Source organism: Coptis chinensis, chromosome 1, assembly GCF_015680905.1.
Source record: "Coptis chinensis isolate HL-2020 chromosome 1, ASM1568090v1, whole genome shotgun sequence".
Classification (NCBI taxonomy): domain Eukaryota; kingdom Viridiplantae; phylum Streptophyta; class Magnoliopsida; order Ranunculales; family Ranunculaceae; genus Coptis; species Coptis chinensis.
In genome coordinates this window covers 4,496,062-4,568,150 of record NC_141456.1, presented here as the reverse complement: position 1 = coordinate 4,568,150, position 72,089 = coordinate 4,496,062, and the positions used below count along the sequence as shown (strand labels likewise).

Below are 72,089 nucleotides of genomic sequence, written 5' to 3'. Positions count from 1 at the left end.
AAGTCAAAGACTCTACGACGAGAGTTTTACAAGACCAGTTTTGTTCCCCGATATGCCCGGTTCAAAACCCTCACCCTGCTAGCACCCTCTTCCCAATTGAGTAGGAGTAATCAAACTTCAATCCAGAAAATGGGTTTATTGAGGCTCAGCAGCATCTCACTAGCCATCCAAGACAGTTAAAACCAACTAACCTATTGAGAAAGTGCGATAATGGGGACCAAGGGTTGGGCGAGTGGGTGCGATATAACATAAGTCATGGTTATGATCCTGTGCTCAAAAACTTTGCCGCTTTTAGTTAAAAAGTTCTTAGACAAAGCTTTCTTATCTTCTACATCCTACATCCTATTTTCAGTTATGGCAAACGGTTGAGGTTGGGAAACTGCCAAAATTCTGCAATCATTGCAAAATTGTCAAACATCTTGTCACAGAATGTAGAAAGCTAAAGGGAGATTTGCAAAGTAATATTGGAAATGAGAAACGAGATAAAGAGGTTGTGAGGGATCAAGCAGGCCGAGGTGATAAGGCTGGCCATAGAACTAGGAAGAATAAGGGGAAATCTCCTTATCAAAGGATATGAACAAACAAGGAGAATGGAGGGCTAAGCCTTCGAGACACCAAAAGAGCTCACGCGATGCAATGATTCGAGGGTTTGGAGGTCGAAGAGATACTTAACATTGTCGACGATAATGTCATAACACCACCTGTGGAGAATGGGGTATATGAGGATGGACATGAGGCTCTACCAATGCAAGCTGGGGAAAAAGCGAGGAGAGAGCCGTGGACCTCAACAAAGAACATGAGGTTGTCGATAAGAATCCTACCGGAGGGCAATGCACGCTTTAGAGGCGTTAAATAAAGGAAACCAACTCTGAAATGAATGAGCAAATGATAAATCCAAGAGAGAGGAACACCGAAAAGTAACATTTGGTGACTACAACTCGAAAGCACTTCAAGTAGGTGGTGGCAGTCCTTGTTCCAATAGCTCGAAATCTCCCGGAAAAAGACTAGCGGATTCTCGAGGCGGATAAGGTCTTCAATATGTTAAAAGGAATAAACAAGGATTCCAATTTAGAGGAGAGACCTCCGGATCCTAATACTACTACACCACTCAGGTGGGCTGACTTAGGAGATGATGACAAGAATGATGACCCGTAAACGGATGGAGATACCTTCATGGATCACGAACCAAGAGACTTCTCATTGTAACCACGCACCTCATCACGATGAATGATTTCCGAGAGTGTATCAGCTACTCTCTTGTTGACAGAAGTAATGCTTTAGACATTTCATAGTTTTTCAAGTACAGCTTCTCTGTGTTTTATTAAATAAAATTTATGTCAGCTACTCTCCTCGTGAATGGCACTTCAAAATTTATGTTAAATTGATGAAACATGTTCCCCTGTACCACTTTCTTCAAATTTCTCACACACACACACACATCCCACACACACACACACACACACATAATACATGTATACATGTATGTCCGTGCATCCCCAATAATTAATCCTTTTAGTGTATACCCTTCTTGCTCACGAAGAAGATCTATGTATGTACAACACTCGGTGGGACGGTAAGAACCTGAGCTCAAGCTATTATAAAATGCTTAAGTAGTTACAATATTATAACATAATAACCACAATGTATGTAAAAAGAAAAAACAAACAACAAAAGCCAACAATAATAGGTTTGTTTCCTACAAGAAACTATTAGGCCATCATAGTATTTCAAACCAAGAATATTCGTATTTGTATGTATTAATTATACTTAAGGAAAAAAAACACACACACACACACACAACAACAACAACAACCAAACTAGCTAACTAACACTAATTAGGTGAAGGTCTGTAGGGCACAATTATGTTTGCCAATAGAGTACCCAAAGGAAATGCTTAACCAACCCTTGTAACGATAAAATAGGAACTCTAGCTTGCTCTAGACATGGACACCACCGGCACATGGTTAATAGTAAAACTGATATAAGTTACTTATGTGAATAGGTATACATAGTCTTTACTAGTCTAGATCATCGTGACATACTTATCATTATTGTAATTGATTTTAAACCACATTAATAATGTGTGAAGCAACTTTCCTTTTGCATAAGTAATATAAGGTAAGTATAAGCAGAGCAATACCTGCTATCTTACACTATCAACTACCCACAATCAAATCTATGATCATCCTTGTGTCTCCTGGCTAAAACACTATCCAAGTTGTCAGAAGGGGGTTGTGAAATAAAACTCAATTCAAGTTCTTTGTTCACAGACTTACAGGTCCCAACATAGCCTGTTTTGAAAACCTACCCTCAATTATTCCAAAGACAGGTCTCCCTCAGAATCTCCAACCAGTGCTCCTCCATGCTAGTACATCAAGACTGATGTTCAAGGATCTAGTATCGGGTTTTTTAAACTACTAGAGGTGCACAACTTTATTTTTTTATTTTCTCTTCCCAAGTTTCTCTTTATTTTTCAACCAACTTACTTGCTTTTCTTTTGCTTGTTTTACTCATTTGTGGTTGTCTTGCTTTCCCTATTTTTTCACTTATTTATTTCTCCATTTGGTTCTACTGCTTCTGCAGTTCTCTTAACTTGGGTGCTCAATTCTATTTAGAGCAATCGGTTCAAATCATCAACAAAACAACTTTAAAATCCATATACTACAATTGTCTTTTTGTGTGTATATTGGACTTGAATGCAAACCAAACCAGGTTGCGTGGTATTGACTCAAAGTTGCAAGTACTTGATATGCATCCGGGAAAGGTTTTTAACGGTGGAGATAACTACGGACTCTAAGAGACCAGCTCAGATTATAAAGAAAAAGAACATTCATAGACAAGAAACTAAGCATGTTTACGCATCTACTCACATTGATACCATTTGGGCAAAATTAGCCACCTTTTGCATAAGTCGTGTTTCCATGTCCATCTCTCGCATCCAACTGCCTCTTCATCTCATCTATTTCATGTCGCTTTGCTCATCTTTTCTCTTGTGCTTGCCTCTTAATCTCTTCAATCTCAAGTCGTCTTTCCTCCTCCTTCTCTTGTGCTACTCTTTGCATTTCAGCCAACCGGCTTTCCAAGTCATTCACACGATTGTCCGAAGATAGTCGGAGCCAAAGTAGCCGGGTTGGGGTTACACCTCGTCCCTTCAACCTCACACGCCCATGCCGCTCGAGGCATCACTTCCTATAGATCTCATCTGAGAGAGGTAGTTGTGTCCCATGTTCATCTATACCTGCTAGGTCTTTCATTTTGTGCTTCGTATTCCAAAAAAAAAATTACACACAGGATATTAAATACAGCTGAGTATGATATTTAAACCGGCTATTACTAAGATGAAATTGTTACATACAATGTATTCTCTTGATTGATCATCAAGAGCGTCATGCGCTTGTGAACTTGTGTGAGTCCTCACAAAAAGATCTCCTAGGGAAGGGGGTGCTCCAGCCTCCTGACTCTAACCAAATATAAAGAAATTTATTAATTGTTAATCACTAGTCAAATTCAATGCCGCAGAGGGAAAATAAAAATAATAAGCATATGTACCATTATCTCTTCAAACCGGGGGAAAACTTATTCTTCCAAAGAAGATGCTTAGCTATTTGCTTAGCACGGTTAGCCCTCATTACGTTTAGAAATTGCCTATACAAAAAGATCTCCTAGTTAGTATTGTACCCTATAAAAATACTTAAGCTAAACATTACACTTTTTCTTACTTGATGCTCCGGAGTATCCCAAAACTCTATAAGTTGAACCCACTCCTGTTGCGATAGTTGCTCTGGCCTATGGCTTATAAGTTCTTCATATGTGGCATAGCGGGTATAAAAGTTCCTTTTCCATTTACTCTTTTTGTTTCTGAATTCGTCCCCGGAAATCAGAGCCAAAGTGGGCTCCTTCCGGGTCTCATCAAGTTCCCATTTATCCTAAAACGAGAGACAAAAAAATCTACTAAGAAATGAAATAGACAGTTTTTTTAAATTAGTGCAAGTGTGTGCAGATCCAAATGTCCATACCTTAATGTTATCCCATAACCACTCTTTGTCGCCTACATCTTGGAGCTCCCAATTTTTTGTCCAATCAAATCGACGTGACATTGCCATTAATACTCCAAGAGATTCAGAGAACAAGCTTGGATGTTTCCGAGGTCCCACTGGTTATCTGCCTTTCCATACCAATTCCAACTTTGAGCCATTTGGTTGGTCAAATACCTTAGGAAGGGTAGAAGTGCCCCTTACCCACTTTCCAGCTGTACACAAGCCCAAAGCTTCATTAATTAAACATAAGACAATAATGAACTAGAATGTTTAGTTAAACTTACCGCTCTAAATCAGCCATTAGGATCCTCTCAAATCGTTTGACCATTGCACTGTCTAAATCGTCACATAAAGCAATTCATCAAGTAAATCCATCAAGGAAGACACTAGATAATAACCACTCCCAAAACATTAAAAAAAAAATAGCACAAAAAACGAGTTTGTTCCCACAAAAAAAAACAGCACAAAAAATGAGTTTGTTCCCACAAAAAAAAATAGCACAAAAAACTACATATAATCATCGTCACTGTCATTGTCTTCATCACAATCACTATCAATGTCTTCATCACAATCACTATCATTGATGAAGTCTTCATCACATTCGACACCGTCAATGATATCTTCATCAATAGTATCCGCAACAACTTCTACTCCATCAATCTCACTCCTAGTCCAACCGTTAATGTCGTGGTGTCTTTGTCAACTATGTTATCCACATCTTGCTGCATGCAAGACGTGTTATCTTCAGTCGACTCAACTACTGAACCCATATCATACAAGTCCCTTGGAAGCGTCTTTAACACAACTCGCCAATTATCATCCAAATTATCTTGGAGATAAAAAACTTGTTCTCAGCTTTGAGATGCTAAAATAAACGGTTCACTTTCGTAGCTAAGGTTAGTGTAAAGTTCACGCGATGGTGAACCCATATTCATCTATTTTCATTCCCCTGCGCGAAGTCATAACATCCCACCAATCACACTTGAACAGAAACACTCTATTCTCTTTGCAATAACGCAACTCAACTATGTCATTCAACACACCATAATAACCCACACTACCGGTCACTGGGTTCATGTCTTTCGCGCTCGCAAAGCTTGACGTTTCTGCCGATACAAAAACTCCACTATTCTGAGTTTTCCTTCGTGACTCACGAGCTTTTGTGTGAAATCTGTATCCATTTGCAATACAGCCCTTGAAACAAGAAGCAAATCGACTAGGACCATATGCTAAACTCAAAGTTGCTTTCACGACCAACTCCCCATCCTTTTTCATTTGCTGGACCTATTCAGATAAGGAGAAAAAAATAATGTTAAACTTCAGTAAACATAAGCAATCAGTAGCAAGTAGCTCCAATCAAAAAGAAAGAAGACAAAAAAAAAATGGCTTCTTTTGCAACAAACAACATGGCAGAATATTGGACTTTTATTACAAGGTTTGAGGCTCAGACCTCAGAACACTCTATCTGAAGCAGAATATAAATTGTTGTACATGAGTAATTATTATAAGGTTTGAAATTTTGAATAGCCCTAATAACTTTACCACTATTGATAACACAAAATCGGGCGGTAATGCAGAGAGACATTCTCTGTCTTCCACTCTCCAGGACCCAAAAGAAAAGGAAACAACTAATGCAGGAGGGAGGGGGAGAGAGATTTACTAACATCTTCCTATTTTTTCCTTGTTCTTTGTGTTGGACAGACTAATTACCAATGCTCTAGGAACCTGTAGCTAAATTCCAAGTAGAACAAACATCCCTAAATAAGAAACTAAATCTAAACTGTACTAAACATCCTCTAAATATCCCTAAATCAGCTAAACATAAATATAAATAAAACAAGTAGAATCCTTCTTGGGCATGTTACTAAACTGTGAAATCATATTGCTATCTACAAAACTACTTTGGAAAAAAAGTAAATAGAGTACATAAACTGATATACATAATCTAACTGCATACAATTAACACTTACTTGGGTTTCAAACCATTTACCAAACCGTTCATTATGAATACGGTCCACATTCCTAGCACTTGCCCGCCGCCCGAGCTCATCCCTAATCACTTGTTTGTGTTTCCTGTACAAAACATTATTGCATTTACGACATAGGTTTATAAATAATATTTCTTTTAACTAAGGCACAATTTCAATAAAGTGGACTTACTCAATAAATGGTACCACTTCCTCACAATTGATTAGCACATACAAACGAGCTTGTTCCCACTCATCGTCTGTTAAAGTCCTAAACGTTCCTTTCCACTAAAACGACCATCAGATCCTCTGAAAAATAGAAAAATCGGTCCATCCAATCCAACAACTTCGAACTCTTCATTCCTCCCTGTCGGTTAAACTTAGTCTCCATCCCATCATCTAAGTATCTTGAGCAGAAAAGTCAAGCATTCATCGGCCAAGATACCGCCCGGCAATGGATCCCTCCTCGGTCTACTCTTATTACGAACATACTTCTTCAAAGTGTACAAGTACTGAATAAATATAAAAGATGACAAAATTTAAGTTCAAATTTTAACAAAATATAAACAAAAGTAACCATTACTATTATCTTTACTTACTCGACCTTTTCGATTGGGTACATCCATCGATAGTACACCTGTCCACCGAGCTTAGCTTGACCCGGCTAAATGAATAGGCAAGTGCACCATAACATCAAAAATGATGGAGGAAATATCATTTCCATTTTGCATAGTGTGACAATAAATCAATACTCAAGGCGTTCCAACTCGCAAACCCATAATACTTTTGAACACAACCGCTTGTAGAAATTAGAGAGTTCAACAAGAACTAATGTAACTTCCTTAGGTAAGATTCCACGTATTGCAACTGGAAGCAGTTGCTGCACTAGAACATGCCAATCATGGCTTTTTAGGCCAGGTATTTTGCATTCTTTCACCTGAACATGACGCGATATATTTGATGAAAAATTATCCGGAACTTTAATACCTTTCAAGAATTGACAAAGCTTCCTCTTCTCGATCCAAGGACAAGGTAAAGGGAGCAGGGGGGATATAGTATTTGTTACCCTCTTTAGCTATCGGATGAAGTGACTTTCGCATACCCATTAACACCAAATCTTGTCTTGACTTCAGGTTATCCTTTGATTTCTTCTCTAAATTCAGCAGTGTCCCAAGCCAACTTTCACCGTTGTTTTTTCAATGTGCATGACATCTAGATTATGGAGTAAACAAAGGTATTTCCAATATGGGAGCTCAAAAATACACTAATCTTCTTCCAATTGTGTGGCAAAGAATTATCCTCTCGACTTCTCTTTTGTCCAATAACATTATCACTATTCACCTTACCAAATGTGATTTGGTGAATCCATCTAATTGAGCAAGTACATCACTTCCAATAAAAGGGCTTTGGGGCAACTCCCATTTGTCTTGTTATCAAAAGAACTCTTATTCTTTCGATATCTATGATCAAGTGGCGTGAATTTCACGACTTCCCATATAACGAGAACTTTTTCCCATTTTGCAACCATTTTGAGCAAAGCGGTCTTCTCATGGCAAGAGGGATGTGCAAGTTGTCCTTTAGTGCTCCATCCGGACAAATTAGCAAATGCTTGGGAAGTCATTAATAGTCCACAAAATAGCTGCATGCATTTTAAAATTCTGTTTTGAAGAGGCATCATATCGTCTCAACTCCCTTCTCCCACAACTCCTTTAACTCATCAATCAATGGTCGCAAAGTACATCGTCCAATGTTATTTCCGGGATTGCTAGGGCGGGGAATTAGCAATGACATGATGAGAAAAGGTTGTTTCATACACATCAAAGGCGGATTATCACGGAACTAGAATAACGGGCCAAGTGCTATGAATAGAACTAAGACTACCAAAAGGATTGAAGCCATCACTAGCCATTCACGAGTCTAACATTGCGAGATTCTAAAACAAATGAAGGATATCTTTGGTCTAAGCTTTTCCATTCCTTGAGTCACTTTGGATGCCTCAAAGCACCATCTTTCGTACGATCATCAGCATGCCATCTCATATCTTTAGAAGTTTTTGAGCACATAAATAATCTTTGGAGTCTTGGCTTTATAGGAAAGTATCGCAAAACCTTAGCAGCCTTTTTCTTAGGTTTTGTAGATGAACTAACTCTATTTTCTGTACACTCCGAAGTCGTGATCCATCTTGACTCACCACATACATCACAGTTATCCTTGTCCATGACTGGTTTATTATCCTTCCAATACAACATACAATCATTAGGACATGCGTCTATCTTAATGCACTCCATCCCAAGATCCCGAAGTTGTTTTGATTCATAATGATTCTTGGGCATATTGATGTCATTTGGAAGTGAATCATTTAATACCTCAAAGCAACATGTCAAACGAATGATTACTCCGGCCGTTTAAAACACTTTACATGAAGCAATCGTACTAGAAAAGACAATTTTGAACTCTTAGTACAGCCCGGTACAAGGGTGTGTATGCCGCTTCCTTCAACAACTTGTAAAACTTATGTGCTTCTTCATTTGGCTCATCCGTTTGAGTGTCACTTGAACTAGACTCATTTGTATTCGAACTAGGTGGTATGTCATTGTCTATACCAACCATGTTTTGAAATCCTAATGCATCTTGCAACATTGTATGCATATCATCACCCTGATTAGACTCGATTTACCTCCACACTCTCCCCATGCTTTGTCCAACGGACATAACTCCGTAGTATACCACGATTCTTTATATGATGTTCCACTATATGTTTAGGCAATAACATTAGATTAAGGCATCCTACACATGGGTAGTAAATCTCACCACCAAGTTCCTTAATTCGATTATTCCAAGCAAACTCGATAAATTTCTCACAACCAAGTATATACTTACGATTTGCATCTTCCTAGAGTCGGATCCATCCAACTTTTATCCATTTAAAAACTGAACTACAACTACATAAAAAAAAATAAGACAATCTTGTTCGGCAAGAATATCATATCCTACATCAAGTTCAAAAATTAATATATTCAAACATATCCTAACATAACATAGGAGAACCAATAAAAAAGATCGTGACAAGGCCATATTAATCGGCCCAAATGTGGGATTTACCACCAAATATTGGTCTCACATAATGGAAGAAAACAATAGCCATGAAAACATAACTAGAACTCAATACGATGAAAGCTAAAGCTTTAAATTTGAAAAGTCGAACTTTTTATCCAAAAATAACGTAAATTGGATTAAAACCTCATATATATATATACAATATTCTAACAATAGAAAAAAGTCGAATCAATTGATCAAATATTCTTACGATATTTAGATTTAAATAAAATAATGAACTGCTTCAAATCACAAAAAATATCACGATTTCTTAAACAAATCTCTAAAATAAAACGTGGGGAAGAAGATAATGGATTACCCGAAGGTAAAGTAAGCAATGGAGGAGGCGTAAGCGATGAAGAAGAAGAAGAAGGCAACCCGGTGAAGAAGAAGGCGAGCAAATCAAGCGTGGCGAATCGGGCGGTGAAGAAGAAGAAGAAGAAGGCAAGAATCGGAATATGGCGGTGGCGGTGGCAGAAATCCGCAGCGGTGAAGAAGAAGACAAAGAATCGGCGGTGAAGAAGAAGGGAATGGTGCGGCAGCCGGTGAAAAGGATTTGGGTTTTCGGTTTCTCTTTTTGTTATTTGAGATTCAAACTTTCACCAAAATAAACGAGCGAAAGAACCGCGGGAATGCTATCTATTTTCTATTTTCTATTTTTTTTTAATAAAAATAATTATTTAATGTTTTAAATAGCCTTTTGCAGCCATCGATGCCAAACACTTAATTAAAGCCACGCCACGCAAAATTTGTTAAAGCTCTGAAGGTCCGACTTAAAGCCACGACCACATTGAAACGGTTGCAAAAATGCACCTTTTGCAACAAAAGGATAATCCGCGAGGCAAAAAGGTACTTCTTGCCACATATTTAGTTTGTCGTGGCAACAAGTAAGATATAGCCACCAAACTCCTAGCCGCGCAATATGTCCGAGGCTAAAAGTCGCTTTTGGTAGTGCGGAACCCTCTTGGGTAGAAGCAATCGCGTCTGATCGTGCATGTGATCAACCTATCGCCGGTAAAAGCCTCTAATAAGTAATTTTCCGAGAGAGTATGGTCGGCAGAAATTTTTGTTATGGATACTTGAGGGGTATTTGGGTGTAGGACATTTGTGCATATTCCGCAGGATGAGAGATCCAAGCTTGATGACAAAGCCAAGCAGTACATTTTTCTGGGTTATGGAAATGAAAAGTTTGGTTACAAACTCTATGATCCGATTAACAAGAAGGTAATCCGAAGTCGAGATATTGTGTTCTTGGAAGACTAAACCATAACAGATTTTGAGGAGGGTGAGAAGCTACAAGCATACTCATAGTGCTCTTGTTGTATGTGGATGATATGTTGATAGTTGGCCCAAACATCAACAAGATATCGAAGCTGAAGAAAAACTTGAGTAAGTCTTTTGAGATGAAGGATTTGGGTCAAGCAAAGCAAATAATTGGGATGCGGATCACTCGTGACAGAAAGAGTGGAAATTTGTGGCTTTCTCAAGAAAGCTACATTGAGAAGGTGTTGAAGAGATTCAACATAGATAAAGCGAAGCCAGTCAGTTGTTCGCTTGGTGGCCAATTTCGCATGACCAAAGAGATGTGTCCAAAGGGTGAGTATGAGCAGAGTCAGATGGAAAAGATTCCTTATGCATCTGCAGTGGGCAGCTTGATATATGCAATTGTGTGTACAAGACCGGATATTGCTTTCATCGTTGTTGTAAGCCAATTTCTATCAAATCCAGGGAAGGAGCATTGGGAAGGTGTTAAGTGGATATTAAGATATCTCAAGGGCACTTCTAAATCGTGTTTGTGATTTGGTGGAAGTAAGCCCGTACTTGAAGGCTACACGGATGCAGACATGGCAGGTGATGTTTACTCGATGAAGTCCACTTCCGGTTATCTGGTTACCTTTGCAGGGGGAGCAGTTTCTTGACAATCTAAGTTGCAAAAGTGTGTTCCCCTCTCCACTATAGAAGCAGAGTATATTGCACCCACTGAGTGTTGCAAAGAGATGTTATGGATGAAGATGTTCTTCAACAAACTAGGGCTAAAGCAGAAATAGTTTGTAGTTCTATGTGACAGTCAGAGCGCCATCCATTTGTGCAAAAATCCGAGTTTCCATTCTAGATCCAAGCACATACATGTGCGTTATCATTGGATTAGAGAAGTACTCGAAGACAAGCATTTGTGTATCGAGAAGATTCATACCGACAAGAACGGGTCGGATATGATGACCAAAGTCTTACCGAAAGGTAAGTTTGATGTTTGTTGTGCTATCGCCATAATGGTAGCAGACTCCTCCTGTTGATTTGGAAATTTCATGGAAGTATCCCCCCTCACTGTTCGGGAGGGGGAGATTGTTGGAGTTATCCCTCACATGAGGAGAGGAAAGAAATCAGTTCAGCTCGTGTGGAAAAGCAAGAGCGCACCACGCACCCTCCACAAGTTATTCTGAAGTGCGCCCCGCGCTAAAGTGCCTGGACATCGTCCAAGGCAAGAGCACTCCCCATGCCCTCCACAGGCAAATTTGAAGTGCGCCTCGCGCTCAAGCGCCTGGACTTCGTCCAAGGCAAGAGCGCGCCCCATTCCCATGCCTATTTTGGCAGGATTGTATTTTTGCGGAACCGTGAGTTTTGCATTATATGTTGGGGTTTTTGGCAAAACCTAACACACGAGAGACAGCACATAAGTCAGAGAAAACCCAATCTTGAAAACTTTCAAGATTGAGAGATAACATTTATAGAGATACAAGCCTGTAAAGAGAGATGAGTGATCTAGTAAGGTGAGAGACTGCAAGGAGTGATTGTAATCCTCATTCCCACTTTATAAAAGAACAAGCTCTTGTGGAAGTAGGCACCATTGGCCGAACTACGGTATATCTTTGTGCTGTGGTTTGTTTTTACTGTTTTACATTATTATCTGTTGTCAATAGTTGTTTAACGAGTTGGACATGTTAGTTTGGTTGTAGGGAATATTTAGATTGTTGATTGTTGATTGTAGTAGTTATTGTTCAAATACAAGTTATCTGTGTAGTGGGGAATCGATTGGTATCGATGTTAAATCCCAACATATCACACAACGGTGAAATATGAATCCCCGTGTGTCCCAGGAGAATTTTCTCTCCTGAGATGTTATGAATGTCTCCTCGACCCCTTGCTTCTGATCAACATAATAGTGCAATTCTGAAAAATTGCACCAGCATTTCCAAATATGAAGGCATATGTACCGCATATAGTACAATCCCTAAAGAATTGCAGGTTCATAGCTGCGTGTAATGTAGATGTGCTCCCCTTAAATACACATCGGTAGAATATGGCTTCATTTGAAGAACTAGATAAAGCCCTTTGCCCGTCCAAATTCTCAAGAGAAATGTCTATAGCCATGAACCTCCTGCCGGGACCACTGCAATATACAATAAAGTTACACCTGTGTTTAGATTAAAAGACTGTAGAAAAGGAAGGGTTCTAGAAATAAATTCATGGAAATAGTGTTCTGTGTTAAAAAATGGCTGTGTAAATAGTGTAACAAAATCTTATAAGTACATTTGTGTAGTCTTTGGGTTCGTGCCTCATGGTGTGTTTTTTTGGGAAAGTTTGATGGGGTTAAGGCTGACCCCCACCTGTTTATTGCACATAGAGAACCATTACATACCCTCCCTAAAGGTATGATCATAAGAGGGACACATAACAAGGCATCAAGACTAAAACACTTGGGATTTCTCCCTACACATTCCCGAATGAACAAACGTTGGTAAGAAAAACCACAATCAGCAACCCCATCAACCATAGCCTGAGCTCTCAACGTTGCATTCAATCCACAAGCCCCAAACAAAGACAGCAAATATCGCCAAGGCAACTGATTGAACTCACTGTTCAGTGTAAAAAACCAACATGGACCATAGTTCTGACATGAAGAGCGAACAAAGATGGCAAACAATGAACCCAAAGATATCCGGCCCAAACATCACAAACATCACAGCAAGGGCAATACGGAATGACTTATGGTGTTTAATTACTGCAAGTACTATAAATTTCAGTGAAAAAAAAAATTACGTCATTGGCAGAAATTCAATTATTCAATAAGGAATCCTACTCCTACTGATTCTGTTCGCCCAATCTCAATAGCCAAACCTTCCATTTGCCAGTAACCTATAATCCAACCGTCATATCATCCCCAGTAACTTCAAGACCATAAAATCGTATTGTTGCTATACATAAAACTTCATACGCAGCTATAGCTTGCCAGATGAAATCTTTCCATTCCCAACAAAGAGACATGGTCCAATAAGGCTAAAACACTACATACATCAGTTATACAGTTTTTTCCTTATGCAATAATCGAAGATCGATAGTGTAATTTCCAGATCTTTACACCTATTTATTCATTAATCATTATGTAAACTCAACCATTATGTACTACTGATGTGTACACATACTCTAAGACTAGAGACGGAGTTAGGATTCCAAGGCAGCGAGATTATGTGCACATCCCACCCCACCCAAAAAAACCCGTATGCAATTTTTTTTTATTTTTTTTTGTCAGAAGATCTAAAAAATAAAGATCAACAAAATCCTTATATATATATATATATATATATATATTATAGCTCTACCCTCTTGGCTCTATTTTTTGAGCATTCACATAGTCTCCAATATTTGTAAAACTCTTTGGCTAATTACGAAAAAGTAAGAGACTAATATAGAAAAATCAGACAATTGACAATCACATAGACTCCAGTTTTTTCTAAACTCTATTACTAATTACGAAAAAATATGATATAAAGAAGGGGTTTTTAGGTTTTGGTCCTCCTAATAATAGGGTAATTAGGCTTTGGTCCACGAATGATCGATTATTAGGTTTTGGTCCTCCTAACCGTGAGTTGACCACGTTGACCAACGATGGACGTCCTAACTCACTCACATATTTTGCTATTACCTACAATACCCTTATGAGGTCAATGTTGACCAAGTTGACCATCTCCAATTTTGTAATTTGATGTCAATTCAACGGTATGTGATGAGACACGTGGTCACTTTTTAACGGGTAAGATCTTCTAGATCTTGGCCGTTGTTATCAAAACACGTGTTAACTAAGGATCTCGATAAAATTGGCGGGAATAAACTCACTAACTCGATCACGCCATTTCTCTTCCTTCACTCTCTCTCATTTTTGTTTCTCCCTTCTCATTTCTCTGTTCTATCATTTTCCACACAGAGAGAATGAAAGTGTTAACAGTCCTCTCATTGACGTAGTTTGGATCTTCGAAGGAAAGTTGCAAACTTGGTTAGTTAGGAGTTGGATTTTTATATATTAAAGAAAAAAACAAACTTGCAAACTTGGTTAGTTGGTTAGTTGGAGTTGGAGTTTTATATTTAAAAAAAAAAAAAGCAAACTTGGTTAGGACGTTGTCAATGCTCCTTCTTTTGCATGTTTAATTTGCATGTCAATGATTATTTTGAATATTTAAACCCTAATTAAGTCTGTAAATATTACGTATTTTGTCTGTTGGTTATGTTATTCCAATGGTTAGACCTTTTTTGTCTGTTGGTTATGTTATTTAATTTAAAATGAGGGATTCTCCATGTTGTTGCCATTAAATAATTACTTAAGAATAGTGGATTTGTATTTCAGTTTCCCCGTATTTTATTGATGTTTATGTCCATTCCTTATTATATAAAATGTTGTGTTTTTGCTTTAGTTCAGTCATGTGGTATGGCAAAAGAAAATTTGTTGTTCATTTGGGAGGTTCATGGAAAAATACTATGCCTGGTTTATTTGGTTTGGAGGAGTACTCTGGTGGATTGAGGAGAGTATATTCAGTAGAAGGAGATGAGTTGAATTGGATGGAATTCATCCAGGAAATTAGGATGTTTGTTCCCAGGAAAAAGGTGTCATCTGTTCAATGCATTTTAGCAGGGTATTTGTGTCCACTGAGTACTGACAAACAACTTATGGATATGTGGGAGAATATAATGGTTGAAAGTGACAATAAATTCCATCTGTTTGTGTCTTATGATTACCAGAATGTGCAAGGCATGACCCAAGATTGGGAGACAAACCCTAGGGTCATGGGTGTATGTCCTTCAATGCCCATACATGAACCTAATTCAATGCCCACACATGAGTCCACACTCAGTTCAAGTCCACCAATTGATGAGTCTAGTTCAGTCCCTTCACATCATCCAAGCACATCTCTCATCTTTGACTTGACCATGCCAAATGATGAGTCAAGTGAAAATGTCATTGTAGACTTAACCACTTCACAGCCTATGTCAAATGATGAGTCAACTAGAAATGTCATTGTAGACTTAACCACTCCCTCAAAACAACCTATTCTGACCAAAAAACCAAAACCAAATGATGAGTCCACTTCACAACCTATTCTGACCAAAAAACCAAAACCAAATGATGAGTCCACTTCACAACCTATTCTGACCAAAACCAAAAAACCAAATGCAAAACTTCCTAGAAGAGTAGTATTGTTGAAAGATGGGATTCCAAAGACTTTTTTACAAAACAAGTCTAATTTCTCAGATTTTGAAAGTCAGAGTGATGAAGATGATGTTGAACCAATTCTGGAAGCAAGTGATGAATCATTGGATGAAGGATTTAAGGATGATCAAGAGGGGGAGATTGGCTTTGAAAGTCAAAGTGAGGATGGAGATGGTGTGGAACCAACTGTTATTGATCAACAAGTTGTTGGGAGTAGTCAGCCATGTGTGGAAGAAGTTCTTTCTGAATTCAATGATTTGTTTGAGAGTGGTGAGGCATTTAAGCATGATGTTGAACATGGAAACAATGATATATTCCTTGGTGATAGCTCAGATGATGAAAATGATAGACAGTTTGAGGTGGTTGCTAGATTTGGTCCTTGTAGTCAAGATACATTTAATTTGGGTGATCCTGAATCTGATAAGGAAGATGAGGATTGGGATCCTGTTGATGTACATTCAAGTCAGAGTTCAGAATGTTCACTAGTGTCAGATAATGAAGAAGAAGATACTGAGATGAACAATTTTGTGATATCAACAAGAAATTGCTATGTGGAAGAAGATCTTTGAGAGGACCGATAACCCGAAAATAGCAGATCTCCAAAAGAACTTGAAATTGAAACCAAATATGGAATGGAGACACATTGGAGAGTGTAGACAATTTATAAAAGATATGGCGATCTCCCACAGGTTTAGTTTCAAAACAGTAAAGAAGAATGATAAGGAAAGGTATTTTGTGATTTGTAAAGATAAGGACTGCAAGTGGTTTGTTAAATGTAGCAAGAAGATAAATGAGCTTACAGTGAAGCTCAGGAAGTATAATGACATCCATACTTGTGAAGCTGATGAGGAGAACAAAGTTGTGCAAGCCAAAGCTCCTTGGGTTGCTAATGAATTGGAAGCATTTACAAGGGCCCATCCAACCTTTTCTCCAGTTTAATGAGATATATCATGAGTATGGTGTACACATATCTTATTGGACTGCTTGGAGAGCAAGGATCATGTTGTTAGAGAAAATGCATGGTAATTATGAAGAGGGGTACATGGTGATTTCAGAAATGAAAAAACAAATTTTGGAAAGGAATGAATGCAGCATTGTTAAGTGGTACAAGGATTCTGTAGATGAGTTTGTGGGTTTCTTTGTTGCATACAAGGCATCATTAGATGGGTTTGTGAATGGGTGTAGGCCAATCATTGGACTTGATGGTTGCTTTCTTAAGGGCAAGTATGGGGGATGCTGTCTTAGTGCCATAGGAATGGATGCAATGAATGGCATTTTTCCACTTGCTATCTTTATATGTAGGGGTGAGAATAAGTTTACACGGAACAAGATCTTTGAGCTTACTTAAGCCCCACTTGAACAAGCATCCAAAGAGACAGATGACTCACTTTTATATCCCAAACAGCGAAGGGTCTCATTGATGGTGTTGCAACTAACTTCCCATATGCATATCACAGGTATATTACATCATATATTTAAACTTGATTTTCTCATATTATAGTCTATATTCACACCATTAGGTCACCTCAATCCACGGGTTACGTTTTAGGACATATGTACAAGAATTTTAAGACTATCTTTAAAGGTCATTATTTGGAGAGTTTATGTTGGGGAGCAGCTAAAGCATACAGGATAACTACACATGAGGCATTTATGGATTCAATAGAGCAGGCAGACAAGGATGCCAAAAAATGGTTGGAGAAGGAATCTAGGAAGACATGGGCTAGATCATATTTTGATCTAACACCAAAGACTGATGCTGTCACAAGTAACTGTTGTGAATCTTTTAATTCTTGGATCCTTAAGATCAGAGACAAGCCACTGATGCAGTTTGTGGACAAGTATACATTGACAATTATGTCACTTATGTATGATAGAAGAGAGATAGGTGATGGACTAAGTGAGGGTGATTTGGTACCTGCTGTACAAGGTGTAATTGAAAAGTTGGAAGCCAAGTATCATAGGTATCAAATTTCAGGAGTTGCACCAAATGAGTTTTTAGCCACCAATACTAAGAATGGGAAGACCTTCCTTGTGCACATCACTAATATGACATGTGAATGCATTGTGTGGCAAATGACAGGGATACCCTGTGTCCATGCAATAGCTGTGATAAGACCAAGAAGACCAAAGAAGGAGAGTTGGGCCAAGTGAGTTGTTATGTTATTGTAAATTGTTTTGTTTTATAGTATTTCATATTATCTTCTTATATTGTTTTGTAAATTGTTTTGTTTTTAGGTACTGCAGTCATTACTACACTGTGGAGTCATTCAGAGCAACTTATGCAGGCTATATCTATCCAATTGCCAATAAAGAACACTGGGACAAGGTTGTTATTTGAATCTACATTGTTCTATTTATTTGTTATCTAAATGAATATGATTCTATTTTTTTTTTTTATAAACAGATTAAACCTAAGAATGTTGTGCTACCTCCTCCAAATGAAAGAAGGCCAGGGAGGCCAAAGAAACAAAGGATAAGGGGAAATGATGAAGAAAAGGCTAGTGGCAAAAGAAAATGTAGGAATTGTGGTGAAGTAGGACATAATGCAAGAACTTGCAAGAAGGCTGCAAAGGAGACAAGCTCATCACCAAGCAGAAGAGGTAACAATCCCTAACATGTTTGTTTGTTTTCTATTAGGATTTCTATTGGTTAGTTAGGAGTTTTCTATTGGTTAGTTGGAGTTCTATTGGGATTTTGTCTGTTTTCTATTAGAGTGTTTTCTATTGGAGTTAGAGTTTTATATAAATAAAGTTGTCTGTTTTCTATTGGGATTTTGTCTGTTTTCTGTTTTCAAAGGAGACCAAAACCTACACACATATCCATGTCTTGTCTATTTTAAAACTTGTCTATTTTCTAAGATTAGACTAGACTAGACATATAAGCATGGTCTGTTTTCAAAACTTGTCTATTTTCCAAGACTAGACTAGACTAGACATATAAGCATGGTCTGTTTTCAAAACTTGTTTGTTTTCCAAGACTAGACTTGACTTTGGGCTATAAAACCAACACATTACTTTCATACCTCTCACACACTTCTCACTTCTCTCATTTCCACATCTCTCACACACATATCAATGGGAAAGGGAAAGCAAAAGGTAAAGGAAAGGGACTTGACATTGTTGGACTGGTACCCACCCCACTTAAAAGCTCTCATCCTTCCTGGTGTTTACAACAATTTCTCTGCTAGACAAGCTGAAATCTGTAGACAATTCATAAACCTTAATCCAAAGTGTTCACACAAAATGGTGCTGGATCACATGGTTGAGCTGAACTGGGAGGAAAATCATGGATCTAAAAGGAAGGAGGAAGACCTTCATGGTGGTGAACACCAGAACATACCAAAGAAAGTTGTTGTGCAAGCCTTAAAGGCTAAGGGATTTGTGCTCCCAAAATTGAAGTAGAAGTAGTGTTTATGTTTGTGATCAACTATGTCTATGCTAAGTAAGGTCTATTAAGTTTATGTTTGAGTGATGAATGTTGTTGTAGGGTCTATTATGTATAGGGTATGTTTTAATGTTATTATGCTATGTTTGTATGAAGAATGTTTGAGGGAATTGTCCTGTTAATTAAGGACTGTGTTTCAATGAAATTATGTTTGACTTATTGTCATATGTTTTAAATTAGGGAAATTATGATTGCATCAATAAATGTTTCTTAAATCTTGATTAGTCAAACAAAATGCTCAAAATGGAGGGCAAGAAGAAGAACATGGTCAGCACAACCAAGCTGAGCAGCAAGAGCACCATGTTCATCAGCAGCAGCAGCAAGAGCACCATGAGCATCAGGAGAATAATGCTAATCAACAAGATGTTGGGCAGCAAGTGCCAAGAGCTAGGAGAGGGGGGAGAGCACCTAGGGGAAGCAGACCGCCAAGGGGAAAAAGAGGATCAAGGGGCTTTCATTACTGGTTTGGTGGAGAGGATGATGATGGTGGTCATGTTCAGACACCAAGTACACCTGGGAATACATTTGCTCCTTGCCTCTATGAGCCTTTAAGTCAAACCCAGTGAGATCACTCACATCACAAGATGTTGGAGTGTTATTTTGTCTGTTTTATTTTATTTTTTTGTTTTCAAGAATCTTATCACAATGCTCTGTTGGAGTGCTATGGTTTTTGTGTTTTTTGTTTGAAGAATCTTATATAGTACAATCTATGTTTTGATATGTAAAAGCAGACAACTTTATTTATAGGGTATGAATAGAGTACTTGATAGCACTACATCCACACAGATTACACCCACAGTAGAACATATTATATTTAGTACAACTTACACATAGCACTCTTCCTCACAACTCTCACACACTCTTGACACAAGTATTAGGAAGATGACAACTAGTGCACAACTCACACTTTTCACAAACTCCAACTTGTTCCTTGCAGAGGTTACAAACTTGGTGGTATACCTCTTTGTCGAAGTATATCCATTTCACAAACTTACAACTAGGACGAGAACACTTAAGATACTTGAATTGCCTAGTACCTTGATTTGTGTGACCTAACACAACTCTCATAAAGCCACAACAAGGTGCATAATCACAGTGAATGCCAAAGTATGAACATGTTGAAGCATAATGGCCCTCTTCATAGCACAATTGACAAACCTGCAAAACAGTAAAATAAATTAGCTTTTGGTCCTTCTATTAATATCATCGTTTAGGTTTTAGTCCTTCTAAACTAACCTAACTTTACCTTAGGAGCGGCAACGACTGCAACAACCTCACTTCCACCCATCTTCTCTCCTCTCTTCTATTTCCCCTTTAGGATTGAATGGACAACCTTACTTATAAGATTGAATTCCAACGGCTAGTTCAGAAATTAGAAAATTGGTGTAATTGAATTCCAACGGCTACTTGTCCAGATTTTGACATGTGTCTTATATTTTTTATTCAAAAACCAATAAGTCACGTGTAAGGCACGTCAAGGGTATTGTAGGTAATAGCAAAATATGTGAGTTGGGCAGACGTCCATCGTTGGTCAACGTGGTCAACTCACGGTTAGGAGGACCAAAACCTAATAATCGATCATTCGTGGACCAAAGCCCAAAACCCCTATTATTAGGAGGACCAAAACCGAAAAACCCCTATAAAGAAAGAAACAATCCCATCTAGAGTTTCATAGATTCTCCAACTTTTCCTAAACACTATATCTAATTACAAAAAAATAGAAGACAAAAAAACTAAATTGCTAAAAATAATAGTTTCCACCGAAAATGATTTTCCTAAAACTCTTACGCCACAAAGAATAGTTTCCACACTAATCTTAGGTGAAGTTTAACATAATAAAATTTCTTTCTAGAAAAAGACAATGAAATAACGAATGAAAAAATGAATTGAGTTGCCTGAACATTTACTTTATACATTTGTTAATCTCACATGTGACTGGGACAAAAAAAATAAAATAAGAGTCAACTAATCATAAAATAAGTAACAGTGTACACCCAAAACTAAGTGGACAACAAATAAAATTATATTATATGTGTCACACCCCGAATTTCGACAGAATTCGGAAAAAACATTATTTGTTCCCGACTCTTCGATCTCCGAGGTGTGACGCACTCTCCACTTCCAAAAACCCATAAACAGTTTAAATATGCGGATAATTAAAAACCAATAAAAATTTTAACTTAAACAAAAGTCCTCTTCATTACAAAAATTTACAAATGAAAATGCAAATAACCTTGCCTCAACTGGAAATCTATATCACCTCAAAGGAAAACAAAGCCTATCTTGAAATGCGATGCTAACGCAAACCACAAGCAGCAGCCAACCTTCTTCAACACTAAACCTGTCAATACTTATCAACTATGTTCATTTAATGAACACACCCGATAAGTGATATTCACACTTCGCTGCAGCAGATAAAGACTGAGAAATATAAATGTCAAGGCGTCTTACATACATGAAAGTGTGGTATGAAACAATGGGTTATCTTCTCCCCCAAAACCACCTTTTTAGGTTGCTCCCATTTCAGTTTTTCTTCTTCTTATAGTTTGTTAGTAGTTTTTTTTTTGTCATTTTGTATTTCCTTTTGGTATAAAAATATGAATAATAGTAGCCATTTTTTTAATAACGTTGATGAGATTGTAATATGATAAGAGCAGTCCTCTTTTAGGTATGTGGTTGTCCCTCCCGGTCCATAAAACAGTTTTGACGATGAAGCAACACCTAAATTCAATCCAATCTCCTAACCAACAACCCCATAACCCGTTCTTGATACAAAATCCAGCCCACCTCTCTCTCTAACAACCCAAAACAGTTTAAACAAATCTACACATTTACATTGCCCCATATGCTTTAACAAATTCATTTACTCATACATGGAGAAAGGTGTTAGAACTGCTATGCTTTCGATGATAAGCGTTGATTGGTTAGACCTTCCCGATCACATCCTATTAATAATTGCTGAAAAATTAACCCCAAAGAAAGATTCCTACATTTCGGTGCAGTTTGTCGCCCATTACAAACTGTATACATTGATGTTCTCCACTGTCGTGCCCTAAGAGTTCCTCTACTCATTCTTGGCAGTTGCCACTGAGTTCAATTTGAATGCATAACCACATTTTATATTTATAGGAAAAAAAGAATCTACATTTTAATATTAATGGTGACGAAATTTGTCTTTGCCATAGCTCTTATGACCTATCAAACAAAGCCTAAGAATTTAAGATTCATTTATCGCTTTGATCTCTATGGCAATCGTTTTTGTCCCCAAACCGTCCGAAGCATTAATTAAGCGAGAGAGTCGAAAGCATTTATCGATCTTTGGATGTACATCCGCAAGGGTAAGTAATCCTAAGAGCTTTGGTCTTCCAGGTGATGCCGACTTCCACTCGGGTTATTTCCTCACCCATCCCACCTTACAACTCGTCATTCCATCCCAAGCCATTTGCTCTATCTGTCCACATCACCTAAGGTCATTCCATTCTCCAGTGCTTGGACCAGGTTTGCAAAGTAATGCTTAGTCACCCTCGTCACACTACATCAAAATAGAGAATTTATGACAGGCATGACGCCCCACAGTAGGACGGCTTCTAACTGTCTAAACATAAACCACGGCTAATTTCTTGTATTAGACAGCTGTTACCAGTCGGGTCATATTCATCGGCCTTTGTTTGTCTACTTCCTCCTTTTAATTCCCATTGTCGAGACTTCTGCTTTGAGCCCTGAAACCATTTCCCACCAAAAAAATTGAGAACCCATTTCCCACCAAAAAAATTGACGAATTTTGTGTTTCCCCCTCAAATTTCATAGCTTACCCAAATACTATATATTATCTCATCACACGATTTTTTTTTCACGTTTCTGCAAAGGTTCGTACTTTCTCTCTTAGGTTTTTATTTATTTCTGTTCACTAAAATTGATACTGAAAATTAGTTTTGTAGATTGGGTCGCTTAATCCAGGAATTGAAGGTTTAGGGTTGAAGGGGTATACGAAATTTAATACACTCTCAGTTAAATCGAGGTGATTTTCTTATGGGTTTTACTAGTTTGTTCTTTACTTTTTGAGTTTCCATTTTGTGCAAAGTATTCGTATGTTTTTCAATGGCCTGATTACGTTGTATTATATCCTCATTATTTCATTAATTAATTAATAATTAGTTTGTATGTTAAAACAAGAAAAAGATAACTAAAGTTTGTAACGCCTTTTAGCTTTAAGCATTACAAACTATAATGATAACTTTTGAGCTTGTTACTATATAAATAGAACGTTACCTTCATTAATATTCAGAGAGCAGAAGTAAAACTTGAAGTAGCAGGTCCATAGATAACAACTGAGACAATAGGATTTGGCTCCTATAGTTTTAAACAAAGTAATTCTTCTGTCGCCATGTAACCTTATTTTGAAGTCTACCAAATCTATTGAAATAGGCACTTGCCTAGAATAAACTCTCTGACAAAACATTAACCCTTCCCTCTCCCAATCATTTCTTTCCAACTGGCTCCAAAGTCATGTCCTGAAGATTTAGGAGCAAGTCATCTGAGTTCAAGTACACACGGTTGGCAGAATTTGCTATGGTGTGGGCTATTTCCCTGGCAGCTTCAATCTTCCTTAGAGTAATAAATGCTGCATTGTTTGCGATAGCTTGACCTATAAGCTGAGCACTCTTGGCCTCTCCCTGTGCTCTGATAACCGCACCCTTCTTGTCTTGCTCTGCTTTCTCCACAACAAACTTGGCTCTTTCTGCTTCTTGTGCAGCAATCTGCTTGGCTTCAATTGCAGCAGTAAATTCCTTTCCAAATGTTAAATTTGTAATGGACACATCATCCAGTGCTATATTGAAGTTTGCGGCTCTCTCGGTCAGTATTTTTCTTATTTCCCTACTGACAGCTTCTCTTTGAGTAATAAGTTGACTGGCATTGTATTGTGCTACCACAGCTTTCAATGTTTCATGGATTATCGAGGGTAAGACTCTCTCGTTGTAATTCTCTCCCAAAGTCCTGTAAATGGTAGGCAACTGAAGCAGCTCTGATAGTCAATATAGGTGTGTTAAGCAAATGCTAATTTCAAATCAGAGTAGCTTGCTTTTTTCTGAGTTCAATGTCAGCTTTCGGATAGACTCAACGCCGGAGTATGTCTATCAAATAGCGTAAGTCATAACTAGGAAAGGATGTTATTTAGAAAGAAACGAGCTAGAAGCCCATTTCTCCAACGAGAAAGATGTAGTTTTCATACTCTAACGATAGATTCACAGGGGTGAAACATGCGATTATGCCTATACTAAATGAGGTTCTGATCCCTTATTTCCTCATATTCGACTAGGACTAGTGTTGCGGGTTTCTAAGTCTGCTGCTATGGCAGCTAAAGCGCGGGTTCACTCCGATTCTAAACAAGCTCCTGCGCCACCTAGCTGGCATTTGAGATGCATTAAAAGCCTGTTTAGTCCTGCTCATGGGTAAAGACAGCACACAGGGGTGAAACATGCGATTATGCCTATCTAAATGAAGTTCCGGGTTTTGATCCTGGGCTTTCCCCTATAGTGCAGCGGAAGCAAAGCAAGCGTAATTGGGGCATCCTGCTTCAACTGAAACAACTACTGCAGCATCCCCTTTCTTTGGTTCTCGCGTTAGGGGATTAACCATAGCTTGGCTTTAGCTTGCTTGAATGAGCCCGCTTCGCCCCTTGTAACTAAACTAGTGAAAAAGGCCTGAACAAAAGGCGCTTCCTCTTACACTGGGTATCGTGAGTCAACTTCCCGGACTGAAACCTTGACTGTCGAACGGGGTGCGAAAGGCTCTTTCAAAGGCTATTAGTTGGTTGCTAGGCTAGGGCCATATTAGATAGAGGGGCGTAGCGCTATACATGACATCTTTCGTTTGCTTTCTTGCTGTAAGTCGGTAATACAATAATAGAATATGCTTTTTGCACAACTCGGGATGAGACCAGACCTACCATCATATGGATACGCCGGGGATTCATATGATTTTGCACTTAAATCCCCAAATTCAACATCACAACATTCACGAAATTAAGCTACACTCGATATCCAGCAAACAAAAAATAAAGGGAGAATCCATTCTTTTCTTTTCCCAGCCGTACTACGACTTGCCAACAAAGAATCCTCACATAGGTATTCCTTCACTCGGTAGCCACTGGCATCACGCTATGCAAAAAGGCCCAACAATGATCCTTTCGAAAAGGAGGAAGAAGTCTTGAGTGAGAAAACATACCCGGGGGATTAGTGTCTTTCTTCTATTTTGCCGATACCCGGGGGATTAGTGTCTTTCTTCTGTTTTGCCGCTTCGGGGGTTTACGTGTTATTCACTTTTTGCTTGTTCTTCACTAACACGTTTGTGATGTTTTTATTTAATAGGTTCTTCTCTTGTTGGATTTTTTTTTCAAGTAAAGGATGAATTTTTCTCACTGCTTCTCCAAGGCAAGGTATAAAATAGTTTAACTATATTTATTCTTTGTTTCTAAGATTTAACTTTAGAACTAGGAAGTGTTGAGCCTGTCGGAAATGGCTCTGACATCCATGTTAAGTCTGGAACAATCATTGTGAAGCTTTTAAGTGGAAACGTAGGAAGTCCAACGTTGTGAAGATTTGAAACAATCCTGTCAAGCTTATGTCAGAGCCGTTTTTACTGACTAGCTTTTAAGTGGCTCTGACTTAACATATTGGAACAATCCTGTTTCAAAAGATTTAACAAATGATTGTTCTCTACCTCTTCCCCATACGTTGTGAAGATGGGCATACCAGAATTTTAAGTGGAATAGGGAAATGAGTTGAAACCCATGTTAATAAACTTGAAATTGAGATTAGGGACTTTCAAAAATTGATTGTTACTCGTACACTTGGGATTAAGAAGCTTGGCATTCCTTGCAAACATAGAAAATTAATATTGAAGTACATCCACAATTAATATTAAGATGACTGCATGCCTGCAATGCTAGTGCTGGGCTGTTGTTGTTTCATGCATGATCAAGTAGTATTTGGGGCTTGATGATAGCGAAATTGTGTATCTCGTAGCTTTTGCACAAAGTGAATTTGGCTTGAAAATTGTAGCTTACTGAGCATCATGAAGCTGCTTACAATATTCTAGCTTTAATTAGGTTGTTCTCTCTATCACATTTTTTTGTGTGATAAGTAGTGTTTGATTGTGAAGAGGTAAATTTAGCTAACGTACTTGCATGGTTCGTATAATTTTAATCATCTTCCTGCAATCCATATATTATCTAGTTTCTGTTCTAACTTGCAAGATTAGTTTTTATGCATGATTGATATTATTATAGTGATCATGTGTTACTATTCTGGTTTTATTTAATACAACCAGAACTGAATGTCATGTACCCTGTAGGGAAAACAAAACAAAAAAAAAAAAAAAGATTGGAGGCTAGAACTTAATATTCTATACGAAAAATGAACTATACATTCTAGTTTCCGTAGAAACAAATATATTTGTTCCTAAAGAAATTTCTTCTCCTACTCCGCAATAGACATGTTATCCATGAGGGGAAATCTTTAAGAAAAGTGTATGTCCAATGATTCATGAAGTTGTAAACCTACTTTTGTTATCTGTTTTACATTTATGTTATCCTCATATATGGGGTTTTGCTTTTTTTTTATTTGAAATTTCAAAGCTTGAAACTTTTATTTTTGTTATGGGGTTTGCTTGTTTTTCTTATTTGAGTTTTCAAAGATTGAAACTTTTATTTTTAGTTTTCAGTTTAACAAGTTTGTGTTATTTTGATTTAATAGGTTCTTCTTCAGTTGGAATTTTCTTCAAGGAAAGGTTGAATTTTTCTCACTGCTTCTCCAAGACAGGGTATAAAATGGTTTAACTTTCTTTATCATTTGTTTGTCATTTGTTGTGTTTCTCTTGTTATTTTATGTTATTATGTTGTTGGTATTATTGTTTTTATCCGATGGTATAAGTATAAGTATAGTTATGAGTTGTTTTTTTTTTATACCATATTTTTTTTGTCGGTCTTTAAGAACATCAAGTGCATAGTCGATTGAGTTAGCTATTTTTCATTGTTTGGATATTCAGCCTCTACTGATTTACAATATATATCTACAGATTTCAGTTTGAGTTGGACTAGTTTATTTCAAACTTTATATTTTCAAATAACCTAATTTCTTGTTTGTAAATGATATGACTTCTTTGGCATTAATTGGTCTTGGCCATAGAGAATAAGGAAGTTACTATTAACATAAAATCACCAAGTGTCCTATATATATATATATATATATATATATATATATATATATATATATATATATATATATATATATATATTGTTTTCATTGTTACTTGTAATTGTTCCAATCTTGAGCAAACCATTTAGACTTGGTAGGTGGGTTGTTGGGGTGCTAAGTATGTTAGGAGGCGTAAAGGAATTTGAGTACCACTTTCTATGATATATATACCTTTCCTAGGTTTCAAGTTCAATACTCTTTTTGAAATCATACTAATATTATATATGTTGATGTATTTATCTAGAAAATGTCTTCAATGCTTCCAAGCAAGAACTGGATGAAAGCACCGACTTCGTCTACTGAATACCTTCGAGGTGTTAAATCATTCATCCAGTTCACACAAGAGAAATTAGGAAAGGAACTTGACTGGTATTGTTGTCCTTGTGCTAAGTGTCGTAATTTAGGGGGGAAGTCAACAACAAAAGATATTGTTGAGCATCTTATCTGTGATGGTATAGACGAGACAAATACATCATGGAGAGTCATCTTCCAGAAGTAGTAACTATGTTGAAGTTCCCACTAGTTCTTCTACTAGGGGTCCTGAAAATATGTTGCCAAGGATGGAAGAGATGGTCAATGACACATTTGGACGAAGTCATCCTGTTGACTTAGATGCATGTCTTAACGAAGTTGATGATGGAGATGATGATGGAGATTTACCCAATGCCATACCGCAGGATGTTCAATACGACAAGTTGATGGAGGATGCTTTAAAACCAATATATCCATCATGTCGGGGTGAAGATTCGAAATTATCGACGACGATTGAGTTGTTGAGCATAAAGGCTAGACACAAGTGGTCTAATAGTAGCTTCACAGAGTTGTTGCAATTCCTTAAAAAGACTTTACCAGAAGAGAATACACTACCTGAGAAGACCTATGCTGCTAAGAACTTGATCAAACCTCTTCGCATGAAGTGCGAAATTATTCATGCATGCCCAAATGATTGTATTATATATTGGGGTGACAAATATAAGGATTTGATTAGTTGTCCCACTTGTGGTGAAAACAGATGACAACCGGTGAACCTGTTAAAACCGAAGGCTAAGATTAAACCATGGAAGAAGCTTAGGTATTTTCCTTTGGCTGAGAGATTGCAAAAGATGTATAGCATACCATGGATTGCAGAGAATATGAAATGGCATGCAAATGCAGTTTCTGACCAACGCTATATGCGTCATCCTGTTGATTCTTCCATGTGGAACTCAATTAATCTTAAATGGCCTGGGTTTGCTGCGGAGCCACGTAATGTTAGATTAGGGATTGCAACAGATGGATTTAATCCATTTGGGAACAAAAACAGCATTTATAGTTGTTGGCCTGTTATGATTACTCCATACAATTTGCCTCCATCATTGTGCATGCGGAAAGAGTTTACTATGTTGACACTTCTAATTCCTGGTCCAAGTAGCCCAGGGGATAACATCGACGTCTTCTTGCAGCCTTTAATCGAAGAGCTAAAATAGTTATGGGTCTTTGGAGTTGAATCATATGACTCCCATGCTAAAGAGACATTCACTATGAAGGCAATTTGCTTGTAGGCGATACACGATTTTCCCCGCGTTTCACCATCTTTCCTGGGCGAAAAAAAGCGGAAGGTATGCATGTCCTATTTGTAGTGAAGATATAGATTCTACTTGGCTGAAGCATGGAAAAAAGTTTGCTTATATGGGTCATCGAAAGTTCCTAGCAGACCCATATCATCGCTTTAGAGTCCAGAAGTCACAATTTAATGGAAAAGAAGAACATGGTAAGCGTCCTATTCGTTTAAGGGTTCTCAAGTAAAAATTAAAATGAGCCAAATTCAGAACAAGTTTGGCAAGGTGCCGGATACACCAGAAGGAAGGAAGAAGAAGAGAAAAAGGACTAAAAAACTAGAAAATTCAGCATTTTCAAAGGATTCTATCTTCTTTACATTGCCGTATTGGGAGGTATTTTTAACATTTGTGTAGTAGTATATCATGTAATTTTATGTATACATATCCATATATTCACTTATATGTTTAATTCCTACAAAGATTCCCCTTTTGCCACAATCTAGATGTGATGCACGTGGAAAAAAATGTTGCGGAGAATCTGTTTGCAACAATCATGGGTACATGTAAGAGTAAGGATGGACTCGAAGCCCGTCTGGACCTTAAAGCTAGGAAGATAAAGAAACACTTGTTGCCGGTAATGAAGAATGACAAGTGGTCTTATCCAATAGGTGCTTTTTCTCTTTCACGTGCAGAGAGAGTTTTGCTTTGTAGAACTTTGCACCGATTGAAGGTTCCTGTTGGATATAGTGGAAATTGGAAACATAATGTGGACTTGGAGGATTTTCAGCTCAAGAACCTAAAATCCCATGACTATCACATCCTTTTACAACATTTATTACCCGTGTTATTGATGCATCTATTCAAAAAACACAAGCCATTGCGTGAAGCTATTCGCCAGTTGTCTTTATTCTTTAACGTCCTATGCTCCAAAGTCATTTTGTCGTGCGAACCTTTCGAACATGAGAAAACGCATTGTGGAAACTTTGTGTGTCTTTGAAAAATACTTCCCGCCTTCATTTTTTGTTTCAATGATACACCTTATTGTGCACTTAGCGGAAGAGGCACAAATTTGCGGACCTGTTAAATATAGGTGGATGTATCCTTTTGAGAGGTGAGTAAAGTTCTTTATATATATCTTTCTTGTGATTAGTATGTAGTCATTTTGTATTAATTAATGGCACATGCACAGGATGATGAAAACTTATAAAAAGTATGTGACCAATCAGACTTTTGTCGAGGGTTGCATCCAAGAGCAATACCTCGTGGAAGAGGCGATGATGTACTGTATGGAGTACATTCATGATGGCAACTTGGGAAGCCATAAGAATGGGAGAAGGGTGATCATGAATGAGGATATTGAAAGTGCACACCCTATGGATAAAAAGGGAAAGCAATATGTTCTTCCAAATATAGAGTATCAACAAGTTCGCAAGTGGGTTTTGACGCATTCTTCAGAAAATGCCGAGTGGGAAGAGTAAGTCGTGCATTTACCATTGTTTTGGTAGTCAATACTTGAGTTATGTGTGTCAACTGTCCTGAATTTTTATTATTTTCACAGGAAGTACCAAGTATACCTCCAAAGTCATTAAAAATCGTAGGGGCAGTCAATCAAAAGAGTTGGACTACATTCCTTGGTTAAGACTACAACTACAAAATGAAAAAGTATCTCCTTTCAAGAGGATTGTTGATGGTCCATCTTTTACAGCAGTGCCATATAATAGATACACAGCGAATGGGTATGTTTTTTATACATCGGATTCCGAATCAACGACCACAACATAGAATAGTGGGGTTTCCATGAAGACTGTGACTAGTTTTAGGGCAAGCGCCAAGGATAGGAACCTTGTTGATGACGAAGTCAGTTACTATGGAGTTGTCAAAAGAATTCTTGAACTTGATTATGTAGAATTTAAACAAACTGTGTTCTACTGTGATTAGGTGCGCATTGAGGATAAAACAAATGGTTGCACAGTTGATCCTGATACGAACTTGGTATTTGTAAATCTTGGGAGGTTCATGAGGAATACAAGTGAGGTTGACGAGCCCTTTATTCTCGCTTCTGAAGCTAAACAAGTCTTTTATTGCCGGGATTTGAGTAGAGATAATTGGCATGTTGTCTTGGATGCTCCAAAGAGGTTGACTCAAGAGATATATGCTTATGAAGACCCATTGGTCTTCGAGGCCAGAACAAGTGCTAATGATTCTTCAACTCTATTTGAGGACGTTCTAGAAGTTGCAAAAGACTAGATTTAATCTTAATGAATAATCTTTTTTTTTTATGTTGATGAATAATCTTAATTAAGGACGTTCTTAGGAAATTTATCAATGAATAATCTTTTTTTTGTATGGTTGATATTTCTGGGAAAGATTTTTTGAATTGGGTATCTTTTGTTTCTGTTCATCTTTTCCAATTCTCAACATGGTACAGGTGAGTTAAACAGTATGGCTTGAACATCTTGCGTGTTCTCTGTCTAGTGGGTTTTTCTGTTTTTAGTTTTTTCTTCGAGTGGTGCAACATATGATACATGCTACATCTATTCCATGTTTTGTTTAATTTCGTTGCCTTAGATTTTAACCATTTTGTTGAACTTTATATTTAGGTAAAAATAAGTCATGTCAGAAGCATCTGAAGCAAGTGGATTTGAAGCAAATGAATCTGAAGCAAGTGAGACGACGACAAAACCAAAATGTAAAGTAACATTTTTTATTTGATTATTAATTTTTTATTTAATAACGTAAGTTGGCTGGGAAAGTGTTAAACCTATAAAAATGACCCATGTAGTCACCCCCTTAGTGATTTCATACGGTTTGATAGTGGTCATCTTGGTTGGGACTTTGGTATCCACAATGCCATGGTAGATAGGGATATTGTGAGTCTTGCAGCCCTTTTACACAATTTGTACACTATCCCAGATGGGAGACCATGCAGAGATTATTGACTTTGGAATATTGGAAAGGATGAAAAATTCAGCTCAAAATCTTTCTATTTCGCTCTCTACTCCTGTCTTCCTATGCTAATTTCTTAACTAATTTCCCTAGCACTTTGATTTGGAAGTCGAAGATTCCTTGCCGAGCGTCTTTTTTTATGTGGTGTGCTACACAAAATAAAATCCTAACCATAGACAACCTTATCAAAAGAAAGAAAATCATTGTAAACTTGTCCCTGGTGTTTGTTTGATGGTGAGTTGGTTAGCCATACCCTCATCCATTGTTCTTACTCTTGGGAGGTGTGTCATTTCCTTCCACAATCACGGGTGGTTTGGGCTGTTCCCCGCTCTGTGAAGGATATATTGGAGTCCTGGGTCTTGAGGTTCATTCTCATATAGAATATTACTCATCATGTGCCATCATGCTTTATAAGCAAAGCTCAAGGTAAAGGATACTAACCTAAAAATAAATTAATGAGTGACCGAGGGGTGGCAACCTATTCGGGATGTCTTAGGTCTGTACTTTCCTTTTTTTTTTAAAAAAAAAATCAGTAAAATGCATTGTTGATCGAAAACAGAGACTTTAGGGGTGCTTGTTCCTTGTATTGGCTTGTTGCTAATCGCTTTCCCCACTTCCATGGAACTCATACACGGTTCTTTTCTTATATGTTATGTATTGATTTTCAAATTGCTTGCCACTTGACCAAACCATGTTTGGCGATTCTCGATCCTTTATTCAACTCTTTCTGTATTAATCTGCCCTTTGTTATTGAGTCAACATTCACTATTACTTTAGAAGTATAAACTAAAAAGAGAAGACAATTTTACAAGATTGTTAATCGATGATAGTAATGCCGAGATAGCTTCCGACATCATCATGATGTCACCCTTACTAGACAAGAGTTCTATTTTAGATGTTATGCTATTTATTTTTTTGGATCGGTAAAGCATAATTTTATTAATATATCTAAAGAAAGATACAATAGGATGAGTTATCTTAGGTACCTGTACCTGTGATATTTGGACTGTTAACATGCAAGTATAACTTACCTATAGAGTTCAATTTTGACCTATATGTACCTAATCTGCTTGTGGTCATGTGAGTGCGAAATGAAATGGTATATGATTTTTGTATTTATTGATCTGCGAACGCAACTTAGAGTCTTTGAGCATAAAAGAAAAGTCAAATTTTATTTTTCTCCTTTTCTTTTATACCTTTTGGTATATCATGGGAAGACTACTTTCTTTTGAGGACTTGTGGAGACAAGAAAATAGTTTAACTGAAAGGCTGGGGGAATATGGGTACCCTTATATTCATGACTTATATTTTACGGTGGGAACTAGGAACTATTTTTTGCCAAGCCAAAGCAAGAACAGCTCTAGCTAATGAAAAGTGATATGGTGTTGTCTATGTAACTTCAGTTTTAAGATGGTTCCTGAGGGTTTTTTTACTCAAGTATTTTAGATTCCTTTGATTAGTATAATCGACTTAGGACTTTTCTAGAAATTTTGTTGTTTTCACGAGAGATGTAGCTGCCTCATTCACTGTTTTGTTCTTGGTGATCAATGGTTAAATATGGACTGGAGTGCAGGTTAGATACGTGAAACATGGCACCAGATTTTAGAAACTTGTTAATATATTAAGCAGGAGTCTTAAGGGAGGGCAGTTGATAGGTACTAATATTTTTTCGTAGTTCTGATGTTAATTAGATCTTATTCTTTTTCATATTCTTGTTAATTAGGTCATTTGATCTTTTATCCACAGATCATTTGAAAAATAGATCACAATAAATTGATTTTGTCTATTGTCATTTTTCTAGTAGTGAAGCTTTTCTCGTCCCCATTTGTACTTAATCGGTTGCTAATTAATCCACTTAGGTCCAAGATTCCAAGTGGAGTTTACTGATGATGGACAAGCTACTGGACAATATTGAGCAAAGTATGCCACTATAGTCGGGCAGGTGGCTAGGACACACTGCCCACCTATGTACAAGGACTGGGCAGAGGTTCCAGATTTAACAAAGGATGCTTTGTGGAAGAAAGTATTGGTAAGTGCAAGTCACTCCACCTGATTTTATTTCAATAAACATTTTAATTTGTATTGTATCCAAATTTGTTTACTAATGAGTTTGACATGTCCAATTTACAGGTTGAAATTGATCTTCCACTCATCCGAAAAGAATGCACTCTTCGTAAGCTTAATACAGCTTGGAAGCAGAAAAAATATGAACTTCATCAGGTGTATGATAAATTTCCGACAGATGCAGAGCGAAAAAGAAATGTTCCTAGCAAGGTGAAAAAGGAAGAATGGGAGGTATTCGTTGACATGTGCTCAACAGAAGAGGATAAAACCAAGCGATTCAATGGAAAGTTAGCAAGGGAACAAATGAAGAACCCACATACAACTGGTAGAATGGGAGCAGTTCCAGTTATTGAGCAGTTGGTAAACATCTATTTAATGCCATAAAATTATCGTATGCACTCAACTATTATTAGTCTTTATCTACATATTTGTTTAATATGTTACAGAAAAAAAAAAATAGCCCAACTGGTGAGGTTTCAAGGACAGAAGGATATGTGGCCATCCATACGAGGAGAGATGGGAGTTGCATCAATTTTGAAACGAAGCAATCTCTTGTAAGAGACAACGAGACATTTATTTAGTAATTGCTTATGTTTGTATGACCAGGTATTACGTACTTAAGAAATGGTGACTTTGATTTCTTTTGTAGGAGGAAATTGACAGACTTGTTAGCAATGAGCCTGATATAGTGGAAAGGGATCTAGACAATGATCCCGTTGCTTTGGTGTGATGCTTCTTCCCATCTTGTTTTATTTTTTCTAGTGGGTTTTCTTCAAAGCTCTACCTAAACTTTTGTTTGCTTAATAGGTTATTGGTTGTGATGGAAGAGGGCGTGTTCGTGGTCTAGGTAGTGGTGTCACTAAGACTATTTACCATGCTTCAGCTCCTTATAAGGAGATTGCTCAAAGAGAGAAGAGAGCGCGTGAAAACAATGAGTCAGGTTATGAGGCGATCATGGCGAGACTTGATGAAGCAGACAAGGCTCGCAAGATACTTGAGGATGAAGTTGCAGACCTTAAGCGACAATCTTCAGGGCTTGGAAATGCATCTCAGGTAATAATTTAGATAAAAGGTCTGTAGCACTTCTCTTTTCTTGTAGTTCTGTAGCTTGGTAAAAATCCTAAAACTAACCGACTTCAAACAACTGCGATGGGGGAAGACCTGCAAGATGTTTATTCAGGCTCTAAACAGCTCATTAAGAAACCACAGATAGTTCGCACATCGACTTCGTGACTTCTTTAAACAGACACTCAACCGGTTATCGAAAAAAAAAGACACTCAACTGACACTGGGACTGCCATCAGCAATTAGATTATCTATCAGAGTTTGCCAATAAATGGGTTGACTTACAAAAGTCCCAAGGTACAAGGTACATAGACTACTTTACCAGAAACAAAAGATTTAGCCAGCTCCTTAATATCTTATAGAAGCACAGAACTCAACCAAGACACTCCACCATCATCTTCATTGACTGCGTTAGTAACCACCAAACAATCGCAGCATAGTGCAAGATTTCTAACACCCAAATCTTTTTCTGTAACTACCGCTACTTTCAAAGTTTCAATGTCTACTTCCTCTGATCCTGAACAAGGGATTAATCCACTTCCTGAAAAATGCGGTAGCGGAGCCATTTAGATAAACTAAATCCAATGTCACTAGATTATGTAATGGGGTCAAATGAGTAGGAGCCATCAAATATTTCCAAGTACAAATCTTCTAAATATTACTGCAGTATAAGGTACAGTCTGGGTTGTGGTTTTTTTTTAAACGTGCGAGAAGGGATGAATCTTTTGCTTGTGCAAGAACTGAGTGAGATCATCTTTCCTAGTATATCATGAGTAGATGTATAACACAACATCTTTTACGGTAAAATGTCTGCGCCAATTAAGATGTCTCCACTCTCCAGCATAGTTGAGAGGCCAACCTGAACCATAGACATAAGAACTAATGGCATATTCCCAGCCTTCTATCTCATTGCCATACCTAGGAGTCTGGGACAGATGTTATCTACAATGTTTTTGGAGAATAAAAGAAGTTTGTTGGGAAGGATGCAATTCATGAGTTACCATAGCAACAATTTAACTCCATTTTGAGCGTTTGATTTCCAAATACAAAAACCAGATTTTCGAAGGAAGTGAGGACTGCATCTATAAGGGATCTTTTAGGGTTAAAAGAAAGCATAGGTTGCTTTAACTGTAAATTCTCCTCCTCTATGCAGACCAAAAATATTCACGAGATGGTGTGTTAGTACCGAGAAACTGAGAAAGAGTTGTAGAGATCTTGAAAGGAACTAAGAACATAAGATTAAGAGAAGGGTTAGGTAGTGTTACACACTGAAAGCACTGGACCATCCCTCTTAGGATTGTAGTACTCTTATCATTGGTTTTTATTAAATTTCCTTCGAACGGGTACATATTTTATTACAAAGAAATATGTAGAAGTTTTAGATTCAGTACCAAAACACAACTCTAAATAAGATACTACTAATTACCAACCATAATGGCATAATCAAGTTCTACAAATAAGTTAATAACTTTAAAATTTATAATTAATTATTAATAGTCCAAAACAAAATAAAATTGTCTCAATAAGTCAATCTAACGCCCACTCTTCAAAAAGGTAAACTCTAAAAACCCCTTTTTCTTCTTCGTGTTTTCTTTTAGATTAAAAAAAAAAAAAAAAAAAGATTTTCAAAATCTCGGGTTTTAAACGTTTTTTAAGTTTAAAACGCGTTTAAAACGTTTAAAACGGGTTTTTTTTTTTTTTGAAAAACTCGGTTTTTAAACTGGAACCAAATGCCTTGCCAATATCTCGGGTTTTAAACGCGTTTTTTTCAAAAAAACGCCGAACTTGGTGACAATGTTCTCCGCGTGCTTACCTCTTACTTTTAAACTTCGCGCAGTTTGTTCAAGATATACAAGTCATTGCATCACGACTCATGGATCGGAATGATTTCAGAACTGAAGGAATGACTATAGTTCTTGGTGTACATTGAGAATGCATGGCTATAGTTCCTGTATATTGGAAATGATGTATGTCTTTAACCTGATTCACAATCAACTTGCAGTTCAAGCTTTTGTAGGGTATGTCATGCCTTGGTAGCTTGAAGCAAAATGGCTAAGAGAAATTAAAAAATTTTAGGAATGAAGGATTAGGTACTCATAAATGGCATGAAGCCAAACGATAACCAAGTAGGGAACAACGTCAGGCCATACTTTGTTACAAGAACAGAGATCCCTTTCACTGTAAATGGTAATGTTAATGGAAAAGCTAATATTTGCCAGCTATTCTCTTGGCTAAAATGTTCCACGAGACTACCATTTGGGTCAATATTTATATAATTCTCCGAATCCTTACAATGAACCATGCTACTGTAAGCCCATGTCAAGAGACTCTGCACAAACACCATTCATCCAATGCAATCAACAGGCAAAATATTTGAAATCAATGCTACATTAAATGACCATTCACCCAATGCAATCAATACACAATGCTCCTCGGAAAACCAAGCCACCACTACCAAGTACAATGACATGTCACCAACCAAGTCACAGCGTCACCACCAAATGGCAGTCGACAACAGGTGCCAGCGTGGCACTACTTATGATTTTGCAAATGCTTATGCCTTATGATTACCCACAAAAGCAACCAGCTTTTTAATCATGTTTAATACTGTAAAAATATAGTGTATTGACATGCACCCATGCAAGATCGAACTACAGACCTTCAGTTTACAAGATTGATCTACCACTGAGCTATACGGCCTGTTGTTTGCCTTGCCAATTATTGTTTATAATGATTTTTAATAAACATTCCATTCCATGTTTCAAAGTTCAAATGAAACTTCGGCACAGAACCTAATCACCCAAGTGCAAAGTCTTCATCTAAAGTTCAACATCCGTAACAATCCATGATTCCATGAATCGAATATGTCCTGCCATTGGTGAGCAATATTCAATAATGAGTTAGTACATAATGGCCCAAACCAACTCATTATTTTACAATACTCAAGCCCAGAACAATATATAAAAATGGCCCAACCCAGTCCATCATGAAATGCTTAATATATGGTGGACCGAGTGATTATTATTTTGAAAAAAGGTGCATAAAATGGGATGTGCAGGACTGCAAGGCAAGCTGATCCAATTTATCCAATCTAGGGACTAGGGAGGCATACAATTATACAAATTAAAACCGTTGACTATAGTTATTCATGAAATGCTCGAAATTAGCAGTATCGTAGCGCAGTAAAAATCGAATCGAACAAAGAATACAACTAACATATTGAAGTTTTTTTTTTCTTATTGAAGTTTTTTGAATCTAAAACATTTTACATAATCCATTCAAACAAATGTAATATGTTACTATTCTAATTTACATGCGTTCATTCCTTTGATTTTTTCCACCCCAATTTTGTAGATGAGGTTTTTATTCAACATGACACCTCTGACATACAGAAGTTCCGTCTATTAGAATCAATATTAAACTTTTTTATACCAGTCCAACAATTTTTCCTTAATGAAAAACTTTAGCATTTTTTCCAGTACACCAATCTATATTATGGATGTTTCTATAATCAAAATTGTTGTCACTTGACAAACTGTTTTTATAATCATCTACGAATAGCATAGCCGCTTGACAAACTGCACTCCTTCAACATGCACTCTGCACCTTCTTCATTATCTTAATCAAGTGGAAGCCCGAAACCTGCCAAAGTTATGCATGTACATCAATAGAATGTGCGACTAACAATAGGGTGAAACAGATGTAATTCAGCGATGCAACCTCCATATAGATGGTTTGAAAAAAACAACACTCCATCATTTGAATCATTCAATCTCAATACACATAAAATAAGATCCACATTATATAGATAGCTTTCAAATGGTTATCTTGCCACATAGCCATCTTCAGGAAATCTATTATTTACACATTCAATTCACTCCACATATTATATCCGACTTAATAGCTCTATAGAACAAATATTAACAGTGTCCAATGTATTTTTTTCTAATAATTATATATTGACTTAATTACAAGCAGTTAAATACCTCTTCGAATATATTTATTCGCAACATACAAGAGCATCAAATATCGAATCGTACAAAGAATACAACTAGCGTATTAAAGTGTTTTTTTCCTTATTGAATTTTTTTGTGAGACCTCGACCTATATTAATCTAAACCCTATACATGCGTTCATTCCTTTAATTTTCTCCACCCCAATTTCCTTTCCTAGCATGTGCAACGCACTTGCCCGTTTACTAGTGTTACATAAAGAAAACACGCATGAGGTGTGATTACCTCGTGGGTTTCGCCTTAACACCCGGATCAGCTAATACAAGCTAGAAGACATTCACACCCGGTCGAAGTCTGACCATCACTTTTTTTTTCTCTCTCATTTTGATTATAGAACCAACCATCTTTTAATAACAATTACAGACAAGTAAGTGTACAATTTTATTTCATTGTTCAACAACCACTTGTGATCTTTGCCAATGTTAAAAGTTCAATGTTTGTGCTTCCCTAGACTTCTCCTATCGAAGAAGATAAACTCCCTAAGAGCATTTCCAATGGGGGGTGGTGGGGGTGTAAACCGTATAGAGTGGAAAGTTTACACCCCAAGTGTCATGCCGTAGGTAATAGACTATTAGTTGATAGAGGGGGTGGGGAATTTCCCATCTCGCTATCAGTTGATAAATAGTCTAGATGACACTCGAACACACGTCTGCGTAAAAAAAACTTTCGGGCATCACCTATCTAGTTCTAAAGTCACAATTTGAAAATTTTAAACTTGGACGACACTTCAAGTGACATCCCTTTTTAATTCCAGTAATTTAAAGAGAGACATCACTTGAAGTGTCGTCCGAGTTTAAAATTAAACTTTTTTTACACTTCTCCATTGGGAACAGTAGAGAGTGGATATTTATGAGCTATACAATAATTTGTAATTGGGGTTATAAAATCCTAATGGCACCTAGGTGGAGCCTATGTAGAGGTGTAATTTTACACCCCCCATAGGTGATGCCCTAAGAAAAAAGGAGATGGTTTAGTATGTAGTTCGAGGATAGGGACTCTTTGACCATAGTGACATGGTATGCTGGGAGACCTTTGTTTTTACTAGAATCACTTTTCCATCAAGAATAGACAATAGACCATGGTCGAAAAGTAAACAAGCTTAAGTTGATATCTCATTTTATTCTCTTTCTTTCAGTGTTAATATGAACAATTGTTCATGAATGTTTCTAAATCACTAAAATTTCATATATATGAGCAAGTCCAATGGGAGCTGCTAAATTGGGTTGCGGTGCCACATAGGCCTTTTAGCTTGCCCAACTAAATTTGGTTGTCCAAAATCAAAAAACCATTCCAATCGCCCTTTTCCGTTTTGAAGTGCTAAACGATATGGATGGCATAGTTTCTGTCGTCCATCCATTATTTTGTAACGTACTTCAGTCGAATTGTTTTTGGACAGATGACACAATTTCTGTCGTTCGTCGAAATTTAACACACGGATGGCAGAAACTATGTCATCTGTCTCCCGAAACTTATTATGGCAGCTGCTAGACAAGGCCACAAATTTGGTTGGGTTTATCACACCAGTTATATTTAAGACTCTTCTAGCAACTCCATTGAAATGACATTTTGGTGTTTAAGGTGCTATATGGCCTTTTAGCAGCCCATATAACACTCCATTGGACTTGCTCTAAGACGGTATATGTGTGTAGATATATTATTACATTGTTACCAAGTACGGTACGGGTTTAAAACGCCGTACTTGAAAAAAACTTAGTTCATGTTTTCAACGGAACGTCTCAGAAAAAAAACATAAAAAAAAAGCGTAAAAAAACGCAGGGCATAAAAAACAGGTTTAAAACTGCAAAACAAGTTTAAAATGTAAAGAAACATTAAAAACCGATGATAAATAATATGATAGATAAGGAGTTTGATTTTATATAAGAGTGGAAAAAAGAATGGGCAAAGAAAACAAAATTAATAATAATACAAATAAAAGAAAATTCAAATACATGAAGGTATCAAGTTATCAATTACTCATCCAAATACTAGAAGTTTTAGATTCAGTACCAAAACACGATCCTAAATAAGATACTACTAATTACAAAAAAAAAGTTTTAAACGGAAGATTTTCAAAATCTCGTGATTAAAACGTTTTTTAAGTTTAAAATGCGATATTTTGAAAAAGTCGGGTTCTAAACGGTTACAAGACGTCTTACCAATTTAACGGGTTTTAAACACGTTTTTTTTTTCAAAAAAACACCGAACTTGGTGACAATGGATATATATCAATATGAATCTTAGGGAACATTGCCTAAAGAGATGCATCATGGCACATTCCAAGCACTGGCTCTTTAAAAATTAAAACAAATGGTCCAAGAACTTGAAATGATTCTTTTTTCACTCCTGATATCAACAGATCCAATAGATCGATCTGTTGGTATTACCGCACAGTTTGGAACAACACCGTATCGTTAGATCGGTTCAAGATATTCACTCGATGTGGGACCACCACCTTCTCTGAAAAAAGAAAAAACCACGTCGTCATCTTAGTATAATCTAATTATATTCGTTTTTAGTATGGTTTTATTTAGGGTCTTTATTTAGGTTTTGGTACTCCAAAATAATTGGTATTTGGGGTTTGGTTTGCAATAATCGACTTATTAGGTTTTAGTCCTCCTGACTAACAGTCAACCAAGTTGACTGTTTGTTAGCTGTTAGTATTTTGTGAATACCCATCATACCCTTACGTGTGTGAGGCATGTGTCAACTCAGGAGGACCAAAGCCTAATGAGTTGATTAGTGTGGATCAAACCCCAAATACCAATTATTTAGGATGACCAAAACCTAAAAAAGCCCGAAAGAAAGTGGAAGGAGTCTAGTTTAGTTTCCCACTTTTTTCCTACCGTATTTTTGAGATTGTGATAATACACGTGTCTGTATAACAATGATTTAGATCAAGTTAATCTATGTAGTATGGCTGTCAGGTTACTGTGTAAAGAAATCATGAAGTACGATTAGATTCAAGAAAGCAATAAAACAAAAATATCTTCACCCACACTCAAAAGTTTGTAAGAAATAATATTCACTGTCGATATAGAAAGATATAACTGCATGACCAGCCTTCACAAAATACCTACAACATCACGTGTGAGCCTTGTAATAATTGATTCCGCATAAAAAGAACTGTCCCAAATTTAACAGCTATTGAATCAGAAGAAAATGACACTACTCGGTAGATGTTGCACCTCGATGTCCTGAACTAAAGTTATATATCAATGTAGCGAACACAACGTTGTTCCGAAGGAACAGTGATGCCTCCAGAAAACGTGAAGTATATCACTAAAAAAGTAATCATATATAGAGACACAAAAAGAAAGGTTTTTAAGGTTTTGGTCCTCCTAACTAATAAATATTTAGGGTTTGGTCCTCCTGAGTTGACATGTGCCTCACACACGTAAGGGTATGATGGGTATTCACAAAATACTAATAGCCAACAAACAGTCAACCAAGGTCAGGAGGACTAAAACCTAATAAGCCGATTAGTGCGCCCCAAACCCAACCCAAGTGGACCCGTGCACAGTCCTATTTAGGAGGACCAAAACCTAAGGCTAATTCCAATGGTGCGGCAAAACACCAAATATGACGGAAATTGTGCTCCAACGGTGCATCAAAACGCTAACCCGCTATCGGTATAAGTTTATTTATCTATACCGCCAGTTTTAATGATATAGCATATGGCGGGCGAGTAGCGGCTAAAGAAATCTAAGGTACAAGCCAGTAGGAGTGGCGGCCATAATTTGAAAAAACATTTCCTACACGCCACTCACAATAGCGGCTAGGAAATGTGTCTCTACCAAATTCATTTTCAAAAATTTAGTTTTTCTAATTACCTTTCTATCCATAGTCTTTTACATTTTGGTTTAGGTGACAAAGAGAGAGGGAAATAGAGTTGAAGAAAGGGGCAAAAGGGGAGGTGATGTAGATGCATAACATAATTGGAGCTTTTAGATGCTTGGAAATGAAGATTTTAGCTTTGTGGAAAGGTTACTTAACAAGTTCTATTAATCAGAGTGTGTTGTTAGGTAATTAGGATAAATAATATGAATGAAAATAAGGATTTAATTAAGTTTAGTAAGTCATTTATTAGGTTTAGGAAACTAGGGTTTCTTGATGAATTATGTTTTCTTAGGCTATAAATAATTGTAATCGCCTCATTAGAGGATAGTTTTTTGGTTATTAGAAATATTGATTACAGAGCTGAGAGCTCTTTATTTTGTGTTCTTGTTTGTGAGCTATTTTAGATCTAAGTACCACGCTAATACTACATTATTTGGTATCGAGAGCCAGGTACGTTCTTGCATCATGGCCTGTGAAAGAAGAAAACATGGTGGAATAGTACAAGAATCTGCTCTAGAACGCGTGATGAAGCGAGATCAATTGGCCGAACTTACACGATGGGTTCAAGTGCTCACTTGACAGGTGACAACTTTGCAGCAGCAGTCAGAGCACCGTCAATCTCCATCCCCTGTTATTGCGGATGATTGGGAAGACGAAGATAAAGAACATTCTTTTGCTGACTTTGATTGCGAGGAATTTCTTTATGCTGCTTACAACTTATGATTCCAAAAGATTGGATTCCGAGTTGAAGGTAAAAAATTCTAACACTTCAAACTTTGTTGATGTGGTTGAAATTTTTTTTTATCTTTATTCTTGAAGTTGAAGAAAAATTGGATTTTATCGATTGGAATTTACCCCCTGTGTTTGATAAGGAGTCTGTTGAAGATGAGATGTGATGTATTATCAAATTGATTCTGGTTATGATTCAACTATTGATAAAAGGATTACAGTATCATTACAACTACCAGATTTTGAAAAAAAAATTGTTATGGAGCAGTCATCATCTCTTGTTTATGTTGATCCTTTTTGTTGTGTCTTGAAGGTCTCCTCTAGATCCAGATTGGTATATGAGTCGTCTTCTTTTGATTCGTTTGTGAAGGAAAAGTGTAGACTGTCTCAAAGTGAATATGGAAAAGAAACAGTATCTATGATACTACTATTGCTCAATAGAACTCGAGGACAAGTTTCCTCTAACAGTGGGAGAATGATGCAGATGCATAACATAGTTGGAGCTTTTAGATGATTGGAAATGAAGATTTTAGTTTATGGAAAGGTTACTTAACAAGTTCTATTAACCAAAGTGTGTTGTCAGGGTCAATATAGCAATATAAAAATAGGATAAATAATATGGACGAAAATAAGGATTTAATTAAGTTTAGTAAATTATTTATTAGGTTTAGAAAACTAGGGTTTCTTGATTAGTTATGTTTTCTTAGGCTATAAATAATCGTAATCGCCTCATTAGAGGATAGGTTTTTTGTTATTAAAAATATTGATTATAGAGTTGAGAGCTTTTTATTTTGTGTTCTTGTTTGTGAGCTATTTTAGATCTAAGCACCATGCTAATACTATATTAGGAGGGGACATAAAAACCATTTGACACACGCCTATAGCCCTATATCAATAGCGGCTACAAATTTGCTTTGGATTTTTTCACTAGTGGTGGTATCCACCAATTTCTTTTTACTTTTCTTTTCTTTTTTTGTTTGTGGGCTTTGGCCACACGCCTATAGTCATTGTTCTAAAAAAATGCTAGGCAGTAGTCGGGCGGTGGGAGAGCACCTAGCGCCTAGACTGGTTAGGTGCTAGGCGGTTTTTTTCCTAATATATCTTATAATATATATAGTAATGCACACCTATACTACAAGAAATGAAGAAAATCATTTACCATAACTCAAAAAATAAATACAAACAAAGATACTTAAAAAAGGCGTAATAGTTGAAGAAGATCGACTTCATATAAAAACATATTCTTTCTTATAGTGACAATATAATTTAAATTGGGCTTTAGTTTTTTAAACTCATTCAAATCTTAAACCTACATAGGTTTTTAATTTGTCAACATTTAAAAAAAAAAAAAAAAAAAATTGGACGCTGAAGGCTGCTTTAATCGGTTCCACCACCCAAACCAAAAACGACATCGGTTGGGTCGGTTGGTTACTACCCTAGCGCCTAGAGATTGCCTAGGCGGCTGCCTAGACCGATTTTTAGAACAGTACTTATAGTAGTGGCGGCTAATTGAAAAACCATTGGGCCTAGTTCTGCTATCCCAGCACAGTGCTATGGTGTGATGTCACATCAAACCATTGTACTTAGCCTAGTCGACAACATTTTTTATTTAGTCGACGTCGACAACATTTTTTATCTAGTCGACAACATTTTTTATTTGGTCGACGTCGACAACATCTTTTATTTAGTCGACAAGATTGACTCTGTGCTTCCGTTTTCTTCTTTTCATAATTGAGAAGTTGGTGGCCCCCACTATAGTGGATATTTCAAATAGATCCAACGGTGTTGTTTCCGAGTGCCAACAGATCGATCTCTTGATATGGGAAGGAATTGCTCTTTTTTCATGGCGTCATTACATACGTTCATATAGCCCCATTACATACGTTCATCTGACCATTCAATCACATGACATATATATATATATATATATACCCCCATTCCATATGGTTCTTCTCATTACATCTTCAAACAACAAAAACCAGATCACTTCAGTTGAGTTTGTGTAATGGCAGCAAGTAATGTGAAGGTTTTGGGTGCATGGCCTAGTCCATATACCATGCGGGTAAGAATTGCTCTTAATTTGAAAAATGTGGACTATGAGTACCTTGAGCGGAACCCTGAACGTGGGCCCCCTGAACTTAGCGAACTTATACACAAAACCAACCCAGTCCACAAGATGGTCCCGGTTCTGATTCATAATAATAAGCCCATTTGTGAGTCACTCATTATTGTTCAATACATCGATGAGGCTTTCACGTCTGGTCCTTCTATCCTTCCTTCTGATCCTTATGATCGTTCCGTTGCTCGGTTCTGGGGTGCCTACATAGATGATAAGGTACGTAATGACACTAGTTATGGTCCATTAGAAGTACAAAAAAAACATTACATCTAAGAATTTATTGTTGCTTCTATTTTACAGTGGTACAGCTCATTATTTGGGACTCTTCAAAATCAAGACTGAGGAAGAGATAAAACAACTATAGAAGGATTGTCCACAACATTTGAATTACTAGAAGAGGCATTTGAGAAGATTAGCAAAGGAAAGGACTTCTTTGGTGGAGATACAATTGGGTACATTGATATAGCATTTGGGACCAACTTAGCGTGGGTCAGGGTGTTCGAGAAGCTCAACCTTGTTAAGTTACTCGATGAAACAAAGACGCCCAATCTTTATGCATGGTCTAAGAAGTTTTGCTCCGTTCCTGCGGTTAAGGCGGGTATATTTCCTGAGACTGATAAGCTCTTGGAGTTCGTTAAAACGCTGATTGCCAAATACGATGGATTGTTACATCATAGAGAGAATGTGTAATCATAGGGAGTGTAAGACAGTAAGAGTGATCGAGTGGTTGTGATTAGTGTAATTATCTCGCGTTCAAATGTTGTTTGTTTGGAATAAAAAACGCGTATATAAAGGTGGTGTGTTGAATAAAACTTGTTGGCATCTTTTCCTTTTTTTTTCCTGATAAATTCTTCAGTTCATTCGTTCTAAGAAACAAAAGATAGGACTGGGTGCCCATCATACAAGCATGTGAATCCCTCGTTATTGTTCACAAGATGGTCCCGGTTATGATTCATAATGACAAGCCATTTGTGAATCCCTCGTTATTGTTCAATATATTGGTGAGGTCTTCACCTCGGGTGCTTCTATTCTTCCTTCTGATGCCTATGATCGCGCCATCACTCGGTTCTGGGCTGCTTACATTGATGACAAGGTATTCTTGCGTGCTTAGAAGTGCAAAAAAAAAACTCATCTAATAATTTATTGTTGCTTGTATTTTGCAGTGGTTCAGCTCATATATTATTGGCGACTCTTAAAGCTAAGACTGAGGAAGAGAAGAAAACAGCTATAGAAGGAGTGTCCACAGGATTTGAATTATTAGAAGAGGCATTTGAGAAGATTAGCTAAGGAAAGGACTTCTGCGGTAGAGATACAGTTGGGTACATCTATGGGTCCATTATTTTTAGCTCAAAGTTTGACTCAATTTCTTAGTCACAGGGTTTTCTTAATCTGAGTTGATATTTTCTTTAGTAGTCAGTCAATAGGACCCACGCACTTTACATTTTAAACTTTTTTTTTCTCTGGTTGAGATGATGGATGAGACAGATTTGAGCTTTGTTATAGAAAATTCACTAGATTTTGGACCCGAGCATACGCCCGGGATCTATTAAATATTTTGTGTGCTGAAAAGGCTTTATAAAATGTCTCACACAAATTTTCGAATCAGAATATATTTTTATTGAAAATAAATTGAAATATGTTAATGAAGCAGTGATTATGGTGCATAAAGTCTTTAGAAATTAAGAGATCAAATTGAGATAGCATCTTCACTTTATGGTTTAGGATATTAATCCATAATTTTCAAATAAAATTATCTTAAACTCGATCTAAATTTTGTATAATAGTTTTTTTAGATTTATGGTGATTTAGCGACAAATTTTCAAATCAAAAATATTTTTATTGAAAATCAACCGAAACACGTTAATGAAGCGTGATTATGGTGCATAAGTCTTGGAAACTAAAGGGATCAAATTGAGATAGCCCGGCGGCAATTATGGTGTATAAGTACTTGGAAACTAAGGGATCAAATTGAGATAGCCTCTTCACTTTGTGGTTTAGGATATTAATCCGTAATTTTCAAATATAATTATCTTAAACTCGATCTAGCTTGTATAATAGTTTTATTAGATTTATGGTGATTTAACGGTAAATCATCACCGCTCAGCTTACGTACTAATGTGTACAAATCACTAAAATAGATTTATTGTTTTCATATCCTCAAAGAATACACTACTCCCACTTGAAAAGATTTATCACATGAACGTGTCCTACGAACGGGTGCCGTTATATTAAATTATTCTAAAAAATATTAGCAACTATGCATAGCTATGAGATATGAAAATTATATTAATTACTCAATTAAATGTCTTGCACCACTCTCTGTAAAAAGGAAGCATCAAACTTTGATAAAACTCATCGACTTCTTTTCATTGTTAGTTTTAACAATAGAAGTTTGATTGAAGTTTTTGAGAATGTCCAATTTGGTGAAGATAATATTGAAGCTACTTGAATAGCAATGCATTCCCAATCACAATAAAAGAAGTTATGATAAACATTACTTAAAATGCAAAACTATATTTGTCGAGACATTTTATTCCCCTACATATAATACAAATATATTTTAGGGTTATTAGTTGAATGCATTTGCATCAAGTTTATGATTTTTCATTAATTATTCTTTGAGGTTAGTTTAATGTAGTGCGTTGCATCCGGTTCCAAATTCTCATTAATTATTCTTTGAGGTTAGTTCAATGCAAAGTTGCATCAAGTTTCGATTTCCCATCAATTATTATTTAAGGTTAGTTCAAATTGCAATTGCATCCATTTTATGATATCCCAAGTTACTTATTCATTAAGGTTAATTCAATGCAGTTGTATCCAGGTTTTTATGTTTTAGTTAATTAGTATTTGAGATTAGTTTATTGAATTTGCATCCAGGTTCTAATCTCTCGTTAATTACTCTTTGAGGTTAGTTCAATACATCTGCATCCAATTTCTGATTTCCTGTTAATTGTTTTTCTAGGTTAGTTCGATAGTTTACAATTTCTATACAGTTTGCATACATGTAAGAGTCCCTGTTTTTTAAACTCACTTTCATTTTGGGTTCCTAATTACTCGTAATTACTCATGTGAGAAGGCTAAAAAAACCGACATTTATGCTTTGAGGTTAGTGCGATGCAATTACATTCGACTTTCAATTTTTAGTTAACTATTTTTTGAGGATATTTCAATGCATTTGCATCCAATTTCTTATTTCCGTTAGTTAATATCTTATTTTAGTTTAATGCAGTTTGCATCTAGTTTTGGTTTTTGTTAATTATTCTTTGAGGTTAGTTCAATGCGGTTGCATCTAATTTCGAATTTATGTTAATTGTTCTTTGAGGTTAGTTCAATACATTTGCATCAAGTTTTGATTTCCGTTAATTATTTTTTAGGTTAGTTCAATGCGTTACATCACATTTATAATTTCCGATAATTATTCATTTAGGTTAGTTCAGGTGTAGTTTCATCCATTTTTCAATGTTTAGATTAATTAGTCTTTGCGATTAGTTCATTGCATTTGGATCTAGTTTTCGATTTCCCATTAATAACTCTTTTAAGGTTAGTTTAATACATCCGCATCTAGTCTCGATTATTTATGCTTTGAGGTTAGTTAGATCTTGAATTATATCCTGGTTTCGATTTCCGTTAATTATTTTTTGAGATTATTTCAATGCATTTGCATTTAGTTTCGATTTCCCACCAATTATTCTATGAGGTTAGTTTAATGCGGTTGCATTCGGTTTTTATTTTATGTTAATTATTTTTGAGTTTAGTTCAATGTATTTGCATCCAGGTTTCGATTTCTCGGCTATTAATTATTATCGAGGTTTGTTTGATGTATTTGCATACCGTTTTGATTCCCATTAAATATTTTTCAAGGATTTGTATACAATTTCTAATTTCCCTTTAGTTATTATCGGCGTTAGTTTAATGCAATTGCACCCGGTTTTCAATTTCTAGTTAATTACTTTTTAGTTTAGTTTATTGCATTTGCATAAAGTTTCCAATTTCCGTTAATTACTCTTTGAGCTCGGTTATGCATTTGAATCAATTTCTGATTTCCTTTTAATTATCCAATGTGGTGTATAATACCAACTTCTATTGATCCATCCATCAGTAGTGTCCTTTGCAAACATGACATAAAAAAGTAAATTATGTTTGATTTACTATGTGGGATCATTGAAGATTACCAGGTTCGATTTCCCATTAATTATTCTTTAAATTATGCATGACTTACTATGTAGAATCTTTCAAAGATTATCTACTGAACGGGTGTTGTTATATTAATTATTTTGAAAAATATTTGTAAATATGCAAAACTTTTTATATATATTAATATTATATTGATCACTCAACCAAATTTCTTATAGCATTGAAAACCTTATTCTCCATTAAAAAAAATAACTCATGTACCTTTAATAAAACCCTTCAACTTCATTTTGTTGTTTAATAATAGAAGTTTGATTGAAGTTTTGTGAGATTGCCTAATAAGGTGAAGTTCATATATATTGTAGCTACTTGAATAGCAAAGAGTTCCCAATCATACGGAAAGAGATAAGATAAACATCATTTTAAATGCAAAACTATACTTACGAGACATTCCCACAACATATAACCCAACTATGTTTTGAGGTTAGTTTAATGTATTTGCATCCGTTTTTGATTTTCCGTTATTTATATTTTGAGGTTAGTTCAATCTGATTTAATCCAATTTCAATTCCGTTATTTATTTTTTGAGATCGGTTCAATCACGGTTGCATCCAGTTCGATTTCTCGTTAATTATTCTTTTTGATTAGTTCAATACATTTGCATCTAATTTCCAATTCCCCATTAATTATTCTTTGAGGTCGATTCAATACATTTGCATCCAGTTTACGATTTCCCATTAATTATTACGTGAGATTAGTTTAATGCATTTGCATCCAGGTTTCGATTTCTCGTTTATTATTTGATAAAGTTACATTTGCATCTAGTTTCGATTTCTCATTAATTATTGTTTGAGATTAGTTCAATGAATTTGCATCCAGTTTCCTATTTACCATTAATTATTTCTTGAGGTTAGTTCAATGCATTTGCATCAAAGTTTATTTTTGAGATCGATTCGATCGCGGTTCCATCCGGTTTCCGATTTCCCATTAATTATTTTTTAATATTAGTTCCACGCATTTGCATCATGTTTCCAATTAATAATTAATTTTTCTTTGATGTTAATTCAATGCAATTGCATCCAGTTTCTGATTTTCTATTAATTTAATCTTTGAGGGTTAGCTCAATGCATTTGCATCCAGTTTCCGATTTGCCGACAATTATTTTTTTATGTTAGTTTGATGTATTTGCATCCAAGTTTTGATTTTCCGTTAATTATTCTTTGAGGTTAGTTTAATACAGTTGTATCCATATATATTCCAATTTTCTATTAATTACTTTTTAAGATTAGTTTAATGTTTGCATTTGCATCCAGTTTCTGATTTTCCGTTAAATATTATTTGAGGTTAGTTCGATACATTTGTATCTAGTTTTCGGTTCCCCATTAATTGTTTTTTTTTACGTTAGTTTCATTCAGTATTATATATATTTTAAAATATTTGTCATTATTGCTTTGCCGTTTGTTTTTTTGTTTTTTTTTTTTTTTTTTTTTTTTTTTTTTTCTATTATATATTTTGTGATGTTATTTTTTGTATAATTGTTTTTAACTATGTTTTGAGGCCATGTTAAAGATATATTCGAAATAAGTCGGTGTTTTATTATAGACACTAAAATTGTATGATTTGTAGTAAGGAATTAGTTTATACAAATTACATATTTTTTAGCAATTTTTTTTATTTGATCAAATATATAAGAATTGGAACACTAAAAGTGTTTGATTTGTAATAGAAAATTACTTTTTACAAATCACCTATTTTTTAGCAATTTTTAAAAATATTTGTCATTATTGCTTTGCCGTTATTATTTTTTTTTTTCATTTTCTATTATATATTTTGTGATGTTATTTTTTGTATAATTGTTTTTAACTATGTTTTGAGGCCGTGTTAAGAATATATTCGAAATAAATCGGTGTTTTATCATAGACACTAAAATTGTATGATTTGTAATAAGGAGTTCTACAAATTACTTTTTTTTTTTTTTTTTATTTGATCAAATATATAATAATTGGAACACTAAAAGTGTTTGATTCAAAAGAGAAAATTATCTTTTACAAATCACCTATTTTTTAGCAATTTTTTTTATTTGATAAAATATGTAAGAATTGGAAATACACTCAAACTCTCCAAATATAATAATTAGAAATACACTCAAACTCTAGGTTCTATGTATGTGAGATTGTAGACTATTAGAAAAGACTATCTTTCATATTAGAGTGTCACATAGGAGAGAGAAAAAACTAACTCTCTCATATTAGAGTGCCACATAGGAAAGAGAAAATCCTCAATTAGAGGTCTCTGCTTTAGTATATAGATAGTAGATACATGTATAATTGAGAATTGCTAGCGTCCTGCCTCTTTTAAGGGGTAGGACCATCCTACCCAAATAAAAGACAAGCAAGAGTGACTAGTTACTTGCAAAAAATTTAGTGAGTTTTATTCAGTCCTCAACTACAAATTCTATCAAGCACCACCACCACCTGCCGCCATCAACCGTCGAGCACCACCACTTCCACTATTCTCATCTTCTTATTATAATTATTTGGTGTTGTCTATTTATTTTCCTTTTTCTTTTGATTTTTCTTCTCTACACACCAACACCAATGTCTACTATCAATGCCACCATCATAGTTGGATCTGAAATTTAGAGAGGGGGTTATGTTGCCGAAGTAAAATTATTCTATGGTGGAAGTGGTAATTCTTCATTTTTTTTAACTATTAACTTATTAAGTTTTAGTAATTCTTCATTTGTTTAAAGGGAATTAATAAACTTGGGACTTGGGCTTGATTGGATTCCGCAGCAGGGTTGAGGTGGTGGAGAATGGGTAGAGGAGGGTTGGGGGTGGTTAGTAGGTTAGGGGGCTATTTGAATTGAGGAATTAAAAGTGAACTAATTGTGAACCAAGGATATTGAATAAATAGAATTTGAGATTCCCCCAATGCTCCGGCGGTCGGTCTTAAGGTTGACGATGTAAGGGTAGCACCGGAGTAATGTTGTTTTCTGTTGGACTTGGAGAAGATGGAGTTAACTCACTGATCTAATGTTCTTTTTTATGGTTTGAAGTGGTGACTTATCTAAGAGGTCAACAAGTCATTTGCCTTGTTTGTATTTGGGTTAGAATGGTCCTACCCCTGAAGAGGGCAGGACGCTAGCAATCCTCTGTATAATTTTAGAAGTTGTAATTATTCAAGTAGTCTCTACATCAAAGACCATTAATACTGAGTAGTTGAGAATGCTTCCAGTGACCCATGTTAGCCCTTTTTTTTTTCTCAGAGAATGACACATCAGATTTTTCATAAAAAAAGTAATTCTATGCCTTTTTTTGCCGATTTGGTAACCCAAAATAGATAAAAACTTCTTTTCATATTCTCTTTTCAATTCTATAAAACACTCTCTTTTTAATTCTACAAAACACTTCCAAAACTCTGCAAAAAAAAAAAAAAAAATCATCTCTTCAAACCCTTTTTCTTATTCATCTCTTCTTCCAAAATTAAACTAAGAAATTGTTCAAGATGGAACACTTTCTGTCTCTCCTTCACACTTCTCAAAACAAAATAAATTTCGCATAAGGAGTTTATCTTTATCTGATTCTGCTTGGTCAGCCACAAAATTTCGGAAATCAAGTAAGTATTTCTTTTCCTCCCTTTGTTTCAATTTCCCCTTTTGCTGCCCAATCGCACTGGACATTAGTGATATCAAAGTTCCAATGTGGACCTTGGTCCTGATAGACAATTGATTGTTAGAAGTTGGTTGACACTCTGACCCTGTTGTGTTGGGTTGCCTCGATCCTATGCCAGTCACTCGCTCAACCAATATTTCTGGAGTGCATTAGATATAGGTTTTCATATGAGATTTCCCGTAAGCTTATTATAAGCACTAAGCATGGTTTTGCTTTCTTCCTTCTGTGTGTGTGTGTGTGCCAGGTTTGAGAGGGGGAGGGAGGGGGAGGGGAACAAGCTTGCCGTTAGTATGGTGGACCTTGGTCTTGAGAGATGATTAGACAACTGTTAGTTTGGTTTGGTTGCCTCTACGTTCATATAAGTTGTGATTGGTTTGCCTCGAACTTGATTGCTATCGACGAAGATAACTATGCACAAGCTGCAAAAATCAGGGATAGTCTTCGTTTTCTCCAAGAGGATAGCAAGGCTTCAGTTTTGGCGACAAATGCTTTTTATAACTTTTTGTTTGAGGAAAAAGGGATCTTCTTTGGAATGCAAGCACTCTGGGGCAAAAGAGGACAATGTTTGTTGTGTGCATCGTGGTGTGAGTGGAATATCTGAGTTCTGAGAAGATCTTTGTTCTCACGGCAACACCTCTCAAATCCTCCCCCATCTTTTGCTAAGGAACCGGGGAAAAGATATTCGATAACACCACCTTTCCTTTCCGAAAGTACTATATGAGCGAGTTTGAGACAGGAAAAAACTGAAGATATACAAAACTATTTTTCATAGGTTTTGCTAATATCTTTCCTTCTATATGCAGTGGTGTGTGAATGAAATAAAGGTTAGACCATTTTTCTACAAGTATAGTGGACCTACTTTGGAAGTGGAGGCTCTGTCAGCGTGGTTGGCGTCGTTCTACGTGGTGATTGTAGTATAATGTTGAACTCCGGCTGATCCCCATTGGATCAATTATAAGAAAGACATGGCAACTTGGCAAGTGGTTATGAGGGCCAAGTATAAGACTTGATAAAAAGGATCCCCGGTGTTCGTATGCGTGCTTATAATCATGGAAGACAAATTTTCATTTACACTTGATGATCCTACGTGTCTGTGAAACTTAATGTTGGGGTTAGGCTCAATTCAAAAGCACCGGTTTATGAAGGAAGGAAACCACAAACAAGCCGCTTCTAAATCTTACAATAGATCCTTCTATTAAGGAGGAGGTTGCATTTTGAGTTTGAGAAGTTCTCACGAGCTTGATGTTTGCCGTGATTTTGTGAGCAAAGTCCTTACTAAGCTTCAAGCTACCAAATCATCCGAGAAGGATCCTAAACCGGTTTCGAAAATCTGGTGATGAACAACTTAATCTTCTTGAGATAGAACTTGAATGAAGGCTGCTTCAAGAGGATAGTAACCTGCGAAATTACATAAGCAATTTATCATCGGTGGTGTGTTGACCGGCTGAATTAAGGGCAACAAGAAAGGAGTTGCTTCTCTGCTGATGTCAAAAAGGCTCCAAAACAACAAATGGGATTTAAAAGTGCTATGATTGCGGATGTCGGACCATTGGCTGATGGTCAGAACAACAAAGTCACATTTAACTTGACCCCAGAGATCATCCATCAGATTTTTGCTGAAAACCAACAGTTCACAAGGCATATCTGAATTTTGTTCCTCGCAAGATGTCAAAAATGGACTTTTGGACCAAATATTGTCGAGCAGAATATCTGCTTAGGACAAGAAATGTTGTTGCAGCAGCAGCAGAACCTACTGAAGATGAGGAGCTTGCTGTTTTTCTTAAGCATGATGAAATATTGGCAAATGAAGCTCGCCGGAAGCTTAGACAAGTTGATCCAACCTTAGACATGGAAGCTGATCAAGGTGATGATTACATTTTTCTTTTTGGGTTCTCCATTCTACCGATTCTAAAAGGCATGTGACAATTTTTCCCTTTGAATAATGCAGGTCATGTAGCTCCTTTCAGTATGTATCAGCTCAAAATGTTGTCTGATCCATAGAAAGAGAAACATCAAGGACTTCTCCTCGAACCAGTAAGCCCGAGTTTTCTTCTTTTATATATAATTTGATTGATTACCCTCTACATAGTTTTTTCAATAATATATTTTCCTTTTTTTTGTTTGTTTGTTTGTTTTGTTTGTTTGTTTTTTTTTTTGCCAATTAGCAACCAACAATTGTTATCTACTTAAGCAAAAATGAAAACCAATCATAAACAACCTTTATATCATTATATGTGTTGTTGTATTTTATGACTTTTCGGTTATACATATAATGATGTTGATGATACTAACTAAAACACATGTTTAGTACAAAAGCTCGATTAATTACGGTAGTATTTTCTCTGACAATGGTTGGTAAATATAAGGCATTGATCTACCCTGAATTCTAGATAGGCAAAGTAGGTTTCTTTAGATGTTAGGTTTTCCAAACCACAAAGAATACATCAGTTGACATAGCCATGTATGATTAGGCTGTACTCAAATATTGAAAGTCGAAAATATTTATAAAGGCAAGTAGGCAAATAGAAATCAGGGTTGAAATTTTCGAAAGTAATTTGTAAGTTTTATTGTAAATCAGATTTTTCTCATATGAAAGAGTCTACATAATGAAAGGTTTAATCACCCATCCTGCAACAAAGAACTTCAATGTTTTCTTTTAAAATAGAAAAATGGGTGAGAAACATCCATAACAGACTAACAGCAGAATCCTAAATGATATGTTCTTCTAAAGCGAGCTCATTTCCGTCGCTAAAGATACTTGATAGTTCACGATGAACTTATTTTACTTTTATCAACTGTACTATTAACAACTACAATACAATATTACTCATTACCTGCATTACCTATCATTTGCAGAGTATTGAGTGACCTGCCTCCACGGAAATATAATTGATGCATCAGTAGCATAAAAAATTAATAGCGGGCCTGCCATATGAAATTAATTTTCCTTTGTACTAATTCTTTTGAGGAATAAGTATAATGATTTTTTCAAGGAGTAGTAAGTATAAACAAATTGATCAATAACTTGTCAATAACCGATCCATATAGTCATTTCAATAAAAAATTGTGGAGTTATCATGAAATTCTAGCTTACAAACCATCCAATTGTGAATTACCATAATTAACCAATAATAATTAATACCCTACGAACCATAATATTCTCAATCTCGCAAAGAGTATCATTCTTTATCTGGTATTCACTCAGTTATAGACTTTGGTTGTGGTTGATTTTTCTGTAACGAAATAAAATATCTTCACCAAGGCTTTTCTGATGATTTTCAAAAAGTATTTCTAGAGATATAACCTCATACAGCAAGATTAAAGTGACAAAAAGTTCTCTTAAAAAAGCTGGATTTGCCCACTCGCTGGCTTGCTTCATAACATCGTTGTGAGTACAACTCACCTTTTCAATGAGAGAAAATAACATGATTTCACAACGTCCAGATCAATTTACTTTGCTCTTTCTATAAAAGTTATACTTGCTGTTAAATAAATAACGTATTAGTAACAATTTATCGGACAACACATTACAGTAATGAGAGACAAAGTTGGATGATAACTTTTACTTATATAAACTGGTCCCATCGACAGTCACCATTTGTTTCTAATCTATGTAGTTTAAGCGTTAATCAGTAGCTACTCGGTCTAGGAGCACATAGTGATGAGTCCTAGTCATTGGAATTAATCGGGGAATAATGAGGATCTAATTGAAAATAAGAAAAATATAATAACCGTATATAAGGGCATCTTCAGTTGGGGGGTGTACGCCGTATAGAGTGGAAATTTTACACTCCAAATATAAAAAAACTGTTTCCAATGGGGGTGTTATACCGTAGGTAATAGAGTATTAGTTGATAGAGAGGGTGGGGAATTCCCCCTCTTGCTATTAGCTAATAAAAAGCCCAGGTGACACTCGAACAGACGTCTGAGTAAAAAAAAAATTGGACGTCACTTGGAGTGTCGTCCCTATCTATTTCTAAAGTCAACATTTGACAATTTTAAACTCGGACCACGTAACACATCAGGTCCAGTTCTGGAGGGCCCAATGCAGCCAGGAAGATGGAGGGCTCAGAATCAAGGTCCAGGCCGGTAGGACATGAGGCAAGTAGTCTAGAGGAGGGCCCACTACAAAAGTTTGGTCCCTAAAAAGCTGCTTTGGAGGAGGATCTTGGCCCAAATTGTTTAAAAGTTGAGTTTCTTTCTCACGCTAGGGCGGAGGAGGAGCTTGGATGCAGTCAACTTGTAGGCAGATTCGGGAGTGATCGGGTGCTAGCTATCCCGATCCTCTCATATCCGGCACCGGGCTATTCAAAGGCGGGAATTCTCTACGGGGATTAGCCACCAAATCTAGTTGTGCTCTGAGATCCTATAAGAGAGAGATGCCCCACTCTCAAGACTACATCTAGAGCCTTATCAACCCTGATATGTTTATCGGGGTAATTAAACGAGCATTACTCTTGCTCCAGTCTCACTCCGTCTCTTCCATCATCCAAATAGTTTTCCACCTTTAAAACTATTCCGCCCTCTTACCCCACATCTATTTGTCATTGTGTAATATTTGCAATGACAACCATCTTAAACTTTACACCACATGAAAAGCTAACTAAACATGATAAAGCCTTTCTCTCATTACAAAGATAATGTAGCATCCATGTCAATATGAGAGTTTGTACTTGCATATAAGTATCGACAAAATATTCATTATGGAATGAGTGAAACATACAAATATAAACATGCTCGTCCCTCAACCATTCTTTTTGCGGATGATGCTTTCATTTTTTGCCGGGCCAATCTTGAAGAAGCATCTGAGCTTCTTGATGCCTTAAAACAGTTTTGTAAGATCACTGGGCAAGACATTAACTATGGAAAATCTGGCATACATTTTAGTAAAAACATGGCCCAGGATCAGAAATATATCATCACTCATATGCTCAATATGAGAACTATTCATATAGGGGAACATTACCTTGGCTCTCCTCTGTTCTTAGGGCAGAATAAATCAGAGATCTTTAATAGTATTATTTCTAAAGTTAGTAATAGGATCTCTGGCTGGAAAAGTAAGCTCCTCTCACAGGCAGCTCGAACTGTTTTGATTAAATCCATTGCATCAGCCATTCCTGTTTATACCATGAGTACCTTTCTTTTACCTCATAAAGTTACTAATACTATCAATGCCCTCCAAAGGGACTTCTGGTGGGGCATGAGCCCAGGCAGAAAACACCCTTTGTACCTCAAATCATGGAAATTCATATGCAAATCAAAAAAGAATGGAGGCTTAGGAATCAGAGATACTGAACAGGATAATCATGCTCACTTAAGTAGAATAATATGGCATATCATTACTAATCCATCTTCCTTCTTATCACAGCAGTTGAAAGGTAAGTATTTCAACAATACTTCTGCCTTACATTCTACCTTTGTCCATAACTCCTCTTGGTTTTGGTATAGCATGTGTACAGTTCTCCCTATTATTAGAGATAACTCTATATGGCAAATTGGTAATGGGCTAGATGTAGACATTTGGCATGATGCTTGGATACCTGGACTACCATTGGGCAAGGTCCCAATCACCCCCAACAATAATTCCATTCTCACTTGTGTGTCAGATCTCATCCACCATCACACTAAGACTTGGAACATACCTATTCTTAACCATCTCTTTGATCATAATACCAGTATGGCAATCCAACAAATCTACCTCCCTAGATCCCCTATTGATGATAAAATCCAATGGAACCTTACAAAAAGAGGTATACACTCAGTCAAGTCACTATATCAACACCTCAGTTCCAAATTCTTACAGCCAACACAATCAAAAACAAACTTGGCCTTCTGGCAGAACATTCATAGTCCTAGAGCCACACTGTTTGCATGGAAGTGCTACTATGACATAGTCCCCACTCGTGATCACCTTGGCCAGCTGTTCCATATACCTGACAAATCTTGTCTGTTATGTGGACAGCAACAGGAAACTATCCACCACCTTCTTCTGACATGCCACTTTACTAAAAGCACTCGGTTCTTAACACCTTGGAATCTAAGATTAGTACACTTTGCACACCTTCATGTTAAACAATGGATAGATTTTTGGTATAATCCGCCACCCAAATGGCCAATCAATCGTAAGCTCTGGACCAAATTCTGTTTACACTTATATTGGACTTTATGGTCGGAGAGATGCTCGGTATACCATGATCGAAGAAGACCAAACATGCTTAAGTTGTCTTTATCTATGCAAAGGTTCTTTAAGCGTAATGAGAGCACCTTAATCTTGCGGGAACAAAGAGTGAAAACTGTTCGCCAGATCTTGTGGAAACCACCCCACAAAACCGGTTAAAACTAAATGTTGATGCTTCTTTCACAAAAGGAAAGAACCTGACATATGGCTATGTGCTTAGGGACTCATATGGTCCGCTTGGCTTGGCCTGAACAAGGAAAAGACAACAACCAGAAGAAGCCCGAAAGCGGAGGGATACTCGAGAGCCATCCAATGGAGCTTGAAGTTCAACCATAGGAATATGGAAGTGGAAACCCGACTCCCAAACTACCCAAGAACTTTTGGAAAAAGAAGAATGTAAATATAGGCTGGTCTTCTCAGCAATATCTTATTGAGGCTCTGGCCCTATTAGCTACTAAGGAACTCTTTTGTACTCTGTGGATAAACAGATCTGGAAACAAAGTGGCCCATAGGTTAGCTTGCTATGGAAAATCCTCCCCTGTTCCTCAAGAATGGTTAATAACCCCGCCATTGTGGCTTCGGGACATTCTGAGCAGTGACAGAAACAATGTAAATTTTCCTATCTAATTAATATATATATATATATGATAATTAACAAAAAAAAAAAAATAAACAGTCGTGCCAAGTACACCAAGAAAAACACCACAACTTATCAGCATGTAAGATATTGTGTGGCTAACAACCATAACACTACCTCTAGCCCTCTACATATAAAACATTATATCAGTTTGATACCATAACCATGCAACTGATCAAATAAATTCTTACAGATTCGGAGAGAGAACAGGAACCAAGAACCAGCTCTCAGCCTCGTGCGATGAAGCATTTTCTAGTTCAGCCATCACCGAAGAGCCCTCGACCATCTTATTCGACCAAATAGTTATCAGATCAAATCCTGAATAAACCCTCTCACAACAATGATTATTAAAATGATTATAAACCAAAAAGAAGAAATACACTTGCTATGATGATAATAACAATGATTATTAAAATTTAAAAGGAAGTGCTGATGGATATACGTCTTGTTTATATGGAAAGGTACGGATGCATCTGTGCCTATCCCCTCCCTTGATAAATACTTTCATGATATTGAGAAAAACGACTGTTGAGATTATCCCTTTAATGAAAAAACTGTACTGACACTATACTACAAAACAAAGAAAAAAATAAATTATACCCCAAGTAATTCTTATCCGTCACCATGTTTAATTTGCAACAAAGTGAAAATATATATATATTTTTTCTCACTTACTCATCCCACCCATAGTGGAAATGAGAGCAGGTTTTTTCTTGGCGTTGGTAACGTTGGATGTGACCTGGTACCACTTTTATTTTTTGTTTTTTGATATAGTCTCCTTTCTAACTTCTAAGGTGCTTTTAAGAAAGAGAGAGAAAAAAAAATGGGCGCATTTTAAGCAAAGGTGGGGGAAGAAAGAAGATTTAATGTCTTACTTTTTTTGGGCTTGACTTTCAAGAATAATTCCCCTAGTTTCTCAAGTTGAAACACTGTCTGAATTCTGACACTTGCCTGCCGAATATATCTCTCTCACCGTTATTAGGCAAGGCTGGTACAGTAACCTATCACTGACGGTCCGTCTGTTGCTTTCATACCTAACGGGAATCACGGGTATTCCCCAAGTCCATAGATACGTGTCATACACGCTCTTTATCCTCTCTAGTTTCATGTTAGTATGTTACCGATTTACTCGGACCTAGAGGCGCATGAATAACCTTTCCTGTGAGCTATGTGTCTCTAACATATTTTGGACATTGACGATAACACATCATCGTTTAAACAGTCAAGATGGTGTGTTTGTAACTTGTAAGACTGATCATTAGTTTTTCTTACCCACAAATTATCCTTAGAGGCCGATAATTTTTGTGTCGGAATGACATCCAAGTATTGTCCATATCCAATATATGTATCTCAGTATTGTCCATATCCAATATATGTATCTCCAATGATATCAACAGTTTTTACAATTGCCTATGTAGTTTTCAGCTGATTTGTTATATAAATTCAAATTCCTATACTGGACATGCCAACAGCACCAACAGAGCAGGATACATTATTTTATTCATTTTCGAATGATTTGAAAACAGAGTAGTTTTCTAGATTCAAATGGTCTTCCATAGATCATGCATTCATGCATAGTAAAAGTATTCTTTTAGGGGGGTCACGCTTTGTTGATTCACTTTTCAGACAATGCGCTCCCAATAGCTGATATAAGCATATAACTCATTTTTTCCATCATTTTATTAATCATTCAATAGATTACCATTAAACTATTTTATAATTGAGAATTTTACCAAACACGTCAATATAATTCATCTCTCCTAAATATAGGGGTGTGCCTTAGTTGACTGAAAATTTAAACAATTACCTGATATAAATATTGACAAAATATGTTAAATACATATAAACTTCTTACCTTGTATCCCGAATATGACCAGTAAAACAGGCACACAGCTGAACCAAGTGAGTCACTATATGCACCTGTGTACTGCAATGCGAACTGCATTACCTTCTTTGATGTCTTCAGGAGCGACTTCGAGTATAAAGGGTCAACTTTACGGAACACCATGGACGCAGCAGCCCTGTCTCCCCTGCTACATCAGAGGCTGGATTACCTACAGAAACAGAGTAGACACTTCGAACTGTGTCCATGTCCTCTGGCCGCTCCCAACACTTGTGATCAGCATTAGGATCACCAACTCCTACATAAAGCTTGCCTGGAGTAGCTGTAGCACACTTCAGAAGGTAGTCTGTTGCCCACCAAATGGCACCTCTAGCACTTCCTAACTGGCTCCCCATGCGCCCACCATATTCCAATGTACTCCATGACAACATAGTAGTTGTGAATGCCATGGGGAAGTTGAACTTAATATTGTCTCCAGCATCATAGTAACTGCCTCTTAGATCAACCTAAATATCCAGTAGAGAAGATGTTAGAGATACAATGTCTAGCAACAACACTCTCTGCATAAACTGATGAAGCATAAAACTCTGCCCCAAAACCTCACGCTTAACAAAATCACGATGAATCCTTAGAAATTCATATATACATCAGAAATTTATAGCCAATAAGAATATACATATACTTGTATAGGTTTGGCAATGAGAAGTCTAATAACAAATACCGTCTTTTTCATTGTTAGTAAGTACTGGTTTCTAATAATTATGTTGTGTGAGCTTGTGTACATAATGTGTCGATTTACCGAATTGATAGTGGATACATTTCAGGTTTAATTATAGTGAACTTCTTTTTTGTTATTTTTTTACTTCTTTTTTCTTTTCTCTATTCCTTTACCAATATTGTGTTTTGAGTACAATAACCCCAAACTTATAGCTTCTCTTCGTCTTCCTCAAACCCCGAACTCGTAATCTTTCTCCTCTAGGAACCCATCCCCTCTAAATCCTATCAAGGTTAAACCACAAAGTGATGAAGAAGACCTGGTCTAATAAGATTTGTGCATTTCAGATAATGTTTTGGCTGATAACTATCAAATAGATATCTTGGATTTCCATGTTAATTATGTTCCCCAATTTTGATAGGTAAAATTTTTACGTGTATTTGCTCAGATTTGATTTTCTCAATATAAAGTTCACAATTCTAGTTCTTTGAGGGTAGGGAATGGAGACGAATATAAAACCACAATGTTCATGGCAGGAGATGGAAGCTATCAGACAAAAAAGAACAGTTTCCTTTTCGATATGTGGATGCTTCAAAAAAAATATGTACAATACCTAATGAAAAATATTGCTTACTTCTATCTTTCCTCTTCCCATGGTAGCAACGGCAAAGAAGCGGCCAGCCGCATCTTTAATCTTCTTGATAGAGCGAAGCAGACAAATCCTCTTGGCCTCATCACCGGTTCAATTGGGTCCATCATCACGGTCTCCCTTTGTGGCGAGTTCACGTCACTCGACTCTGTCTTCTTAGGTGTCGGACCAAGAAGCGATCATCCAATTCTATGGAGTAAAGCAAAGATCAAAAGCAATCTACGCAGAATATTCCCATTGTTGAACTATGCCATCCACAGTACAAAGAAGCTATAAATGAAAATATGTGGTGGGGGGGGCACTTACATAGTTATTTTTCTTCCATTGATATCCAATAAAACCCATTTTCATTTTGAGTTTAGATTCTTGGCTGCAACTGTGCATATCTATAAGCACCACCGCTATATCTCTATTACACTCTTCACTGCAAAAAATATATATATATTAACAGATAAAGTTTGAAGTTTTATTTTAAGGAGAAGAAAGATTATTACCATCGGGTGAAAGCACTTCCATCTTTGGCACGTTTGAGAGAGTTCTTAATGCTTGTTGGTGTCCGTTTCAAACTTCAACCCTCTTTCTTGTTCTTGGAGGATTAAATTCGATCTTGCTCGAGCCATTATTTTCGGAGAGATTTTGAGAGATGGTTTGGAATTTGGAAGTGAGAAAGGGTGAAGCGGTTTGTTTAATAAGTTGGGTGAAATGTTTTTTGGATTTTGAGTAGCCCAAACAAATGCAAAGACCTTGGTTGGGGAGAAACATGCTAGTTCCATTAATGAGCTCTTGCTTAATATTTCATGGTAACGGCGGTGAATAAGAAGAAGTGGTAAAGTGGTAGGTTTTTGTTTTGTTTTTTTTGTTTTTTTTGTTTTTTGTTTTTTGTTTGTTTGTTTTTTGTTTGTTTGTTGTTTTTTTTTTTTTTTTTTTTTTTCTGTCTGGTGAAGAGTTTTGTTTTATTATTTTGTTTGGGTTACGAACAATTGAAATCTGTAAAAAATGGCGTATATTTACTTTTTTTAAGAAAAATCTAATATGTCATTCTTAGAGAAAAAAGGGGGGCTGACGTGGGTCACTGGGAGCATTCTCAACTACTCAGTATTAATAGTCTTTGATATCTAAGGATAGTTGGTTGCAAAATCACTCTTTTGCTTACATGACACACCTTTTTTCTGTTTTTGAAACTTGCAGTAAACAAGCAGTTAAATGATAAAGAAGCGGGTTGCGCTGCCGCCGAAAACCCTAACCTTGTGGAGATGGTTGATCAGTGTCTGGCCCCAAGTTATGATTGATTTACCAGTGTCCATACCCATGCAGTTCCCAATTAGTGACTAAAGCGATATTATGGTTGATCAATTCTCTTTCTTCTATGTATGAATTTTATTACACGATCAATATAACAAAAAGAGTTCATGACAGAGCTCTAATATATAAGGATTATCGGCATAGTCACTGGAGTGTGTTTAAGCTTTCAGTAAGTTGTTTATGATTCCGTTCTTTGAAAAGTAGTCCAACAGGAATGATGAATGTTAGAAGTTTAGAGCGTAGCGTGAAAACTGAAACTTATATGTGCATGATTCTGATTTTTTTGCTTGTAATTTCCATTAGACGGATAATGGTGGTGGTCTTATTTTGAATTCTTAGGGCAGATTCAAACTCTAGTTACAGTTATCATTTTATCATGTCTATAATTACCCTCCATCTATGTGCAAGTCAGCTTACGACTTTGATTATTATGCTGGATGAGTTATCTGAAAATGTGATATATATGTACATGAACTAAAGTTAGCATTAAGTGTATGGAAACATAGACGATCGTAATGAGAGTCTTTACTATGATCTTATTGTCGAACAGGCCTACGTTTGTGTGCAGGGTGGAAAGCCTTCATTCTACATTGATCGGCTGTGAGGTATGTGTAAAATTTAAAGGTTCTTTGAAACACTCCCATGGAACTAGAACCAATTTGGCTAGAACTGTCACGTATTTGCTCGTCAGACTGAACCAATCTATTAATTCAGATAAAGATAAAGATCTAATAAGTAATAATCAAATCCGAATCTCTGATGCTCTGATTGGATGTATTTTTTTTTTAACACCTTTGTGTTTTCTTGGTTCATTGCATTCGAATAATTGAGTGATTCTAATAAGGGGTGCCTCTGGTATTCATGATTTCGGTAGAGTGGTAGTTGTGTTTTCATCCGTATGGATAGGCCTCCCCACAGCTCGAGCTAAAGAGAACAGCGTTTTAATCTCCCAATATTCTAAACTAGAGCATTGGAGTGATTTTCTGTTTTTTTTTTTGGGAAAGGTTGGGTATCCATTTGCTAAGCCTCAAAATTTGGTCGTGAAGCACGTATGTACCCTGTACCCTGTTGTAATCTTGCTCGTCAGTAAAGCGAAACATGATGTAGCCTCTACCCAATGGTGTAGCTTGCCATTCACCCTTGGGTTTCCACTGTTCTGCACATCTATCTTTAACTTCCTTCGTGGTTAGCTTTGTTAAATCAAGTCTACCCACTAAAGCCCATTTACAGAATTCCAATCCTTTGTGGCTCTTCCGCCTGAGATAGAGATAGTAAGATATTAGCCTTGTCTACCCGGAGTTGGTAGTGTTGTGGTGTCAACATACATAGGTAACCCTTGCTGTCTTGGCTGCCATCGTGTAAGATTTGTTTTGTTTGGGAGCACTCACTGCCATCAAAGGAGCCACCGTTGGCTCTGCTTCAGCTTGCTCAACTATTGAACCCCAAAGGAATCCCCAATGCAGAAAACTGTGTTTTTTCTGCAACAGTGCCCTCCATCTGTTCCTTCTCGTTAGCCATGATCAGAAATCAACTTTTGTTTAATCAGAAAAATGGGGTTAACCGCTGGTCAGGCGGTCAACCCATATCGGAGGAAAGAATACCCTTGAAGTAGGGAACCTTATCTCCGGAAGAATACTAAGGGGTATCTCCAATGGAGGTGTAAAATTACACCTCCACATAGAAGCCACCTAGGTGCCATTAGGATTTTTATTCAATTGTAAATTATTGTAGTCCATAAATATCTACTCTATTGTTCCCATTGGAAAGTGTAAAAAAATTGATTTTAAACTCGTCTCTCTTTAAATTAAAAATTGAGACAGGTTTAAAATTTTTAAATTGTGACTTTAGAAATAGATAGGGACGACACTCCAAGTGACTTAGAATTTGTTTTTATTCATACGTCTATTCAAATGTCGTTCGGACTTTTATTAGTTTTCTTAGTTGATAGCGAGAGGAGAATTCTCTACCCTTTCTATCAACTAATACTCTATAACTACTGATTAACACCCCATTGAAAAGAATTTTTTGACATTTGGGATATAAAATTTCTCCTCTATACCGTTTATGCCCCCTTGGAGAGGCCCTAAAAGCGGTAAATGAAATTCTAAAAGAAGTAATATTTTCTAAAGGTCTGTATTGCCCCTCAAACTTCAGTAAATAACCGCGGAAATTGCAGAGCAAGCAGCTCAAATCGAAAAATTGACCCACATGAGATACACACCATTACACCAATAAAGACAGGAACAAACCAACTCATTACGTAGCTAATGACATCCACGAGCTTTTGTCTACATTTTTCTACACCAAATTGACCGGAACTCAGTTCAGTCAGTCGTCCCTCAATCTCATTACACTCATTTCCAATATTTCCACTCTCTCATTAATGTCATTGTTGTATTTCTTTCTTATAAATTCTCAATCGCAGTCATCACTTCTCCTCATCAACCATGGTGGAATTAAAGTTTCTTTCTCTATTCTAACCTTCTTTCTTTGTCTCTCTTCATCTTCTGTCCTTTCTCGCACCCCTGCTACATCAACAAAACATTTCATCTTACAGTCTCAACCTATATCCTCGAAATGCCGTCTACAAGTCTCAATTCAAAAGCTTGAAAGAAATGACTCTCGATCGACTCGAACGTGATGTTGCTCGAGTTAATTTTTCTTAACAATAAGATCTATCAGGCCATTAATGGAAATGGCACCACGGATCTTAAGCCAATGGATATTGAAATCCCAGTTACTTCAGGAAGAAGTCAGCGAAGTGGTGAGTACTTTGCTCGATTCGGCTTTGGTACTCCACCTAAACAATTGTATACTACAATTGATACTGGTAGCGACATTACTTGGATACAATGCGCACCCTGTGCTGGGGTGTTACTCGCAAACTGATCCGTTATTTGATTCATCCATGTCAAGTTCATATAAACCACTCGCGTGTAACTCACAACAATGTACTCAACTTGAGCCATCCGGTTGTTTCATACGTACTAATACATGTGCTTACACGGTTGATTATGGAGACAATTCCATGACAATAGGAGACTTCGTAATGGAAACCTTAACTCTTGGCGACTCCACCACTAGAAACGTTGCTATTGGGTGTGGTCGCATTAATCAGGGGTTGTTTGTTGGGTCCGCTGGGTTACTAGGACTAGGCAGGGGATCACTCTCATTTCCTTCACAAATAAACAACCCCTCATTTTCTTATTGTTTAGTTGATAGAACCGCTACCTCAGCTTCAACTCTTGAGTTTGGCCCATTAGCTATACCCAATGATGCTATTACGGTTCCATTACTTCGTAATAGTAGAATGGACACTTTTTATTATGTGGGTTTAACTGGAATAAGTGTCGGTGGAAAGATGTTACCAATTTCACCCTCAGCATTTGCAATAGACCAGAATGGAGGTGGTGGAGTTATAGTTGATTCCGGAACGAGTGTGACTCGGTTACAACCCCAAGTGTACAATATGTTGCGCGATGAATTTGTTAAAGGTACCCGAGGGTTACCACCTCCTATACGGTTTGCAAATTTCCTCGATACTTGTTATAATCTAACGTCTAGACCAGCAGGGATTCCAAGGGTTGCATTTCATTTTGATACAAAAACGTTGGAGTTACCAGATAAAACTACTTGTATCAAGCCGCCGATAATTTATTCTGTTTAGCTTTTGCGACGCCACCTCCTGGATCAACATTCAGTGCGGTTATTGGGAACATACAGCAACAAGGCATGCGTGTTAGTTTTGATACTGGTAGGTCCTTAATTGGGTTCTCTCTTGGTAAGTGCTAAGCTGAAAAAGTGTAGTTTGTAATCTACTTTGCATAAGGTATGTGTTCGTATGGCCGAACTCTAATAATAATGTACAAAAGTGGTGGATATAATTGGTGGGGATGAGAGCCCATCAATTGAGTGTTTAGGATTGTAGGTTTGGGAAGGTGTTACGTACAAATTGTTTAATCTGTGTATAGTTTGGGATTTCGAATTCTGGAAATTTGAAAATTTGAAATTGACTATATTTCGACAAATTTTAAAATTATTAATATTTCGACTCTATGTTGTTTTCCGTTTTTTTTTAAAACCGGAATATCCAACTGAATTCTGACATTCTGTTCAAATCATGAACACGAATTCTGATGAGAACACAAACAATGTATTAGTGAACTACGTATTGTTTTTGTTTTGTTTTTTTGCATGCTAAATTAACTGCGGTGGCTTCGCCAAAGTGAAAAAATATATATATATATACAACTACTAATACAAGTATGTAAACCGTGCCACATCGATTTTGTTTCTAAAGTATTGAAACTCGTCGTTCGAGATCAATAGTTAGCATGGTTTCTTTAGATTCTAATTGAAATTATAGAGTGGAGGCTCGTTTATTTATTTATTTTAAAATAGGAGATAATTATGTTATTTAAGTGACATTTAGAAGGTTTTTAAAAATTATTAATAAAAAATGCCGCTTATTCTAATTTCAGTGAAGGAAATGGAAGATAATTATATAATTTAAGTGAAATTATAGAAGTTCTTCTAAATTATTAATAGGGGTGTGAGGGAGGTGTTTCTAAATTAAGCAAATAGGGAGATCACAAATTACCTACTCGATAGTAGAGAGGGTTTTTAAAACCGTTATAGCCTAATTTATACCCATTAGGCTCATTGGGCTTGGTGCAGAGGAAAAAGACACGTAGAGCTAGAGACATGCAGCAAGATGGACAACCTGGCTATCATATAGTGTAGAGATTAATTGTATTATGATATGGGCTACGAGGGATATCCCTATAGGGATGAGTGTTCGAGACCGATTGGATCACGAGATCGATGGTCCGAAAAATCAAAACAAAAAGGAAGAGAGAGAATATGGGTTTGTTTTTTTTTTGGACCGTTGATCCGATCTCGAGATCCAACGGTCTCGGCCAAGGCCCCTATGAGGATATCCTGGGATAAACGAACTCTTTATTATATATATATATATATATACAAGTGAGTGCCGTGCCTCGGCACAAATTGTTCTAGAATTGCGTTGGACGGAAAATAGTAGTATGGATTTTAATCAATTTTTATTAGTCTTCTCTTAAGAGAGAAGTTTTGATCACATTGATATCTACCTATTAAATAAAAAAAAAAAAAAAAAATTAAAAATAATTAAAAAAAAAAAACAACAACAAAAAACAAAAAAAACAACTGCAAAGGTGTTATTTCAAAAGTTGTGCAGAGTCTGATTTTATGCACACTGATTCATTGAAGAGAATCCCTGGAAATTATTTGTTGATGGAAGAATGGATCACTTGCCGTCTTGATTTACCCACCCACATCACAATATCGTCAATAAAATAGAATACATAGCCACAGAACATAAACTAAGAACAAACTAATCAGGCGATAGTAACATGTAAACCCTCCTTCGAGAAAATGTGCTCTATCTAAGCAGTTGACACTGTCATGAAATATAAAACAGAAAACATTGATTAAAACACACACACAAAATGGTGGTTAAGGGATATATTATTTACTTAAGATGAACAAAAAAACTCTTTTTCTGTTTTTTGAAACTTGCAGTAAACAAGCAGTTAAATGATAAAGAACGGGTTGCCGCTGCGCTCGAAAACCCTAACCTTGTGGAGATGGTTGATCAGTGTCTGGCCCCAAGTTATGATTGATTTACCAGTGTCCATACCCATGCAGTTCCCAATTAGTGACTGAACGATATTATGGTTGATCGATTCTCTTTCTTCTATGTATGAATTTTATTACACGATCAATATAACAAAAGAGTTCATGACAGAGCTCTAATATATAAAGTTATACGGCTTAGTCACTGGAGTGTGTTTAAGCTTTCAGTAAGTTGTTTATGATTCCGTTCTTTGAAAAGTAGTCCAACAGGAATGATGAATGTTAGAAGTTTAGAGCGTAGCGTGAAAACTGAAACTTATATGTGCATGATTCTGATTTTTTTGCTTGTAATTTCCATTAGACGGATAATGGTGGTGGTCTTATTTTTGAATTCTTAGGGCAGATTCAAACTCTAGTTACAGTTATCATTTTATCATGTCTATAATTACCCTCCATCCATGTGCAAGTCAGCTTACGACTTGATTATTAGGCTGGATGAGTTATCTGAAAATGTGATATATTTGTACATGAACTAAAGTTAGCATTAAGTGTATGGAAACATAGACGATCGTAATGAGAGTCTTTACTATGATCTTATTGTCGAACAGGCCTACATTTTGTGCGCAGGGTGGAAAGCCTTCATTCTACATTGATCGGCTGTGAGGTATGTGTAAAATTTAAAGGTTCTTTGAAACACTCCCATGGAACTAGAACCAATTTGGCTAGAACTGTCACGTATTTGCTCGTCAGACTGAACCAATCTATTAATTCAGATAAAGATAAAAGATCTAATAAGTAATAATCAAATCCGAATCTCTGATGCTCTGATTGGATGTATTTTTTTTAACACCTTTGTGTTTTCTTGGTTCATTGCATTCGAATAATTGAGTGATTCTAATAAGGGTGCCTCTGGTATTCATGATTTTGGTAGAGTGGTAGTTGTGTTTTCATCCGTATGGATAGGCCTCCCTGTTGGAGTTATCCCTCACATGAGGAGAAACCTGGAGAGGAGAAAGCAGGACAATTCGGCATCGCAAGGCTTGGAAGAAGCAGCGCTCTGATAGAAAGCGACTTCGGCGCTTCGAGTTCGATAACATAGGGCGACCCGCTCAAAGTGGCCAGCCGCCTCGGCTTCAGTCTTCAAGGGCGACTTCAGAGTGAGCGATGGCGCTTCCGAGTCTATTTTTACCGTGGGCTTGCTTTACAATATCCCATGAATTTGGTTTTGGAGATAAAAAAAACCAAAAATCAAGGTTTTGGAAAACCTAACCTAACGGAACCAAACAAGTCGAGGAAGGATTGGAATCGGACTAAAAAAAGAGAGAGTACCTTTCTGAGGAGATACAACCACAGTAAAGAGAGATAAGAGTGATCTAGTAAGTGAGGTGAGAGATGTAAGGAGAGATTGTAATCTTCCTTCCCATTTTATTAAGAAGCTGGCTCTTGTGGAAGTAGGCATCATTGGCTAACCCGCGGTAAATCTTTTGTGTTGTGGTTTGCTTTTCTTGCTTTACATTATTATCGTTGTTAATAGTTGTTTAGCGAGTTGGGCATGTTAGTATAGGTAGTTTGTGATATTTGAGATTTATCTGGAGTTGAATTGAGTTCATACAAGTTATCGTGTAGTGGGGAACCCGATTGGTATTGGTGTAATCCCTAACAAGTGGTATCGAGCCTTGGTTAGAATAGCCTAGGGTGTTATCCGAGATCTTGGAGGAAAGGTGTTTGGCCGAAATTCGAGAGAGAAGATTTG

The 72,089-nt window shown here is 36.6% G+C and overlaps 3 protein-coding genes, 2 long non-coding RNA genes and 3 pseudogenes across 9 annotated transcripts; 5 read left to right on the top strand and 3 right to left on the bottom strand.

Annotated features, from left to right (window-relative positions):
• The first annotated feature begins 17,137 nt into the window (after window positions 1–17,137).
• On the top strand, window positions 17,138–18,315 carry LOC147521493 (uncharacterized). Of its 2 annotated transcripts, none has more exons than XM_086558984.1 (3): window positions 17,138–17,728; window positions 17,817–17,907; window positions 18,027–18,315. In XM_086558984.1, exons 1-3 carry the CDS (start codon window positions 17,232–17,234, stop codon window positions 18,066–18,068), a joined length of 630 nt encoding a protein of 209 aa, XP_086415110.1. In that variant the 5' UTR covers window positions 17,138–17,231; the 3' UTR covers window positions 18,069–18,315. The 2 variants fall into 2 exon arrangements, with proteins under 2 accessions (XP_086415110.1, XP_086415109.1); XM_086558983.1 differs by having other exon boundaries at window positions 17,986–18,315.
• Window positions 18,316–19,737: 1,422 nt separating this feature from the next.
• Window positions 19,738–20,407, bottom strand: LOC147521492 (uncharacterized). The gene is made up of 2 exons (XR_015194030.1): window positions 20,272–20,407; window positions 19,738–20,183 (listed from the first exon to the last, which is right to left on the bottom strand). It is a non-coding gene; the product is annotated as an uncharacterized LOC147521492 (long non-coding RNA).
• A 2,366-nt stretch (window positions 20,408–22,773) lies between these two features.
• Window positions 22,774–36,225, top strand: LOC147521490 (uncharacterized). Of its 3 annotated transcripts, XM_086558956.1 has the most exons (8): window positions 22,774–22,891; window positions 22,964–23,043; window positions 26,780–26,846; window positions 31,419–31,507; window positions 33,624–33,793; window positions 33,895–34,382; window positions 34,478–34,552; window positions 34,636–36,225. In XM_086558956.1, the coding sequence occupies exons 6-8, from the start codon at window positions 34,266–34,268 to the stop codon at window positions 34,891–34,893; spliced, it is 450 nt and encodes a 149-aa protein (XP_086415082.1). In that variant the 5' UTR covers window positions 22,774–22,891; window positions 22,964–23,043; window positions 26,780–26,846; window positions 31,419–31,507; window positions 33,624–33,793; window positions 33,895–34,265; the 3' UTR covers window positions 34,894–36,225. The 3 variants fall into 3 exon arrangements, with proteins under 3 accessions (XP_086415082.1, XP_086415098.1, XP_086415091.1); XM_086558972.1 differs by lacking the exons at window positions 22,774–22,891; window positions 22,964–23,043 and adding an exon at window positions 25,434–25,461; XM_086558965.1 differs by lacking the exons at window positions 22,774–22,891; window positions 22,964–23,043; window positions 26,780–26,846 and having other exon boundaries at window positions 30,629–31,507.
• On the bottom strand, window positions 23,349–27,491 carry LOC147521491 (prohibitin-1, mitochondrial pseudogene; annotated as a pseudogene).
• A 9,044-nt stretch (window positions 36,226–45,269) lies between the features above and the next one.
• Window positions 45,270–46,415, top strand: LOC147521489 (glutathione S-transferase U17-like). The gene is made up of 2 exons (XM_086570009.1): window positions 45,270–45,807; window positions 45,892–46,415. Exons 1-2 carry the CDS (start codon window positions 45,478–45,480, stop codon window positions 45,931–45,933), a joined length of 372 nt encoding a protein of 123 aa, XP_086426135.1. The 5' UTR covers window positions 45,270–45,477; the 3' UTR covers window positions 45,934–46,415.
• An 8,465-nt stretch (window positions 46,416–54,880) lies between these two features.
• Window positions 54,881–57,100, top strand: LOC147521488 (uncharacterized). Its single transcript, XR_015200752.1, has 2 exons — window positions 54,881–55,260; window positions 55,345–57,100. It is a non-coding gene; the product is annotated as an uncharacterized LOC147521488 (long non-coding RNA).
• A 3,148-nt stretch (window positions 57,101–60,248) lies between these two features.
• On the bottom strand, window positions 60,249–63,431 carry LOC147521487 (endoglucanase 3-like; annotated as a pseudogene). Its single transcript, XR_015200719.1, has 3 exons — window positions 63,404–63,431; window positions 62,067–62,560; window positions 60,249–60,529 (listed from the first exon to the last, which is right to left on the bottom strand). The product of XR_015200719.1 is annotated as an endoglucanase 3-like (transcript).
• A 3,948-nt stretch (window positions 63,432–67,379) lies between these two features.
• Window positions 67,380–68,672, top strand: LOC147521486 (protein ASPARTIC PROTEASE IN GUARD CELL 1 pseudogene; annotated as a pseudogene).
• The last annotated feature ends 3,417 nt before the right edge of the window (window positions 68,673–72,089 follow it).

Excerpts from the sequence above, each read along its gene's own strand:
- LOC147521490 (XM_086558956.1), top strand. The coding sequence starts at position 34,266 with ATGTTACAGAAAAAAAAAAATAGCCCAACTGGTGAGGTTTCAAGGACA. Across the intron at positions 34,383-34,477 it reads TTGAAACGAAGCAATCTCTT|GAGGAAATTGACAGACTTGT; the intron begins GTAAGAGACAAC and ends TTTCTTTTGTAG. Across the intron at positions 34,553-34,635 it reads ACAATGATCCCGTTGCTTTG|GTTATTGGTTGTGATGGAAG; the intron begins GTGTGATGCTTC and ends TTTGCTTAATAG.
- LOC147521489 (XM_086570009.1), top strand. The coding sequence starts at position 45,478 with ATGGCAGCAAGTAATGTGAAGGTTTTGGGTGCATGGCCTAGTCCATAT. Across the intron at positions 45,808-45,891 it reads GTGCCTACATAGATGATAAG|TGGTACAGCTCATTATTTGG; the intron begins GTACGTAATGAC and ends TCTATTTTACAG.
- LOC147521493 (XM_086558983.1), top strand. The coding sequence starts at position 17,232 with ATGGATTCAATAGAGCAGGCAGACAAGGATGCCAAAAAATGGTTGGAG. Across the intron at positions 17,729-17,816 it reads AAGAAGGAGAGTTGGGCCAA|GTACTGCAGTCATTACTACA; the intron begins GTGAGTTGTTAT and ends TTTTGTTTTTAG. Across the intron at positions 17,908-17,985 it reads ATAAAGAACACTGGGACAAG|ATTAAACCTAAGAATGTTGT; the intron begins GTTGTTATTTGA and ends TTTTATAAACAG.